The sequence below is a fragment of the Talpa europaea genome (genome assembly GCF_964194135.1).
Source record: "Talpa europaea genome assembly, chromosome: 3".
Lineage (NCBI taxonomy): Eukaryota > Metazoa > Chordata > Mammalia > Eulipotyphla > Talpidae > Talpa > Talpa europaea.
The window spans coordinates 94461251-94533339 of NC_140069.1; the positions used below are offsets into that span (position 1 = coordinate 94461251).

A 72089-nucleotide genomic window follows, 5' to 3' on the forward strand; every position below is an offset into this window, starting at 1 on the left:
TTAATGGATCATATTCTCTTATGTGGCTCCTTATAACCACAAGGTGCTTGTACTATCTCAGGTTTTTTTTTGAAATTATTACAATAATTAATTTGTCTTAGGCAGTGGCAAAGTGGACTTTCCCAGGAGGGAAGTAAAAGTCTCAGTTTCAAATACAGGATCAGAAACTGAAGTCACAGTGGTGTCACAGAATTAGAAGTTTGATCTGAAATCAGAAGCAACAGAACAAGTAAATGGAAATGTTCCTATGGGGTAGAGTTGTGCTTTATTTCATGAACCTAGGTGTATATATATTTGATGCATATATATGTTACACGATTTGGTTGAATGACTTTAAGATTCAGGGGTACAGCCATAATGACCTCATTTTCATGTAAAATATAGATGTCTTTTACTTTTCCCTTATTTCATATTTGATAAATATTAATAGAGGAATATTGTTCACATTTGTAGGCAGTGTAATGTTAATAGCATTTGATATATAATTATATTTCACTGGCTGCATCATCATCTTTTTTGCTGGTAAACAGCAATAGGTTTATATCACAACCATTTACTGTATTCTGCTTTGGAAACTGGACATTCTTTCCAGCAGTTTGTTTTATTACAGAGGACATAGAGCCTTTATTTTTCTGTTATTTTACCTTTTCCCTTCCTCAGAGCTTGATTTAAAAGTACTGCTATACTTACAAGACAAAAAAAAAAAAAAAGAACAACCAAAAATGTGAAGTACTGATCTCAAGATTTTGGGGCAAAGTAATGAGGGCAGTGGAAATCCAGACGACTATCTAAATAGGAGCCTTACTAGCATACATATATATGAATAAGGGTGAGTGTTGCTTCATGCCTTGGCTGATTTATTTGAGGGACAAGGTGAGGGACTGTGTTGCCTGGGAGACTGGCCCACAAAGGGATCTGTAGCTTTTCTTTCCTGGGCAATGACTGTGTAGAGCCCAAGGAATTTCATTTAGCCATCCCTCAAAATGATGTGGAATGTTTTAGAAACTCAGTGAGTAGGTAGGGACCAATATCCAGACTGACAAATAACAAAGGACTGTCATGAATCCCCACCCCTTGTGATTAACAAAAGGTTTGATGCAAATTGGACGATGTTTTAGGTTTTTCTGTGAAACTTTAGTTATTGTAACTTTAGTTACAATTGTAACTTTATTGTGTAACTTTAGTTCTTATAATTTTTAGGGCCATAATATAATTTGGCTTTGGGGAAAGGGCTTAGACTGTTTTGTGCTGCTGTTGATTTAGATCCTTTGGTGTTAATAGGAAAAACAAAACAAAATAATAGTCCCTAATTGATGTGAAGGGAAGGTAAGATGTATCCTAATCCTTCAAGATTTCCAATTAAATGAAGGTTATCTGCCTATAATTAATTGATGTAGATAATATTAGAATATAAAAAAATTAGATCCAGAACTCGACCTTTATCAATATATTTGTATTTTGGGAAATATATTCCTAGTGAAGACTCATCTTCAGTAAATAGTTTTCATGGCAAAAGTAGTAAAAAAAAATGTCCTTCTGTATAATTTTACTAGGCACCCACATTTCCAGCAATTTCTGAATTGGTTTCCTCTGCTATGAATACGTGACAACCTGTGATTTATGGATTTGAAATAATTAAATTTCTTGGCTGTCATACACTTAGAGTAAGAAATATTACATATGTTTCCAGAAAATGATTTAAAGAAGAAAGAGTAAAGTGATGCCAAGTTCTGAAACTTTATTTGGAAATCGTTTCTAACCAAATGGCACTTAAGCTGCTCACTCTAAGTTTCTGGAACACATTTGCTAAATAATCTTTGAAAATGCAGTTTTGGACATAAGATTTCTGAACAAGCCACTTTTGCACAAAGTCACTAAAAAAATGTAAAGTAACACATTGACGTTCTTACCTTGTCAAGCACGGAAATGCAGGATTATTCATAGTATGGCAGGTAGTAGGTGGGGCAAATTTCTTCAAACATAGGAATTATACAACATTCAGTCAACCTATCAAACATAAAATATTCAGTGATTCAGCAGTCTCTCTATGAACAAAATTTTTAAAATATGAAATCTCTAAAGCAATTTCTCAATTTTATTATAGGTTCAGCCTATTCTATACATTTGCTAGTGCTGTTTAGGCCTTAAATTTTACTGGCCCATAAACTTCAAATTCCATGGAGTGTTTAACCAAATCTTTTAGAGTGATCTATGATAATGAAAATTGGGTGGTTGTGGAAGAACCGATGTAAGAACTGAGGGTTAGTAAACAGTTCTGCATATGCTTGTGACTAGTACCATTTAATGAGATTTTCTGAGAGCATGGAAATACTTTGTAACTACTGTCCATAAGTGACCATTCAGTAGATTATAGCTTGTTCAACTGAGAAAGTGAATATTTGATTTTAGTTAATTGGTATTTGAATTAAATAATCATGTGGTTAGGATAGTGGCTACTGTATCAGTAATACAGGTAGGCCTTACAACAGTCAGTTTATGATCCTGAGCATTAGCATCGCATTAGCATCGCTTATGCTACAGTACAGGCGTTAATGCTGGCTGCTTTGGATCATGTACAAGGATTGTCCTCAGTGGTGCTAAATTAGGGACAATTCTTTCCTACCAAAGAGGTGAAAATTTGTCAGGGCATTTTTGGTCATTGCAATGACAGTTACCCACATGGTATTTAGTGGATAGGAATAAGGGATACTTAATGACCTGAAATTCTCCTCAATGAATTATTGTCTACCCCAATGCCAGCAGCAGCCAATTCACAAGCCCAAATAGGACAGCAGAGTTCTCTAAATATCATGGTTTCATTTGTGAGATCATCTGCAATTTCAGTATACTGAGAGTGAATTAGATCTCCTATGATCCACATTTTATTTCCTCCTGTCCCCTCAGAGACTTCACTCAATTTATTCTCATTTTGTGCTGTATCTGCAAACATTCCCTTTTTATATTTGAGCATATTCTAATCTTTCCTATTGCTAATAATGCTTTTTAAAGTCATGCTCTCTTCCTCCAAAGAACAGTCCATTCTCTGCTGATCTCAAAACAGCACTTTCATTCTTTTAGCTATCAAGGGGGAGCTATTTTCTGTATCATAATGAAAATAAAGTCCACACCATATGTAAGTTCAAAACACCATTTTATTACATAGGCATAGCAGTAGTCACCACCCCATGTTCCAATCTGAAAAATCATATGTATGTGTGTACACACACAAACACACATATTTAAAAACCTCCAAGCAAAGTCCCCTTTTACTCTTTTATGCTTACAATAACTAAGCCTTTTTGTAGCTAGTCTTGATAGCATACCACCAAACTAGTTTCACATTTTTTTTTCCTAATTTAGTATCACATTATTTTTCCCCAAGGTAGGCTTGTACTAAAACTGTAGTCACTTCAAATATTCTAGTCCATAGTTCAATGCATTGTGAAAATAAAAATTCAAGTACTTTAACAATGTCTTCATAACTTCCCCTACTTATCTCGAAAAGAATAACTACACATCCCAAATAAATCACTCTAACAATTGAGTCCAGAAAACATTAAGTGAAAATAATTACATTGAAAGATACACCTATATTTGGTTAAATATACTGTAAACTATTTTGGATAATTGTGACAACTGCATTTCTTCTTAACTCTATGTCAAAGCAGTGATATGCCTACTTTTGTCCTTTAATGTATGATTTCATAAATTATTTCAAAAGGCATTAAAACATCTTACTGATATATTAAACTCCGGATTATACAAACATGTCTACAAAGAAATACCACCTAAAATTAGAATTGGTGGTTATTCTTTCAGTACAAAGCTATGTCCTTAAATAATTCAGTAAAACCATATACACACAAAATATTTGCATTATATAGTTTAGGTTTTCAATGACAAAGATCATGACTGCTTGTGGTTTCAAATGTTCAGTGATGATATTGATTCATTATTTGATGCTGCATTTTTGGACAATTTCTGCAATCTATTAGTTAACGAAGTTATCCTAGTAAGTTAGGAGACTTCAAAAACTACATAAAACAACCACAGTCCAGTTATTATTTGAATATATACAGCCAGAATTTTCTTATGAGCTGATTTAAATATGGTAGGTGATGATCATGTTGCTCCAAAATTAAAAGCCCTTCAGATTCCATTCACTGGAGTTATCGTTTCTTTGTTAGCACAGTTAAAATGCACATTTTGCTTCTAAATTATAACATTTTCATACTAGATAATAAAGGTTTTAATTTACCTATGGTTCAAATAAATAACTCAACAATGACATGAAAAATGAAGCTTGGGGGAAACAAAGTATACAAGAGAGTCATATATATTTTTAAATATTAGAGTTCTTTATCTGGTGCCAAAGGTTATATTCTCATAAATATTTTCAAGACTATGCTATTTTCTTCCTTGTATGTATTGTCATAGGTTGCTATTTTAATATTCCATTGTGGAAAAGAAGGATTGAATCTAGCTATGTAAATGTAATCCTACCTTTTTAATTCCCTCTACAGACAACTCTTTTAGGTTCTTTGGATATATGTATTCTTAAAAATGGTTTGTCTGCATTGTTTCATATAAATTGTAAAACAAAACAAAAAATCTAAATTAAATTAGATCAGTTAATTCATCTTTTGTATATATGTTGACCTGTCCTTTTATATTACTTAATTGGACTGCAAAATATTTGAAATATGAATAGCATGAGTAATCAAAGTCATTAGGTCTATATTTATAAAGTGGAAGTATGTGATTTAATGTTTATAAATTGGTATTAATTATTATTACATAAATACCATAATCATAGTAAAATATAATCAAATAGGTAAATTATCTTTATACTATACTACTCATATCATTCAACTCCATAAATATCAGCCACAATGACATTTACACACAACAGACATAATAAAAATAATAAAAATGAACAGATTTAGTGAAAATCAAATACGTGATTTTAAGGGCGTAGAAAAGTTTTGAACATTTCACTGCTTTTCCATCTCTGTGGAAAGGTTCTTGGCAACCCCCCAGAGCATCACAGGTTTTTTCCTACCTATTTACATTCATGAATTCTATAAATAGATGCTGTATATATTTACTATATTTACAGTATTATATAGACACACACACACACACACACGTACTTGATGTTATTCTTTAGCTAATTCATGAACATGCAGGTCAATCTTCACAGTATGATCAAAACAAGTTTATTTCCCATAAATGATATTCATTTACAAGTTTTCACTCTTGTGCAAAAATGCAAAAATATCATACAGATTAGTATTGTCTGTCTCTAAAAAATGTCTTTTTAATGCTTTAGTTTTTTATTGTTTACAAATAAATTATGAAATAGAGTTCATTCACAAATTGAAAATAATTACAATATTTTTATAACAAGGCATTGCTGAGGTGCTGGATTGTGGCATTCTTGAAGCCATCGTCTTTCAAAACAAAGACATTAATAAGTATTGTTATTTTCTGATAGTCTTACTTTCAAATGACTTATATGAAATATGTCATTACAAATCTGACACTCATACTAATCAAATAGTTTTTGCCTAGAATGTGAGTCTTTCTCTCTTCCATGCCTCTTTCTTTTTTTGAAACATCTTCATTCGAACAATCTAGAAAGCCTACTGAAATTACTGTGCTAGAACATTTCTGGAAAGTTTTTCACCCATTCCCATTTGAAAAAAAAAGCTGAAGAAATAAGTGAGGCAAACTTGCAGACGAATAATTTTAGTGTGTGCACAGGAGAGAGAGAACAGCAAATGCAAGAACTTTTTAAAATTTTTCTCCTAGTCCTTTGGTATTTTCTTGCCTCATGAAAATCCTATAAAGTGTTCGATTCTTTAAAACATTCATTATATTCTTCCATTAAATATCAATTGTGGTCCTCCATTGCTCATGTTGTCTGTCATTTCCTGTTAGAAAAATAACATTAATTAATTAAAATTCACATTTAGAGAAAGACATTGATTTAATTGTTAATGGGTTTGTAAAATAGAAGAAGAAATGGTTTTCAAACCATAGAAAAACTTGCTAAATTTGGGGGAAGGACAAAGATTGATATTGTCGTTGCATTTGAGGAAATGAAATTTCATGGCATCTTGGAGCATATGAAAACGCTGAAGTGACAGACTTAGGCTAAAGTCTGCAACCCACAAAAACAGTTTAATCTCTCCCAGTACCCTGAGTTACCCTTTCGTTTCTCAACTCTACTTAGAAAAGACCTCACCTAGAAAGAAAAAGATGGTTATATGCCCAAGTTTTTCCATTTGTCTGCTCTTTTGAGCATGTTAACAGAAGGCCAGGAGACTCTAGGGGTTACCTTTTTTGTATAGAAAACAGAGTGGGCTTCTTGCTGAAAACCATAAAAGGCCCACAAGGGAACATTACTCCTTTGTAACTATGAATCACCCATAAATCACAGAAGGAAAGATTGTTTTTCATTACACTGTCACTTTTACAGTACAAAAAAAAAAAAAAAAAACAAACAGTAAGACTTCTTAACATGTTCTCTTTAAGAGATGAATTATTAACAAGGTAATAAGGAAAACTATATGGGAAGGCAATGAAAATTTAGACACATAGAATGAACTAACACACAAGTTCCATTTGCAATAATAGAAAATATCTTAAGAAAAATTTAGATGTTCGAATTCATGTGTTTCATTAAACATTAAGCTCTTTCCTATATAATAAAAGGTAACGAGTAGTTAGGCCCATTCACATTTACATGTATCCATTTAGTGTAGTCATAATATTTAGGCAAAACTGTTTAAAAATAAATGACAACATCTTTTCAACTTGAACAAGCCTATTTGCAAAAGAATGGTAAAAATAATTCAAATGAAAATTAATTTCTCAATTATTTCGTGTATCAGTTTAGATTACTATTTATTTGGGTGAACTAAAAATTTAAGAGTAACATTAATACTTTTTACAAACTTTTTTAAATATTTATTTTTCAAAAAGGTATTCATGCCTCATTTTTAATCTCTTCTAACATTCAATATAAGACATGAAATAAAATAAAGCTTTTTGTCTTGAGTGGCTTTCAAAGTTACTTAGGAGGAGCACTAAGAAACTTGAAGATAGAAATTGTCCTAACTTTTGAAATCAGCTCATAAAAACTTCTTTGTCTTTTAGAAAATGGGGTGAAGTTTCTTCAAAGAAAATTTTGGCAAAGGAGACAATACCTTTGGAGACATTTTCTCCTTTCACATTAAGATCTGTCTCTCAGGCAAAGTGCTTTGGTTCCTCTAGGCCTTTGGGGGTTGGTTGTCTTACACATGGGTTTCCATTATGTCTTCCCCAGGAAGGTAAGGAGCACACCCCGAAAAGTGGCAAAACACAAACCCCTTCAGAGTAAAGCCTCCGTCAGGAAGTAGAGAAAATCCTGGAGTACCAGCAGCCTGCCTTTATGGTCTGGTGATACATATAGCCCAGTCTGATAAGAGACTGACTGTGTTAGAGATGTATGTGGTAAAAGTAGGCCTGGAAATATGGGGGTCATTGGTCTGAGGTGAAGTTTACAGATAAGAAACTTGATTTGAGGCTTCATTTCAGAACTTATGGTTGGTGGCAAGATAAATAGATAAGATTCTTCCAAAATGATACTTAACAGCATTTATTTATACCTCTTCTTCTATTACCCCCCCTATAACAAAGAAACAGTTGTGTAAGGAAATCATAGAAATAAGATTCTTAAGTATCTTTTCTCCTCCTAAAATAATTGCGAGACTTACTGGGAAAATTCCACTTTTAAAATTTAACAAAGTAAAGAATTTTCTTAATGAAAACTAATCTAATACATAGTCTTTGACCCTAATATGGAAACATATTAGTGATAAAATCACCTATGAGAAACAACAGCAAAAATTAGTTTTCTAAAGTATGAGTATCTTTAGTTTACTTGCAAATAGGCATGTTTAATTAAATAGGAAGATTACATTCTAAATTGCAAGAGGAACAAATGTGACTATTTGCAAATGGATATACTTTCTGCATTGGGACATAGTATCTATATGTCTTCCTCTATTTCCAATTATATTATTTAACCGAAGCAAAAATGGAAATTATCATTTTTAGCAATCTAAAATATGGGTTATAAATTTGAAAGGTAGTGCATCAGATAATTTTATAAGAAAAAGTTTTCATACATAATATTTTACTGTATTAATGTCAAATTTAGGTTGTCTTCTCATGCAATTTTGACATGAGGGAGATACACAGTCTGTCTTTGTCAGGCACATCTATTATTAAAAATAAAACTCTGGTGTGTGAATGATGGTATTGAGTCAGAATCATGAGGTAGCAGAGAATAAAGGAGTTGTGAATCATCCAAGCAGAAATGTGTTTGGATGGTTATAGGCAGGCTGAATATTTTAAATACTCAGCCAACTTTCAAGCTGCAAGACTCTGCCATGTAGGTCCATGTCAGGTCCTCAAAGTAGCTCTCATGGAAACAATACTTTGAGGAACAACATCACAGCATCAGTCCAGACTGAACTGCTGACATCATGGCTTGCTAGAAGCAGCAGCTCTTCCTGCAGACATTACAACATGGTAACTCCCTAGAAATCAGCGTACCTTGTAGGTAACTCTGGTGTCGGGGGCACCACCGGGCAGCTGGGCAAGTCGGTAATTTCAATAGCCCTCAATCTCTAATATAAATATAACAATCATACAATAAATATTGCAAAAACATATACATAAAAAAATGAAATCACACTAGCATAAAAATAGAGCATGAAGGAGCCACTATCTAAATATATGATCGCCTGTATTTATTTAATAATCGATTTGTTTAAATTACCTAGCCTGCTATTTAAACTATTCTTTTTTGGAGGACATACATAGGGCTCTTTAAAACTGTCTTATTGGAACAAATTAAGTGTATTTCCTCTCCTTATTTTAATGTATAAATTGTATATGAAATGGAAATAAATAAAACTACAAAATAATTTTTTAGGTAACATAAATATGCAGTAGTAACTCTTATACTCTTTCTTGTTTTCTGTAGGTACACAGTTTCATCTCCATGATAGGAAGTAAAATATGATGCAGACATTATTTTAGTTTATTTTACAGAATTTTCTACTTTTCCTTAATTAATCCAGTAGCAGAAACTGAATTAAGGAATGTGGAAAATGTAATAGAAACAGACAGTTCATTATACTGCTTGTCCTCTTAGGTAATAAATGTAACTTCCTGTTTGAATGGGTTTCATGAAACAATTACGCAAGGAATATTTTTTAAAATACAGGCAAAATTACCAAGTATGCATAAAGTTTAGATAAGAATTAAGCAAAGCTTTATGTGGATTGTAATAACTGCACTGATAGTCAAGGCTTTTTGTTGCCTTATTAAAAGATCCCTTTATGCTTGAAAATCTAATTTACATAATCAAATGCATCTACTTACAATGACAAGGGGTGCACTAGAAAGAGGAATTCATCCAGTTTCTAAAACTGGCATTATTGAGTGGAGAGTGAATTTAGTTTACATGTTTTTCCTCAGTATAATACATAAAAATGCGTATTTATAAGGCACTCAATAGTTTATGAAATTCTATTTTAGGATCTATGTTTTCATATAGAGAGGTTGACAAATGATGTTGCAAATTGGTGGAACCAGAATTACTGAGGAAAAATAATTTAAAAATTTCAATTCTCAGTCCAATGGGCTAAATTTTTATAAAATCCAGTTCCTTAACTTCGCATCTGAAGCTGCAAGTTGACTGCAGTGATAACAGTGAGAAGAAAAGGCACAAAACTCACTTTCTCGGCCATTTCATGAGAGTGATGCAGGGAATGCTCCCTTTCTGAAAACATCCTCCTCTGTTCATAGCTGGCTAGTCGGCACGTGAGCCATGAAGACAGCGTGCAGCCCCCGATGCCGATGCACGCGAGCGACATGGAGGCCAGATGCAGAGGATAGAGAGATGACGTCTTCTTTGTCACTGCCCGGAGGAATTGAAAATTCAGGATGCCCCCAATGAGTCCACAGATGCAGCAGGCAGAAAAGAGGATCATCTGATATGGAATAGAAAGGGGGTGGTAAAGTTGATGAAGCAAAACTGACCTGAACATAGAGCACTGTCCTGCACCTCGAGGATGGCTGACTAATCATAAAGCAAAGGTGCTTTTGGTGCTACCTAGAGGAACGGAACTATCTTTTCATCAGTGCCTGTGCAATGTCACGGGCATGTGTCCTCTCAACGGAGAGGACGCAGACCACAGTGTTTCAGGAATTAATAGCTCACTATATACTTATAAAAACTCAGATAAGAAAAAGCAGCTTTCTAGGTAGATTCAGATTGAAATAATATTTTCTTTTTTTATTTTTATTTTTTTAAAGATTCATTCATTTATGCATACAAGAACTGGGGAACAGGCCAGAGATGCGGGAGGTGAGAAGACTCATCAGAGACAGACTGGGGAACAGAACAGGTAGAGTGACTGAAATACACTGCTGAGGGGAGCAGCAGGGAAGTCAGGAGAGGTCTGCTGCACCATGTGGGCAGCTCCCCATCTGGTGATCGAACTCATGCTGCAGTGGCTGCAGACAGCCTCACAGTTTGTGTCTCAACCCCTTGCCCCACCAGGGAGGCCTTGAAATAATATTTTAAAAATACCTGTTCTAAGAAGTTAGACAGCATCTCAATTAACCCACCCAGAAACCCTCTGTGAAAGATAGTAATACACATTTTAGAAAATGAATGGTGAGTAGACAACATTCAAATTTAGAGACGGAGTTCAGATTTTCTGACTTAAATCTTGTTTTATTATGTCACTCCCTCCAAAACATCTCAAAATCTTCTACTTGAATTACCATTAATTCTACCTATACTATTTAGTGATATAACCTTAGGGAATTTAGTTAATTCCTTTTTCCATAATTTATATCTCATTTTTTGTGTCTCCACATGTAGGTTAGAGACTCTCAGTTAGTTGGAGTTATAGCTTACAAATGTTTTGTGACTTTTTGTTACTAATGAAGACTGCACAATAGAAGTTCCAAAAATACTATTTGAATGGTTGTTTTGGAGAAACATATGATGTCACTTTGCTTTTGATCTTATGTGATCCAGGTTTCTTTTAATAGAGCTAGAAAAGAAATAGAGACAAGCATTTTTATGCAAATTTAAATATCACAGAATCTCTGACAGACCCCCAAGCATAGTGCCTTCTGTACAATACCTGTATTTGTGAATATTTAACAAATGTATTTGAATAGTCCAATTGTTTTCATTTTCTTTGGTTTTTATATCTAGTCTAAATTATGAGTTTTAATGAAAATTTATAGTGTGATAGTAACTTAATTATCCGACCTTATTTCTGTCCTTTCCTGGAACTGTCTCTATTCCTGTCATCTATCTAGCCCATCAATACAGGTTGTACATTCCCACGTCAATGACATTTTTTTATTTTCTGGAAATAGTTTTGCTTTTTCTTAGACTGCTCCTACATGGAAGGACCATATCAAGTCTTAACTTCCTCAGAAAACCTTTCCGGACTTTACAGATCTCCTCCTTTGGCATAATTCCACAGAGTAAACAATTATATAACTTGTTAGTGTTTAATTTTACATTATAAGGTATTGTTTGCTATTTGAAATGAGTTGAATTTAGCAAGCACTTATTAACCTCTAACATCTGGTAGTCCCTTCTGAAGCAGCAACTGGCATTACAAAAAATAAACAGCTTGTAGTATTTTCCTTGAGAATGTTGCAATTCACATGAGAGAAGACTCAAAGTTTCACATGACATGACAAGTGTTAAGAAAGAGGAATGATGACCAGTCTATATTCCCACCAACAGTACACCAGGTTTCCTTTTTTCCCAACCCTCACCAACACATGTTTTGGGTTTCTTGTTTTTCTTTCTTTCTTTTCTTTCTTTCTTTTCTTTCTTTCTTTTCTTTCTTTCTTTTCTTCCTTCCTTCCTTCCTTCCTTCCTTCCTTCCTTCCTTCCTTCCTTCCTTCCTTCCTTCCATCCTTCCTTCCTTCCTTTCTTTTTCTTCCTTTTTCTTCCTTTCTTCCTTTCTTTCTTTTGTTTTTGATATGGGCTAGTCGCAGGAGTGTGAGGTGGTATCACATTGTGGTTTTGATTTGCATTTCTCTAATGATAATTGACGATGAACATGTTTTCATGTGCCTGTTAGCTATTCTGCGTGACTTTTAGGGGAAGTGTCTATTTATCTCTTCTGCCCATATTTTGATCTGGTTGTATGTTTTCTTTTCGTTGATTTACATGAGTTCTTTGCAAATCTCAGATGTTAACCCTTTGTTAGGTTTATAAAATGTAAATGTAAAATGTGAAAATGTTTTCTCCAATTCACTAGGTTGTCTTTAATTTTTTTTTTTAAAGATTTATTTATTTATTTATTTATACAAGCACTGGTACAGTCAGAAGCGCGGGAGGGTGAGAGAATTCACCAGAGCCCGAGTGGAGAACAGAACAGGCAGACTGACGAAATACACTGCTGAGGGGAGAAGCCTGTGGCAGGAGAGGTCTGCGTGCCATGTGGGACCTTCGCCAGAGGCCAGGGATTGAACTGGCGCATTAGAGGCTGCAGGCAGCTTCCCAGCCCAGCGCTCAACTGCTGCGCCACCAGGGGAGGCCCGGTTGTCTTTAAATTTTAATGATAATTTCTTCCACTGTGAAGAAGCTTTTTAGTTTGATGGTTAGTCTCATTGGTTTATTTTTGCTTTTATTTTCCTTGCTTTTAGAGTCAAATCCCCAAGACATCATGGAAGTCAATATTATGATGTGTTTTGCCTCTGTTTTCTTCTATATATTTTGTGGTCTCAGGTCTTAAATCCATTTGAGTTAATTTTTGTGTATCATGTGAGAAAGTGGTCTAGTTTCATTCTTTAGCTTGTGACTTTCCGGTTTTCTACACCATTTGTTAAAGAGACTTTCATTTCTCCACTGTATATTCTTGGCTATTTTGTTGTAAAGTTAATTGTTCATATAAGTATGGATTCATTTTTGGACTCTCAATTCCAACCCATTGGTCTATGTGTCTATTTTTATTCTGATACCATATTGTTTTGACAACAATAGCTTTGCATTACTGTTTGAAACCTGGGAGTGTGATACCTTTGTTCTTTTTTTTGGTCAGTATTGCTTTGGCTATTTGGGGCCTTTTATGATTCCATATAAATTTCAGCAATGTTTGCTATATTTCTGTGAAGAATGAAATCGAAACTTTTATAGGGATTGCATTTAATTTGTATATTGCTTTGGGTAAGATCCCTTGAAACTGTAAGGCAATTTCTCAAAATGTTAAAAGTAGATCTAACATATGATCTAAAAATTACACTTTTAGGTCTAGCTAAAAAATGCAAAAATGCTAATTTGAAGGGATACATGTACTCCTTTGTTCATTGCAGTTCAATTTATATAATCAAAACATGGAGAAATCTAAGTGCTCAAGGACAGATGAGTAGATTATGAATATGAGGTATATTTACATAATGGAATATTACTCAGCTATAAAAACAAAGCTAAAATCTTGCCGTTTGCAACCACAAGGATGGAACAGAGTGTATTACACTAATCAAAATAAGTTAGAGAAAGACAAACACCAGATAATTTCAGTCATGTGTAACAAAAAGAAACAACATGAAGGAACACACAAAATTAAAGCAAAAAAAACCTCTATGTCTACCTGCACAACAGAGGATATAAAAAGCGGAAGGTAGGGTTTTGGAGCAAATTGTGGTGGGGATCCACTGCAGTGGGATGGAAGATTATGGGTGCCTTAGTGGTAGGCACTGTGTGATAACATAAGTCTGAAGAGGTAGGAACCTATGTCCCTAAAACATATGCAGTGTTTTAAAACAATGTTACCTCAATAAAAATGATACAATTAAAAGGGGAGAGAGATGGGTTGTGCTCAGAGAAAAGAGGAGGGAAATTTAGCTCAATCAAGGAATTCAGAGGATTTCCTAAACATGAAATCTCAGCTACATGTATGTAGGGTAAGGCCATACATGTCTGAAACAGAATAATGGCATAGCATATGGCCAAAAACCTACAGGTAGCTCATTTGTTTCTCCAACTTAATTTGACATTCTTTATAGTGTTTAACTTAGTACTTGTGACCAAGACTGAAAACCCAGTGATGGATAAAGTATAATCTTTTTAGAGTTAATTAAATATGATACTGAAAATTGATTGTCCAATATTTCAACCATATCACAAAGTGGGAACTTATAGCTCCCAATTTCAAGTTGAATCAACCAGTTACATTCCATTTTAAAGTATGGACTGATGACATGAAGGTTAGCAGGAATATATTTTGGTGTTTACTCATTCTCGGAAAATATTGAAAGATATTATATCTAGCCCTCAGATAATGAATTACTGTTAATTAAGGAAATAAGTGACAGAACTAATTTGCAATTACAGGAAAACCTCTATCTCTCCTAATGTTATTTTCATTAAGTCTTTAAAGGCATGGCATTTCATTAATATATATGGATAGAACCTTCCAATGTAAGGACTTAAATCTTAAAATCTATATCCAAGTTATGACCATGTACTATTTTCAAATTTCATAAGACTGAAGTTCTCGGTTCCAGAGACACTTGGAACCTAGAATTTTACACAAATTGAATAAAGGGTAGAGGAAGCTCGGGTAGCATAGAAGGATAAAGTGGGTGATAGTTTCAAAAGTTCAGATCTTAATATTTCTCTCTTTCATGTCTTATAAAATAATTAGAAAAAATTACTAGCATTTAAAAAAATATATATTCCTTCTTTTCCCTTCCCGTTGGTTCCCTCTGCTGTGGAATAAATTTGTGTGTCCCTCCAAAATTCAGATGCTGACATGTCATCCTTTATATCACAATATGTGAGGTGGGATTTCTGTGGGATAATTAGTTCATAAGGGTGGAATGGTTCACTTATAAAAGAGACCCTAGAGAGAGAGCCAGATTTCTCTTCTCACTTTTGCCATGTAAGGACAGACCCAGATTTTAGAAACCCAAAGGAGAGCTCCCTACCAGAACCCCCCTATGCTGGTACCCTGATCTGGGACCTCCAGATCTTCGAGAAATAAACTTATGGTTTTTTTTGTTTGTTTGTTTTTAAAGATTTATTTATTTATTTATAGAAGAACCAGGGTACAGGCCAGATGTGTGGCATGGAGAGAGGATTCACCAGAGACAGAGCGGGGAACAGAACAGGCAGACTGACAAAATACACTGTTGAGGGGAGCAGCAGGTAAGACAGGAGAGGTCTGCTTTGCCATGTGGGACCCTCTCGGGCCGGCCGGGATCCAACCGACGCTGAAGAGGCTGTGGACAGCTTCACAGTGCTGCCCTCAACCATCTGTGCCACCAGGGGAGGCCCAAGTTATGTTGTTTATAAGTCACTCAACCTATGGTACTTTGCTGTAGTAGTCCAAACTGACTAGACCTTTCCTCTCCCTTCCCTCCCTCTCTTCTATTCTCTCTCCCATACTTTCGTCTCCCTCCAGCTTGGCCTCTACCTCTCAAATTGTAAGTAATTGTTAATGCAGATCCATAAAGTCTTGGCAGAAGAAAGAAAGAATGAAGGCCTTGTTTAAAGAGTGATGGATTATAGATACAAATTACAAGCCTCCAAATGTTTTTTTTTTATCTGAAGGTTAAAAAAAATTTTTTTTTTTTTTATCTTTATTTTTTTTTTTTTTTTTTTTATAAATTTTATTGTTATATTCCCCATACAATTGCAGCCCCCCATTCTGACCCCAATCCCTCCCCTCCCGCCCCCGCCCCCCTAAAAGTGTCTCTGGTTCATAGTTTTTTGTTGATTTTGATTTTCACTTAAATTTTTAATTATATCTCACATTTATAAAACACTGGGTGCTTCATCCTTTTTGCACAATAGTCTCATAGAAAAAGATGTAATTAGAATAAGGAGTTAAACAAAAATAACTGGAATACACCCCATTCTCTGCCCTCAGATAACTGAACTTGCCTTGGAATATTCTTTTTAGGTTCAAAGATCATTGTAGGCTTTATCGGTAGTATTAATTTTGCCAAATTATAAAGGTCTATGATATTTCCTATAGTATTCAATGAAATAAGTCACACTTCTTGTTTTTTTCCAAATCCTTAAGTAAAATTATGGAAGGCAGTGGGGAATCCATACTTCAGTATGCATAGGTTCTCCTGCCAATAGCAGAATTAAATGGAAGCATTCCATACCCCCCAAAACCAGGACAGTGCCCTAAAACATCTGTAAACACTTACATTTGCATTCACTGTGATAAAATTAAATTGAATTTAAAAATTGGGAATTAACTGTAACTATAACAACACAGCTGTTTTGCTTCTCTGCAAAATTAACTTCACAGTAAAACAAAGCTAGTAATCCTTAGACCCAGTTCCATATTTAAACAGTTAAATTTCCCATGAACTTAAGTTATCTCTTTTTCAGCTTACTGAAGGATTTATGTGAGTGACTGGTAGTCTGTAAATTAGGAAAGCAGGGACTCCCCTCCACAGCAGTCATTAAGGGTCACATATTCATGTATTTAAAGATTATATCAAAGCTTTTCTTTTTCCATTTTGCCATAGTTTTTAATAATCTTGTTGGTTTTCTTTGAAGGTAAAAAAGGCAGGATTTACTTTTCAGTCTTCTTTTTGGGCTGAATGAGTAACACTCAGCATATGAATGTTGGCTAGTAATCTTTTCCATTTTTAAGTTCTTACATTTCAAACACTTTAATACACAATACAAACAAGGCAGAAACTTACGACAAGTCCAGATTTTTTTTTGGCGCACAATATTCCACATATGCCACAAAGAAGAAACTGAAAAGAAAAAGAAGAACAATTATTTCATATCCAAAGATAAGAGAACCCCTAGTTTTTAATTTACAGTTCACTCATGACACTTGCTCTGGGAAGCTCAGAAATTTTACTATCCTATCAAAAGTTGGAAAGGAAAATATCTCCTTCTAGAATAGGAAGGGATAAAAATTCAAACGCTAAATCTATATATTCAAGGTTAATATAAATAATTATGTACTAAATAGAAAATAGAATCAAGTTTTACCACCAGGCAAAACTATGAACTAAATGAATTTAGAGTGTTGGTCATCCTGTTTACATTTCTTGTCTTCTTATTCCTTCTTACTTTCTCAGGGAAAAAAGTGGTACAATGCATTCATTCATAAGAAGCAATTAGGTATCAATTGGCTTAATACCAGCAGGGAATCTATCACCAATAGATCTATCACCAACATCTCCAGCAGGGAGATGTTTTTCTACAGAGACATTCTTTTACCTTTCAAACTATGTCAGATAAAATAGCTACCTCCTCATCCTACTGATAATAATGCCCTTGCGGATATATCAGAAGAACAAGGGAATGGTTATCGATGGCATGTCATTTCTTACATATAAACACACTGATGACATAATTACTTCGCAAAAGCAGCTGCAAAGCATTATTTACCAACAACACAGTAGTAGACATTTTGGTTATCAGAAAAGAGTAAACTGTTTAATTTGGATGGAAACACAGGGCCATTTGAATGCACATTTGTACATACTTTTAGGTGAGGTAAACCATACACATAAAATAATACACTCATTAATAAGTCCATAAAGGGTTATCATATTTGTAAAGAAAATTTTGCATGTGACTAAACCTATTGCCCTTAGATTTTTCCCTAAAATAACATAAATGATTTTAACTGAGTATTTCACATGTGGATAGAATTTTAATAATACACATCCAAAATATTCTAAGGATTATCTGAAATAACATGTTTGTGAGCAGCATCAGCAAAATTTGATTTAAAAAGTGTGTAAGGGAAGTTTTCCTTCCCAAAGAAACATTTTATATCAGGGATCAAAATGATTATAAGGCCAGCAATGATGTAGCAAGACAGTTAGATCAGAGAGCACAAGGATATAAAATAATTTGGTATATACTATAACTGACCTTTGAAATTAATGGAGAGAGGTTCAGGATCATTTACTCAATAAATGAAATAAGAGCAATTTGCTAACCTTCCAAAACATCAGATATTAGAAGAGCTATTAAACTCTTTGAATATTGGAATGTATAAAAATTTATAAATGTGGCAGCAGAAAAGATGAAGTCAAATATTTATGCAATTTTGGAGGAGTGGGAAGGATTTTCTAAACATAGTGCCAAAGTCATAGACAAAAATGGAAAGTACTTATAAATATTAATACATAGCATTATAATTTTGATAGCCAAAAATATACTAACACTCAAAATATCAAAATAGCAAAATGCATCATTTTGCTCAAAGGCAAAAAATAAAATGGGATTATATTCAGAAAGCATATGACAAAGGGTTAACATACTATATAAATAGTTATAAAAAGATGTTTTAAATACCATAAAACCATGACACCATAGAAACTCAAGCTTTTATAGATCTTGAATATTTGCCTGATTTTCAGAAAGCTAATAAACTTTTTCTAAGTGACCATTTCTCAACTCCCATCTGTGTCCTAGGTCTAGATGATCTTGTACCAGATCTGATCTCATCTTACACTGTTCAGGCTGTGCTCAAGCAATTTCAGTTTGGACCAGTTCTGCACCTCTCACTGCTTCCAAGCTTCAGATCAAAGGCTCCGCCTGTCCTTTTCCTGGTTTCACGGACTAACCCAATATTCACCCTGAAAGTCCATTCACCCAGAACTCATTCTTGAAATAATTTGAACACAGTGTAGTTTTGTGTTCCTTGGGCCTCCTTTGAAATCTATAAACATTGTCATTAGTTATTTACAGCAAAGCCCAAAGGGATCTTAGGAGCATAAGCAGAGTTCTCCATTCCAGTCATTTCATTAGAACATTTAGATGGCAATGAAATTGCTACTTCCTGCTATCCCACTTCCCTGAGACTAAGCTACGAAATGGGAGCTCAGGGATTAGGAGAGGAAAGGTAGAAAAGAAGGGGAATCAAACGATATTTTTCAACTCTATCAGGCATGGAGAGTTAAATGCTATTTGATAGTTACTTCTATTAAAGTAGCCAAAATCCACATTCCTTAGAGGAAGCCTGTAATCTGAGGAAAAAATAGACACATGTAATGCTAATTATATAAAATCATTGAATTTTTGAGGAGGCTCTAAGAGACCTGGACTCAAGTTTAGAGAGTTTACAGAGAAGAGAAAAAGAGGCACAAAAAGAAATAGATAATTTTTTACTCCAATGACTATCTTTACTCCAGGTTGTAACACTGGAATTCATTAAAAAATGAACAAATTCACCCCTTGCAGCTTAAACAATGCAACTAGAGGTCCAGAGAGGTTTAGTGACCTGTTCAGGGTTACACAGGGAGGTCACAAGTCACATATATAAACTAAGACTTTAAGTTTCTCAGTTAATTTACTTCTGTTAATATAAATGAAATGCACTTAAAAAGGATTTTTCAGTGATAGTGTGGTGCGCATTATACTAGCAAATCCAGCCAGAAGTGCTCAATGAATACTTGATGCTTGCAATTGTTTTCTTTGCTCTTTCCCTTGTTGTTAATTTTTGTTGTAATAAAAATAATTTTAAGTTTATCCAATGACATTACAGTCTAAAATTAAGCTTACCTTATTATAGAAGGGAAATTGTTACAGTATTTCAAAATACTTTCTTTTCTCAATATAACTTTATCCAGGATGCAACAAAGCCCTCACCCACTTACGGAAATTATGTAAACCAAATTTTGGAAATTATGGAAAATATAGACAAGACAATTTAGTTTTAAAAAAGCAAAAATGATGAGTGAGTATACTACTTAACATGAGAAAATATGACTATATCTGAGAAGATCGACTGTTAAATGTTTAGAGACAGCAAAAGTTATTTGCCTTGCTCTTACTATGAAGCAATATAAATGTAGTGATCTAATGATATGGCAACACGTGCAACTGTATAATAAAATTAGTTAGTCTTGCAAGTGGAATTTATTTGATTCCAATTCCAATTAAATTCAATAGATAACTAAGGTTTTGATTCACTATAGGAGGAAGTAGAGCTGTTGTGGAAATAGTATTCTATATTTTGAGGGGATTTTCTTAATAAAAGGTCCATAAAACATTTGGTTGTTTTTTTTGTTTTTGTTTTTGTTTTGTTTTTTGTTTGCTTTTTTTTTTTTTTAGGATGTAGAAAGCCAGGAAGATTGCATCCACACCTTAACAATAAAACAACAGATAAACTGTAGAAAGATAAATTCTCTGGAGACCATTTAAGAGCTGAGGTTCCAAGGCAGTGAAATAACAATTCTAAGGGAGAAGACCCCTCCAGGGAAAGTCTGAACATACAAACTATGTCACCTGTTGCAGAACATGGGTGAGAGACACTTGCCATACACATAGGTGGATGTATGGGGGAGCAAGCAAAGCTCTGCTTCTTCCTTAAGACCTCTCTTTTATAAAATAAATATTTTAAGTCCCTGTCAAGTGGATTGGCAGAACCTGTCATTTCCAGAGAATAAGCAAATATGAATTATTATTATAATAGGAAGGAAAAAATCTTTTATACAGAGGGAAGGGCAAAAATTCATTTTGCGCCTAATAGCCTAGGGCTGAACTAAATGGCAATCATCACCACAGACGGAGAGGTAGGAACCTTCTGCTTAGAAGACCAACCTCAGCTAGGAGGCCAAGTTTGGTTGTCTCAGGGAGGAAGGTACAGATTACTGAGAATTCACAGCCTCTGAGGTCAGATGCACAGGGCTTTTCTAAGCTGAGATTGGATAGAATGACATAGAAACATCTACTCTACCTCTGTCTACCTGTTACCATGAACCTAACAAGCAGTAGGAACAAGTGAAAGCATTCTAGACCTAGTAAAATAGTGGTGATGGAGACCCCTCTGTGGTGGAGGAAAGCAGAGGTAACAGAAATTTCAAGGTGGGGCATTAAAATTGAAAAATGTTGAGGCAACCCGAGCCCACCACTACTGGAATTTGAGGACTAAGGTGCATCAAGACAATTGTCACACTAGTAAAATTCGGTTGCTCAATGTGATTCTATTTCTCATACTAAGAGTCTAAAACAAGATATTAAGATAAAATAATTTAAAATTCTGGAAAGAGTCTTTTGAACTTTGAGCTATTGCATCCAGCTAATTCAAGCAAGAAACTACAGAACGACACATTCATTTGGGCACAGGCACCACAGCAGCCTGAATTATGGCCCTCTGAAGATATCCATGCCGTAATTCCCAGAACCCATGAATGTTACCCTATATTGCAAAAAAAGGCTTTGTGAATGTGATTAAGGATCTTGAGACAGGAAAATTATAGCTAACTTCCTAGATAGGCCCTAAGTACAATTGCAGGATCTTTTTAAAAAGGGAGACATGAGAGTCAGAAGAGACAGAAGGTAATATGATGATATAGGAGTCAGACAGAAGGACACTGGATAGGCTACACTGGGAGTTTTGAAGATGGAGAAGAGTCATCAGGCAAAGGATGTAAGTTGTCTCTGCCAACTGGACAGGGTAGGGAAATTGAATTCTCCCCTGAAAGCTCCAGAAGGAATGCAGCTCTGCAGACCCATTTTGTACTTCTGGTTGCCATAACTATGAAAGGATAAATATCTGTTGTGGTAAATTGTTCCAGAAACTGCAGAGAACTAATATAGTTTCCAAAGTGTTATTTCACAAGATTGTCTTAAAGAATTCTTAGAAGCTGTACTTCAGGAAAGCAAAGGAATGTAAGAGTAAAAAAACAAATCAAACGAAACTGCATATCTATTAAATAAATTATTGATTAGAAAATCTTTATCTGTTTGAATGAATATCCCAGATGATTTTGGCATGAGAGATGGTGAGTTAGGGGATAGGAGATGGAATTAAAGTGTGGAATGTTTCTTGCATCATTGAGCAGAACAATAGAGGACTTAACTAGATCTAGATATTGACAGAAAAGTAAAATCTTAAATTTGTGCATTAAAATATAGAAGATTAGGGGAAAAAATACAACAAAGACTGAACTGATGAACTGACAAATGCTAGGAAAGTTTGAAAAAATAAAGTGAAAATACAAAATAAATTGGTATAATTTCAATAATATAAACATGAATGCATTCAATTTTCCTAATAAGATGGAAAATAGAGGGGAAGTGATTTTTTGCTAGGTGAGGAAGAAAAGGGACTTGTTAAAATTGCCTTCAAACAAGTGAAAACCTTTTCTTTTCTTACTGATTTTCTCTCTTTTTCTTTCTCTCTCAGCTCTGACCTAAATGCTAGTTAATGAGTTCCTTATTAGTATTTCTTTCTGTCCAAGAAAGTTTATTTTGGGAAAGGACTAAGAGTAAAAAAGGCTTTTGTAGAATTTCTCAGTTTATGTAATACTAAATTGTGGAGCCTGTGTTATAAAGGAAACAGATAAAAGGAATGGTTCCATCAGCCAGCCAGGCGAATAAACAAGTGTCCGGCAGATGAAATTATGAGAAAGATCGTGGGTCAATATTGTTTTAAGACAGTTTATTATAATACTTTCCCACATATTTAACCACCTCAAATGAAATACTTTTCATTGAAATTCACTAGTCATTACAGAAGATATACCAGAAAACAGAAATAGGACTGGTTTTCACCGCCCCCTCAAGATAATGAGATGAATCATAAGTTATTCTTATTACTCTGATAACCTGTAATGATTTATATGGTTTCATCATAATGGGTTGCTTTAAAATGTATAGAAAGGTTATCAGGAAACACACAGATACATTTTAAATGCTGACAATTGGTTTGAAAGAAATTTAGCTCTGGTTAAATAGTGTTTCTCCTTGCACCTAGACTAAAAGTTTGATGATTGCTTTGCTATCACCAGATCTGTAATTTTTAACTCAAATCATCTGTTAAAGACTGATAACTGGAGTCTCTAATAGGATTATTTTGTAGTTTAGCACACAAAATGTTAGTGCTGCTAATGCAGCTCCCATTTTCCTGACACTGTGCTGACATGATTGAAATTTGCTTGGATGAAACGTTGGCTAGACTCCTAAGATGCCCTCTGTCATGGACTTTGGGGTCCATTTCCCTAGGAATTCTGGCATGTAAAACAGGGATCAAGTTGTAAGACTTGCCCAGAGGCAGTGATTCTCAAATCTGGCTACATATTAGCTTTTCAAATTCCTGATTCCTTGATCAATTAGGACTCAGAATCTCCCAGGGTGGGGTTCAGGCATCAATATTAAATTCTCCCAGGCGATTCCAATGTGCTGCCAAGATCCAAAACCACTACTCTAAGAATCCTGTACAGAGTATTTGCCAGCATTTTACCAGCTCTGATCTACTCACTTTCAAGTGCTCTATTGAAGCATCAATATTCCCCTTAATTACTCTTAGTGAGATATGAACAAACATGAGGACAAACAAAGTGTTTTTCCAAGGACAAACACAAAGTCTTTGTAGGATAAAGAGAGTATGTGACCTGTTTGGTATCTAATGAAGTAGAAGTAGAATTCATTATTTCATCATCTTTTAACTTATTCTACATCATGCTTTTTTCATTGCTAATGCACTTAGTCTTCTCTAAATTGTCTCCATTTTTAATGGTTTGTTTTAGTTAATAAATCAGAATTGAGTGTGATACACTATTATCTGGAAGAATCTGACTAATTTATAGTTGGGAATCAAGAAAATAGGCAAAACCACTTATACAAATAAATATCATTGTAAAAAATATTAGAAAGAAATAGATTGAAATAAAAATATCAACTGTGAAAAAAATCAACTGGATTAAAACTTGGACAAAAAATCTGAAAAAGATATGACCAAAGATCTATAGAGTACAAATAAACATATGAACAGATACTCACATGGATAGAAAAGTTTAACAATGGAATAAAATCATAAAATTTAGAAATACAAAACACATATTAAGTTTAATAATAATGAGAAGATACCTATCAAAAGAGTATTTCATGAATGGTATTTGGACAGTGTGTATCCATCTGGGGGAAAAATGAAATTAGATCTATACTTTATATCATGTAACAGGGTAATATTGCTATGAACCATTTAAATTTTAAAATAAACCATAAAAATGCTACAAGAAAAAGTACTTATTTTATAGTTTTGGAGTTTCAAAGACCTTTCAACTATAATTAAAATTCCAAGAAATACAAAGAGACTGATTTATTAAAAAACTACAACCAAGAAAAGAGACAAAAGAATTCCTGCGTAACACAAAATTATCATAAGGAAGTTCAAAATGGCAAATCAGGGAAAATATTTGCTTTTCATAAACAAAAGACTAATCTCCCCAAGTAAATGAGAAATCAGTACAGAAAATACTAATAATCCAATAGGATAAAAAGACAAAGAATATGGATACATACTTCCTGAAATGCAAATAACTGCTATACATGAACATGCTCAACCTCATCTATAATGAGAGAAATGCAATTTCAAACCAAATTAGTTATTTTTTCACCTATCAAAATGGCAGTAATCCCAGAATTTAATACATTTGAGAATCTTGGAAAAGACATGGGAAAGCAGATCTTTAGTTCTTGTGAGAAGATAAATTGTAACACTACTACTGAAAGTAATTTGGCAACAATTATCAAAAATTTATATACAAATATATATATATATTCCTGCATTTGAGAATTTATCCAATAGATATAGCCACAAGCACACAAAATGATCTGTGTTAAATTATTTATTTTAACATTGTTAGTAGCAATATGAGGAGCAAACATGAGTCACTGGAGAACTGATTAAATTCAGCAGCATTCTCTGCACCTATTTAAAAAAAGTGAGAAAGTTCTCTATACACGGATATAGAAAGTTCTCCAACATATAGGGTTAAGTGAAAAAAATCAACTATGAAACTCTTCTGCAAAAAGGCAAAATATATTTAATAATCTACATATATATTTGATCTTATATGTATAAAGTAATCATGGAAAAACAAATAATCTACATACATATTTGATCTTATATGTATAAAGTAATCATGGAAAAACAAGAAACAAATAGCTGTGATTACATAAGCTAGAGGAGTAATGGTAAGTGGTTGAACAAGCCTAGACTTACCATTGAATACTTAGGTTTTATTTTGTGCCACATGCAGGCTATTTGAATAGTTAAATGAGTAGCCTTCTATTTGCTCAAAGCAAAATTATTATTGCGGTAACAGGAAAAAGAGCTCATCAAAATCCTTACTAGGGAATGACTCAAAGTTCCATGCTTCTTACAGTTCTTAAAAAATGGCTGTGCTTGTATGTGGAATATAGAGAAACCAAACAAAAGTTCAAAGACAAACATTAAAAACTGACCATGGCTCTGAGGCATCCAGGAGGGGATGTGGTGGGTTGGGAGCAAAGGGGAGAGGGGTGTCTAATGGAGGATTACTGTGGCTTTGGTGGTGGGTATGGTAAAATAACGTAAAATTGTAGAGGTGTAAACCTATATCCCTAAGACGTATACTAGATTTAAATCTACATTACCTCAATAAATATAACTTTAAAAATTACAAAGAAATACTCCCCAAACTATACAATTTTTTGTATGACATTTGGAAATGTGGGTGGCAACCCATATTTTAGAGTCATGAAAACCTGCTATTTCTTTAGTCATAACACTCACATCATCTTGCTTGCTTTTACCATGGTTTTGCATGTTTAATTGAATTGGATTCGGAAAATGCTATGGTCAGAACTTCAAGGCACAAGGCCAGAAGTGCCACAGAGTAGTTAATAAGAACTGAGCTCAGTCTTTTAAAATAAATGGAGCCTATCATGGAGAATTGAGATGGAAGATTTCATTCTCAGTTAATATAACGAAACATAAACCACTACATATTAAAGTCAATGGAGCTTCACCTTCAGTGACCACCATATTTCATCTTTATTTAGAAAGGATGTTGTAGTTTTACACATTCATAAAAGTAGCTAAGATAAAGCTTTTATTTTGCAAAGCATTCTAATAATTTTTCAATCCTTTAGAACAAAATGGATTGAAAAGGGGAGCTTTGCTCCATGATGGGCCAGTTAATGAGGAAAAGAAATTATGGAGCAAAGAAATAGTTCTGAACCTCATATTATACAAAATGGAAGTGAATGTTTTATTTTGTCTGCCATTACTGGCATTTCAGGGTGAGAGCTCATCTATTTGTTAGAACCAACTTTGCCATAGTTCCTCAAACAAAGCTGTTCTGTTGCAATAAAATTTCTAAATAACATAATGGAATTTCAAACTCAATTAATTAATTAGAAGATGGATAGATGAATGTATTTACAGTATATAAATGGGGAGAGGAAGAAATTAATTGATTTTGGTCTACTGCAAGACCCAAACCTTGTTTCAATTAGTCTTTTTATGAATAAAATCCAGTTAACTTCTTTCCTTTTTATTTTTCTCAAACACTAACGATTGGTCAAATTAAGTTAATTCTTTTTCAATGGTAGCATTTGAAAACAATTTGAATGGTGTAGGTCTTTTAAATGTCACAATCATAGCTTTATGGGTTTCAAAAGTTCCCTCTTCAAACTTCAGATGCTCCTGAGGTAAGCATAAGAACACCTTCTATATCAAAAATCACTTAAAATGGTATTACCTTGGCACTGAGTGATAATTGGCAAAAGATTCATTTTAAAGGTGAGGAGTGACTTCCTAAACTAGAAACATTGTGTTTGGAATTATATGAGATAGAAAATGATTTGGGAACGTAACCTATGAGTATATATTCCATTGTAGATTCATTTTCTGTTAGAATGCCAGGCTTGGCATCAGAATAGACACAGAATAGCTTTTTTCCTCTTGGTGACACTAAAAGTTGGGCAGCATATCAGGATTCTCATTTTAATGTTATTATATACTATTGACTGGTCTAATCTATAATAGACCATTCTGAGTAATAACAGTTCCTTAAATCACTCACTATCCTTGATGCACACATTATCTCGGTCCCATTCAGAAATTTGTACCTGGGAGAAATCCAGATATTTTTCATTCAGTAAAGATCAAATAATCTAAAAACAATAAAGACATCACAAAAAGCTTTAGGGCATTAAAATACCAACATACAAAGTTTTAAAACATTTGGTCAATTGCTTATTACTTTGTGGTTCTTTAAACTCTTTGCTCCAATATCTGGCAAGCCAAGTCTGTCTAAAAGCAAAGATTCTTTTTTTTTTTTTTCACTTAGTTTTTTTTTTAAATTTTTATTAGCTAAAAATGATCTTTAATTAAAAATATACATGTTCTGTTCTGATGAAAAAGCATACATTGTGCAAAAATGAAAAATGATGTAAAATATATAAAATAAAATTTGAAAGCAGAGATTCTAAGGGAAGGAGAATTCCTTATTTTTATTCCTTATTCCTTATTTTTGACTTATTTTGACTTATTTTGACTTATTTTGACTGTGTTACCTGATATCCTTTGTAAATTTCAAAGTGAAGGGATCTCTCCCCATTTGAGGACATATGTTTCACACAATACTCTCATCTGAATATCGATCCATCTAGTTTCAAGTAACAAGATTTCTCCCCAACATTCCTGGGAATTAGAGAATAAAAGCTACACATGCTACTTCCCTTTTTCTTCTCCAATGACATTCCTGGAGTATATGCTTTTGGCTGTCTCAACAATTGAACCAACATCAGGTCAAATGACGAGATTTAGAAAGCACTGTCAAGAGTTTTTCAGAAAATGATTTCCACAAATCATTATTAACAGAACATCATGAGGAATAAGTGTTATAACTTCATCTTCCTGTACCCCTGTTGAATGAAATTTTTGTAGGGAAGGGTCCAAGAAGTTGCATCTCAGATAAATCTTGAGATAATTTTACACCCCCTATAGTGTGATAGTTTGAGAATCTTAGCTGCAGAATCATAGGACTGATTCAATTTTCCAGTTTGGCTTTGATGAGCTGGTCAGATCTCAGACCTAAAATGGGGGGCAGCAGCCCTGATAGGAGCAGCAATCAACATCTAATATCAGATGCCTATGACTGTAAGAGTAATGGTGAACCAAGCTTGTTTTTTTCCCCAAATGTTCTAACTCTTAAAAAAAAAAAAAGTGCTTCCTTTTTCCCAGATGTCAAACCAGTTGTCAGAAGTGCTGTAGTAGAAGTACGTGTGTTTTGTTCTTACACTTTTCCATCAACCACGAGAAGAGGGGGTTGTTCTCTAGATCTTATTGCAGCCATTTTATGCTTTAGCATGGTAAGTTACAAGTGGTTTATCTTTGAAGGGTTCATCCCCGCCTCCCCCCCGACCCCCGAGATCTAGCGGTTTATTTGGGCTTTTGTCTGTAACATTTTATTTTCTCTGTTTTCCATAATGATAAATTATTTCTGGTGATCAGAGCATTCAGATTAAAGATAAGGTGGGGCTATCAGTATTCCACATTGGCCTGTAAGGAATGACAGAATTGCTTCTTTAAAGGGACTTAACAAGAAGGCAGTTTTCTTGCCCAACTTATTCTGTTGTCTTCTCTGTCTCTCTATCTTTTAAGTCTGGACTGGTTGCTTAGAGGCTTGAGAAATAAACAGAAAAGAATTTTACTTCCAGTCTATAGTTCATTATTATACTTTATATTATTTAACCAGGTTCTCTTTGTTTGCTATATTTCTTTTAATGAAAATGTTTTGTATCATGTTGAAAATTGTTGTTTTCTGCCTAAATATATTCATGTCAGAGCCTTTCAGTATACATAATTGGACTGTGAAAACCAAGAGATAATAAAAATAAGCTACAATATGGTGTTCCCAAACTCCATGGGTAACCATGGGTAACCACTATTTATAACTTACCTGTATTTTCCTGAGGTGAATTGTCCCTTCTCTATATATACCTACTTAGTTAATTTCAAAATAGTTTTTTAATAACAGCAATGTGCATTACATCTTTTCCATATCTGGCTCAATTTGATTGCCAGCATACTCTCAAACTTTGACAAGGTAAACAAAGAAACTTACATGTAAACTCCAATGAGGTCATTAGAAAACTTATAAAATTAAAAATATAATAAATTTCTCATTGCCTTGAACAATCTAAAATAAGATCTTACAGAACATGAATCAATCTATTAAATCTAGCTGATTTTGGGAAATGAATCTGGAGAGTGAGATTTTGAAGACTCAATTTTGGAAGGAATCACTGTAATTGAAGTACAGTAATGATGCAGAAGATTTGTGAATTTAAGCCAATAAAGAACCCAGGGAAGAAGCTGAGTTTCTGATTTGTTTCAGAATAGCTCTGAATGGTAGTTTCTGAGCCTCATTGATTTATGTTATTAAAGTGATGGCTTTCAGCTTTCTCTGGATAAAGAAGACCATCATAAGATAATTTTGAACCATTCTTCCTGTCTTCTACTGATTTATTTCTTCATCACTCAGCAACTTTATTATGCTAGTGTAATTGCATAGACACTTGTATGTCTTTGGAGTTTTATAAGATGATTATAGAGTGAATTAAAAATAACATACTCTCAATAGAGCCAGCCAATAGGTGTTGGCTATTAAAAAAGCAGAAAGATTAAGCCTGACAGATTTCCTATTTCCTGGAGTTAAGGTGTACTTTTACTGAAAAACCCACTAAGATTGCAGAAAAAAATAATAATGTGGCAAAAAGAAATACTTTTAAAACATAAAAGATACTTGGGTTATGGGCTTTAGAGAAACTATTAAACACTACACTGCCCATCAATATCCTTCATCACAAATACTATTTGCCCTTACTGGAAGAAAGTTTACAAGATATCTTAATAGATGAACCTTTAACCTCACCATGCAGTCCCTTTCTTTTTTATTTCCTGTTAAAGAACTCCAAACAGAAGGACTTTCTCAAGTAATGTGTTGGGATAAATTCTCAAATTTCCATAGTTTATTTTTTCAAAAGTTTGTAACACTTGTTATTTGGGTCTCTTTCCTAGTATTTCTGGGAAAGCTGAAAAAAAACCTCTTTAATATTTCCATTTTGTTATTGGAGGAATTAAGGTGCCAGAAAAATCACATAGTCTGTCAATGTCAGAAATTCAATGAGAACTGAGTTTGGGTTTCCCAAATTATTGCTCATTGTATTCTATATCTGTTTCACACATACTAGAAACACCTTGAACTTTATTTAATAAAAATAAATGAAGGGTCCAAGAGCAAAATTAAAAGAAAAAAATGTAAGATGCATTTTTAAGATCCCCTCCCTGGTCCAGATATCATTTAATAATTTGGCACTACTTTATCTCACATCCTATCTGAATAACCCAGTACTGATGAGCCAAAGAGTGTATCAAACTTTAGAAGACAAAGGGCCAAACATCACTTCCACAGTGATCTGCTCCCAACAGAAATTGTCTTTGAGTGTTCTGAGAGCTGACTTAATAAAAATGGTGACTCTTTTGTATTTCATTCTGATTTCTATCCAAATTTTTAAAATCTAATAATTCAAAGAGTCTTTATTATTAATTATTTTCTAGTGCTAAGACCATAAACCACCCTGTCTGTGACATATGATTGCTGAAAGTTTAGCTATATGGAATAAGTATGTTGTGTTGCAGGATGTGCAAATTCATGGGTGAAGTTGGTATAAGCAAAAAATCTTCTTGGCCTATTGGGAAATGGAGATGCTATAAATGGTGCCAACTATTTCTGTATTTGAATGCTAGAACCAAGAAAAATGAATAAAAGTTACATAGAGGGAGTTTCCACTCATTACCAGGAAAATTTTTCTAATAAATAGACCTGTCCATAAAATAGCTTGGGTTTCCTTACAACACTAAGGAGGTCACTTTGGAAATGTTTGGATAGTGACTGAATGACCATCTTTTGGGGTGGACAGGTTGGCACAGTTCTGATAAGGGGCCTAAGTAGGATCCTGATAAGGGATTAAAGTATGAAATATACTGACATTTTGCTTGAGGGCAACTTACAACATGACTAGATGAAGAGTCTTTAAAAACTGGAGTTTAGTGACAAATATGTGACACTAAACTCTGATGAAACAAGACATTTTAGGCTTTTCAGTGTCTTAAGCCATTTATTGGGTGCCCATAAATTAGTCAAAACACTGTAAAAATATATGAACTTACTTACAATATATACTTATTGAGGCTACTGAATAGATAGCAGTTTACTGTAACTGTGGAAACAGTCAATCTATTTTTACCTTTCTTCATATTTAAGGTTAATAATAGATGACTCTTTATGGTTCCTAGTGTATAAAATTATAATTGGCAGCCACATGCAGAATTTATATTTTAGGGCTTTCCAAAAACATTAATTAAGTCATATTCTTTACAGCACTGAGTGAGTTTGGAGAACTAAAATGAGACTTGATTGCTTTGCCCAGAACTTGAACAAGAAGGAACCACTGCCAGATCTAGATTTAGGGCTTAGGTTTCTTCATTTTCTCATTCTCACTCAAGTTCTCTCTTCAGAAATCAAAGAACATCACTATCATTGTTGGAAAATTTGATGTTTTGGTTATTTTACCTTCTTACCAAGCTTTTTTTTTGGTTTTGGCTTTAATTATATTTATAGTAATTGTAATGACAAAAATATTTTAGGTGTAAGGAAGGGATAATTAGTATAATAATCCTAATAATAAAAAGAATGGGCTAACAGTTTCTGAGGACTTTCTAGATGCCAGATCCTGGGGGGTGTATATATATATATATATATATATATATATATATATATATATATATATATATATATACACATATCATCTAACTCTAACTTAACCCCCACATTTTGCTGAGAAAACTGATCCTCAAACAATGTTTTCACATTGTACAGCTGGTATCAGCACCAGCCTAACTCTAGAGACTGTACTCATTTAAGATTTAGCAGTCATGATTTTTACCCCAACTCTCTCAACTTTAATTGCAATTAGATTTTTTTTTTCTTTCTTTATAAGAGCAGCCTCCTGGGCAGATATCAAAATAAGCCTTAAGTTTTCACTTTTGACAAAAGAATATTTTAGTAGTATAATAATGAAAATTAAAGACAACTGAAGATTTAATGAAGACAGGAACTTGGTTGGTATGATATAATAGAAAGGGGATGGAATATATTCAGGACCACAGGTAATTAGGAAATTGTGACAAGAGAGCGCTGACCCCTAATGGCTATTGGATTCTAAGCACTGAAGAAGTATTTTCCTGCCACTGGGTGGCAGTAGCTACCAATTAATTTCCAGGAATGTTTTTCATTTTATGACTATTGATAAAATACAGGCCTTTATCTCTAGGGGGAAGTGATTTTTTTTTTTTTTAGATGTCTCCTTTCAGTTAACTAATCTTTTCATGTAATGCATTCACATTTATCAGTTCTTCTCCTATTATTACTGATGATTATGATGAGGATGAAGAGGAAGAGATGGAGGAGGAGTCTTGAGAAGATAGGGTGAAGTCTTAAACATTACTCAGGTAATCCCCTTCCACCTTGTCTAAGTTAAACTCCATTGATTTACCTTTAGAATAAAGATGACACATAATAACAACAATACAAGAGTTTCCTCCCTTCAATCTATAGCTGTAGAGTGTTTATTGCATGGTAGACCAAAATAGGATGGTAAAAGAGTTTAGCAAGAATGGATTGGAGGGTATGTCAAAACCAAAATGGAAAGGAACTTAAAATCATGGATATTAACTTATTCATATGGATTTACAATAATCAAGAATTTCAAGTTTGTCTCAATCTACAAAACCAGTACATTTTACAGGAGAAGAAACAGGTTCTTCATATTTGTTAAGTGATCTTGTCCAAGATGTACTTGATGAATACAGCTAGAAAGTGCACTTCCCACTCATGGTGGCTGTTGGTCTAGGAAGAATAAACTATTAAAGACTTAATTTTCAAGCTTGAAAGGGAATTTCAAAATTCTAAGGATGTTCAACTCTCCAAAGTATATACAACAAGAAGAAATGAATTTATGGTGATAAAGAATACATTTTGTCTGACTTTAAAGTCAAGTAAGAAGTTTCAGTGGTATAACTGTATGGACCTATATGAGTTCAGAAGACCGGACTAAAGAACTACTAAAGTTTAGTCATTAAAATCATGTTTTTCGGGGTCTTCCTTGTGGCACAAAGGATTGAGCACAGCACTGTGAAGCTGTCTGCAGCCTCTACAGTGCGGGTTAAATCCTGGCCAGCTGGGGATATATCCACATGGCGTGGCAGACCTATCCTGCCTCGCCCACTGATCCCCTCAGCAGTGTATTTCAGTCAGTCTGCCTGTTCTGTTCCCTGCTCTGTCTGGTGAATCCTCTCACCCTCCCACACATTTGGCCTGTACTCTGGTTCTTGTATGCATGAATTAAAAATCTTTAAATAAAAGCAGTTTGGGTGGTGTACTTAAAGTGAGCTAAGGTCACTCTTTTTTAGGTGTTGTAGATGACATTGGTCCAACATAACTGTATGGAAGTATATGAGTGCAGAAGACCGGACTAAAGAACTACTAAAGTTTAGTCATTAAAATCATGTTTTCTGGGGCCTCCCTGGTGACACAAGGTTTTACATCACAGCGCTATGAAGCTATCGACAGCCACTGCAGCACAAGATCGAATCTGGCCAGGGAGATGACCCATATGGTGCATCAGACCTCTCTGTCTCACCCACTGCTGCCCTCAGTAGTATATTTCAATAAATCCACCTGTTCTGTTCCCCTCTTTCACCCCCTGCACCTCTGGCCTGTACACCAGTTCTTATATGTATAAATAAATAAATCTTTAAAAAAAATCATGTTTTCTTAGAATGTGTTAGTCCATGACAAAGTGCCTTTAAACTCTATTTTAAGATTAACAAAATAGCAGATTAGAAAACTTATCATACATCTTATTTTTACATTTCAGAAATTATTATTTTCAAACATAACACAGCTAAGGCACTATATCATAACTAAAATATTTCTGCACAGTGAGTGATTATCTCTGAATGATGGGGATCACTGGTCAATGCAATGTCATTTTTTTCTCCTGTATTTTTCAAATTATCTAATAATAAAATTATAAAAATAGTAAGTAATTTCATTTACTATTTCCAGAACTTTGTTCTGATTTCATCATTCAATTTGTAAGTATATGGTTTTAGTACTTAGAGAAGTTAATGAATGAATATGAACTAGAGAAATAGAGAAATTGTTATCAGAGCAATCCTTCTTAAAAGCAGAGTAGTACTTATAAAGTGTATTATGGAAAGAGCATATCAAAATACCTCCCATATTAGCCACTAGTTTCCACCAGAAGAATGCTATATTTTAAATTAAGTCAAGGAGTATTCATTTAAAACACAACCTGTAACCAATGTAGGTTTTATGCACAAAAAGTTAGTTTCCATATAGGAAAAACATTGTTTTCTTGCTTTGTGTGTATGTCATAAGCCTTGTTGATAATCCAGAACTGTGCTGAATGACCTCCAGCATTCTCTTTCAGTGAAAGTAAAGGTCAAGATTTTTGCAACTTAGACTTGTGTTAATTAACAATTCCTCCAGTTTCCTCTCTTCTATTTATCCTCCTTTCTTTTCCCTATGCCCTGCTCCTGTAAATAAACAACATTTACAAATAATTCTCCTTACTGGGGATAAGCTCAGCCTGTTGCAATGGAAAGTAGGGTGTTACTGAAGCTCGTCATCATTTTTATTTTCATTCCTTTCTCAAATAGGGTCTCCAGAGTTAAGGGTTCATCTCTCCTGGGAAGAGATGATGTTTTTCATCTTCAAGTAATTCTGATTGTCAGAAAGTTTTTGTTCTGATTAATCCTGAAGGCTATCCATGTGATGTCTACCCACTGACCGCATTTTAAGACAAATATGCCCTTTACCCAGTGTTTTCTTGGTTTCTTAGCCATCTTCATAATCATGGTCTCCTGAATGTTCTGTAATTTTTCTATTTTTGTCTCTTTAAGAAAAAATGGTCTGCAATGAAATTGTCTAGAAGCAAGTCAATAAACAGACAGACCTTCTTTTAGTCAGGAGATTTTTTCTAGATAATTTCTGCATTAATGATGTTCCTAATCATTATGTCTAAACCATAACACTTATTCTGGAAAGTTGTTGGTTAGTAGGTATGTTTAAGCAATGGCTAACAGGTGCAGCTTGTCATTCTAGGCTATTTTCTAATTCCAAACAGGACAATAGGGATTGAAATATATGGGTTCTCTACACTTACATGGGCAGTAATTTATGGCAAAGGAGCCAAGAGCCTTGCAATGGAGAAAGGAAATGATCTTCAACAAATGGTGTTGAGAAATGAAATCTACAATGTGAAAACCACATGCAGAAGAATAGAACTAGACCACTATCTCACACCATACACAAAAATTAATTCAAAATGGATTAAATACTTGGATGTAAGCTCTGAAACCATAAAACACAGAAGAAAACATAAGTAAAACACTCCATGACTCTGGCTTCTATGTTTTTGGGAATTTAATTCCAAAAGCAAGAGAAACAAAAGCAAAAATAAACAAATGGCACTACATCAAACTAAAATACTTCTATACAGCAAAAGAAACTATCATTAAAATGAAAAGACACCCTGATGAAAAGGAGAAAATACTTACATATCAGCCATTCTACAAGGGGCTAATATTAATATCAACAAACATCTCAACAATGACAAAACAAACAAGCTGGTCAAAAAATGGGCAGAAGAATTAAATAAATACTTCTCCAAAGAAGACATACAGATGGCTAACCAGAACATTAAAATGTACTCATCATCACTTATCATCAGGGAAATGCAAATTAACCACCTCACATTCCAGAAAATAGTCCATATCAAAAACAAACAAACAAAAACAAAACTACAGAAACAAATGTTGGCTAGGTTATCATTCACTTTTGGTGGGAATGTAGACTGGTTGAGCTCCCATGGAAAAAAGTATGGGTGTTTTTCAAAATGTTAAAAATAGATCTATATCCTCTAGGGGTATATGTAGGCATATATCCAAAGAATTAAAAAATCACTAATTTGAAGTGGTATTTGCACTTCTATATTCATTGTAGCATTACTTACAATAAGTACCTGGAAACAACCACAGTGCCCATGGACACATGGTTGGATAAAAATATGTTATCTATACACAGTGGAATACTACTCAGCTATAAAAAGAGATATCTTTCCATTTCCCACCACATGGATGACACTGAAGGGGAAGATGCTAAACAAAATTAATTAGAAGGAGAAAAACAAACACTGGATGATTTCACAGATGTGATGGCACTGGAGGAGAAGATGCTAAACAACGTTAATTAGAAGGAGAAAAACAAACACTGGATGATTTCACACATGTGGAATACATCAAGACAGAGGAAAGGAACAGGAAAAACTAAAGCAAAAACAATTTTTGAAATGTGACTGCAGAATTGAGACGATAGCAGGGTGTATGGGGAGTAGGGAGTAAAGATGGGGAGGGGGCCTAATGGATGATGGTGGAGAACTATAGATGCTTTGATGGTGGGTGTAATATAGTAACAAACATTTGAAGAGGTGTGAACCTGTATCACTAAAATATATAGTGCTATAATCTAATGAGACCTCAAGAATAAAATAAATTAGTACAAAGAAAAAATATGGCTTCTACAAACTCTGTCCATTATTCAATTCCTCTCCTTTATCCTTAGTTCTATACTTTACAGAACTCAATAAAAGTGGTTCCCTCTGAGGAAATGCAAATGACCAACAAGTATATGAAAAATTGTTCAATATCTCTTGTAATCAGGGATGCAAATTAAAACCACAATGAGATACTACTTTACACCAGTGAGAATGGCACATATTAAAAACACTAGCAACAACAAATTCTGGCGAGGATGTAGAGAAAAAGGAACTCTCCTACACCGCTGGTGGAAATGTAAACAGATCCAGCTGCTATGGAAATCTGTGTGAAGGTTCCTCAAACTACTAAAAATGGAGCTTCCATATGACCCAGCAATTCCACTCGTAGGAATCTACCCAAAGGACACGAAAACAATAATTCAAAAGGATACCTGCACCCCTGTGTTTACTGCATTACTAATTATAATAGGTAAGATATGGAAACAACCCAAATACCCAAAAATAGATGACTGGATCAATGGAATATTATTCAGCAATCAAAAAAGATAAACTCATGCCATTTGCAGCAACACGGATGGAGCTAGAAAGGATTATGCTCAGTGAAATAAGTCAGAAGGAAAAAGAAAAATATCAGATGGTTTCACTTATGGGAGGAATATAGGGGAACCAAATAAGGGATCAGGGGAAAAATAATAACAAAAAAATTGGCAGGCTACTATAAATCAGAGACATTCTGCAGGGGAGGGAGAGGGGTCAGAACCAGGAAGGGAAGAGAAGAGCACATGGAACTATGGTGATGGTGCATGGGTGAATTAGTGGTGGGAATTCTATGGGGGCTACACCGAGATGCATAATGAACAATGATGCAAAATATATATGAATAAGTAAATTATATCAAAAACTTGTGTTCCCTCTGAAATAAAGGGAACTTGCAGAATTTATGCTCAAAATACAACTTCAGAATCTCTGGAGGAGGAACAATGATGCATTATCTTTTCAAATATTTGTTTTAAAGGTTACAATTTCCAAATGTTCATTTGTTTGTATAGTGTTTTGTTTCTAAAGGTGCCTTGGAGGAGTAATTGTAATACTTGGAACAAGTTGAAGGGAATGGTTAAAAGTGTTAATGCAGCTTAAAGTTTTTTTCCTGATTTCTGGGTGAAAAAGTAGGGAAGAGTATGTGATGAGAGGAAAAGGACATTATGGCTATTTTGTTTTTTAATGCAGAACTTGTAAGAAGAAGATTGGCAAGATTTTCTGCTAAATGACATAAAATGACATAAAGAGGAAACACAAATGCTGCAAGAGAACATAAGCCTTCCTCCCAACAAGCAGATAGCATATGGCTGTACATCAGCTAGCAAAATGATATTAAGCTAAAGAAAGGCATCTATCATGGCTTTTCATGTTGAGCTGCTAGGTACTATGAAATATTAGCAGAGCCATTTTTATGCTCCAATATTTCTCACTCTGTGAAAAAGTTAACTGATGGGTGTTGTCCACTAAGCCTGTGATAGAGAACTGGCACTGCTCTTACAGGATTTAAAAGAAATGGCTGGAATACAGCATAAAGTCTGTTCAGAGTATAGACTTTGGAGTCAGGAAGACACGAATTTTAAATATGGCTGTGTCACCTGAGTGGGACTTAGCAACTACTCTGAATCCCAATGTCCCCATCTGAGAAATGAATATACTACTCCAAGTTTCCTAATACTTATCTTAAAGTGCTATTAAAAGTACTAATGAGACAGTGCTTATCAGGTACTTCCAACACCCAATTTCTAATGCCCAATAAGCCATTAATAAATGCAATCAATAATTATTATGAAAATTGTGTAATATTTTTAGTAACTGATGGTACAGACCTGTATCTGAATGCCTGACAAGAAATATAAAAATACTTCTATATTCTTATTCTTTTTTCTTATACCAAGAATCCTGCCTTCTGCCAAAACTGTGTATATTTGCTCATGGTCCCTCCTTCATGGAGGTAGGTTGTCCCATAACAAACCAACATATACTGAGGATTTGGGCATTATTATCAATATTTTTTCTAACTTCAGGTCCAATATGATGAGCCACAAGTAGCAAGACATCAAGGCTTCTAGAAAATAATTATCAATTGTGTTAATTTCCAGTTTGATATAAGGAAAGTCAATAATACTTGCTTCTAAATGTGATATTTCAAAGCCGAATGCCATGTCTAACGTGGGTTTGTGTTCTGAGGGACCGGAGATGAACACAGGATGCTGGTCATCCTGAAAGCTCCATCTATTTTTAGCTCAGCCTACAATCATTCTACAATACACTGAGCGCTGAGCCAGAGGCATGGGAGTCAACAAAAGAGACCAGCAGAGGTACTGTCAGTTTGAAATATTCCCAAAATGAATCTCCAATCTGCTCCCACTCATCACTTTCCTATTTCTATCACTCTTACTACTATTCTCTCAAAACTCAGAGGCACTTTTTATTTTTCCCCTTTTTCTATATTGTTCCCATCATATCAGTGACTATTGCCATTAATTCTATACCCATAATGAATCTCTCATTTCATTCAGGCTTTCACCAAGCCTCCTCTGATTATCTAAAAGTGCCCCCCCACATAGTCCCCCTCAAGTCCCCTGCCCCAGAGTCTCTCTTGCCTTCTGTTTCTCCAGTTTCATTTAAATCCCTTCTAAATATGAATTTTTGAACCTTTCTTCCTTTGTTCAAATATTTTCCAATGAACACAGACTTCTTGGCTGTCATCAGGGCTGGGATGGACAGTTTCCACTCCATTTGTCAGTTGATCTTCCGCTGGCATTTTGCAGCCAAAGTGGGCTTAATAATTTGCATACTATCAGTTTATCACCTTTGCTTATGTCCACTTCTTTACTTGCAAAGTTTTATTCTTACTGTTACCTTTCCTCTAAGGTCCGCCTCAAATTCTCAACCAGATGTGATTCCAGCTTTTTGTGCGAATTCTCATAGATGAACTCACACTTATTGTGCATCTTTCCATGAATCTTATTGCATTTTGACTCTTATTATAGCTAGTTACATATTTATTATCTATATCACCAGACTTTAAGATTTTTAAAGAAGAAACTTTCAAATTTATTTCATTACATCCTACTCCCACCCAGAATACTTAGCAAACCACTGGGTCATAGTGTGCACTGATTCAATTATTGGAATGGAAGAGTAAGACTCTCCTTCCCAGTGTATGACTATCAGTAGGCTTGCAATAATTATCTGTTGAATAAAATCATATACATGTATTTTACTTATACACATCACTAAAATTGCTCTTTCAAAGAATAGCAATCATACCCTATTGCCCATTCCTTTATTTCTGAAATAATCTCCTTGCTAGATTCTATAGCCCTGATCTATCCTGACGGCCCTGCTACTTTTGTGCCCATCAGTCCTCAATGTCTGTGGTTGAATTCTTTTTTTCCCCACTCATTCTATAAGATGGTATTCCCAAAGTTTCATTTCTCTTCTTTTCACTCTATGCTTTTTATGGTGTTAACTACTACTTCTCAACATTTCACATTGAGTACCAACCTCTGTGTGAAGAAAAAGACTTCCAGCTGTCTTTTCATAATAATGTCCTTCCCATATTTCAAGCTACACATTTTTATCTTTCTTTTATTTACTTCTATGTTACCAATTATTATGTGCTGTGGTACAAAACTGTTATTTTTCTCTTTCAACATTATCTCCCTACTGGCAATTATACTTGATTTTTCTGCCGAGGAAGACATCTATCTTCAAATTCTGCCATGTGCTTCTCATTTCCCATGGCCTAGGAAACCAGGGGAATATTTTCACAATATTTTCAGGGGAAGATGATTAGGATATTCTGAGTGTCAACTATTGTGCGAGGCACTTCAGTGTCTGATTCATTTAGCTCATTTTATTCTTAGTATAAACTAATATACTAATGTACTAAATATATTCTAATAGACTAGGAATTAGTATATTCTAATCCCCTTATCACTGTGATTGCTTTAGATCTGAGTACAAGGCACAAGGTCAATTAAAGGAAAAGAGAAAAAATTTTGAGCATTTTTTTCATCAGTCAAGCATGCAGATTATTTTACCAACTTAGTTCTGGTGGGATATGACTCAAGAACTGCTAGGGGCCACAATTTAAACTAAGAATAAAGTGAACTAAATGAATCAGGCACTGAAGTGCCTCACACAATACTTGACACTCAGAATATCCTAATCATTTTCCCCTGAAAATATTGTGAAAATATTCCTCTGAAATACTGTCATTTCCCCCAAAAATATTTTCCTCCTCCAAAGCTTCTCACTTCTAGAAATAGCACAGCCTTCCACTCAGTTCTCATCATTGACATCTGGGATTCCTTGTTGACACCTCCTGCACACCCTTATGTACCAATCAGTGAATCACACAGTATTCTTTTCATCTCCAGATTGTATTTGAAATATATTTGCTTCTGTTCATGTACATTGAATCCTCTGTATTCTAAAGTCCTATCCTCTCTAACCAGCATTACAGTAAAAGCTTCCTAATTATTCTTTTCACTCAAACCTTTGTCAAATCTTGATAATCATCTTCTCTTGATTTAGTCTAAAAGTGTTCATGATCTACCTTCTTCTACAGGCTCAGTCTTCATCTCTCTCTTAATCCTTGAAACTCATCAAATTCCTTCCCACTGCAATGACTTAGCATATGCTATTTCCTAAGTCTAAGAAACTTCTGTTAGACTTCTATTACACTTTGACTGGCTAATTCCTATTCCTGATTTAAATATTGCATAAATATTATTGCCTAAATAATACTTTTTATAAAAGATCTTAATTTCCTGGACTGAGTTCCAATTATATGATCTTAGGACATCCTAACATTCCTTTGCAGCACTGTAATTAAATGTCTTCTTACTATAGACTGTATCTTGAAGACGAGGACTTACTTTTTGAGCTTCTCTGTATCCCTGATATTTGGCACAAAGTGTGATACAGAATGTGTAAATATTTCATGAATTAAAAAAAAAGGCACCACTTGTCTAAACTTACTTTGTTTTCCTGCCCTCTGAGCATGTCTCCACTTTTATTTTCCTCAACTCAGTAGCATCTCATTCTCTTTAACCGAGGCACAAAGTCAGCCTTAATTTCCAGTCTCTTCTATTCTTACTTTTCTGCCTGTTCCATACCAAATCTTGTTGAATATGCCTCCATAAAGTATTTCATAAATGCCATTTTTATTTCCATTTTGGTTATAATCACCTTCATTCTGATTCTACGTTTTAACAGAAAGATGTACATAATCCTCCTGACTCCAATTCTTTACATGGCTGCCTGGGGGATTATTTCTCAAAAAAAAAAAAAATAACCAAAAAACAAAAAACTGACTTATCTTACTCTTATCCTCAAATCTTTAAAACATCTTTTAGTTTCTGCCAATTTCTAAAAAAAAGTACTTAATTCAAATTCTAAGTAGAGAGTACTTAAGGACCCACAGTTAGGTCAAGTCTACTTCTTCAAGTTCTCTTCTATCTGCACATCTCTGCTCTGAAACCAATACTCACTGTTACCATTCTCCAGCTCTCCATGCATCATGCTTCCACCTGCCTGGAATCCCTTCTCTCCCTAGTTCCCATCAAATCCTCTCTATTTTTCTATACTTGCCACCAAAAACACATCCTCCATAAAGTCTTCTGTCTTACTCTACACTTTCCTTTGTGCAGCCATGAAATTTGCAGAGATTGCATTCTGTATTTGACTACATTTATTTAGATTAATAGAAGGCAGTACAATTTAGTGACTAAGAGTGAGTGCTATGTCAGCTGGCTATCATAGCCCAACTACTTTCCAGCTTTGTAACTTTGAAAAAGTTTTCTCTTTAATTAGTGCAGAGTTGCAATGCGTACATTGTCTACAAATATCAGATAAAATAACACTTGTAGAGCTCTTAGAAGAATTCAAGTGTTTATTATACATTATTATTTGCAAGTGAGTTTTGCCCATCAGCTATAAAGTCATTGGATCCAGAATCCAGAATAGTATCTATCTTCACAAACTCTTAGCAAAGTCCTTCATTTAATATTAGACCAATGATTATTTGCCAAATTGATCTCTAAGGAAACTCAAGGGTCTGTATATCTTGAGGCAGTATTACCCTAACTACCGCAATAAGGTCAGTCTTGTTAATTGAAAAAATATTTAGGAAAGCAAAGAAAGGAGGGGAAATCATTAGAATTTTAAAGAAGGGGAAATAATATGGAAAAACTGTCAATAATATTATAATTATAATTCTAAACAGAATACAAAAAGGAATCTTGTACAATAAGCTGATAGTGTGAATAAATGAAGAATAGGCTTTGATATTAAAGTATGGCTTCTGATATATATTTTTTTTGTAATCAAGGGCTAAGAATTTGGCAACCAACAAGATGTGACATATGAGATTTTTTGTTGAAAACTCTGGACTATTGAGAAGAAAAATTTTGCACATTATAAAATAACCCCCAGGCACCTATTCAGTCTTTCTTTCCCATCTATTTACATGAGGCAAGATAATTTAAATTTCTGGGATTAGTTTTTAAAATGAGGGAGTTGAATTGGGTAGGATTTGTGAGTACTTCTCTGTTTTGGTCACAAATCTATGTGATCCTATTCTCCACCCACCCCACCCCACACATACAGGCTTATTTTTAGCAGATATTTCTCCAGGATTTACTACATGTATCTGATATTTCTACTATATCTACTATGGCATATGTCATAATACTCTGACATTGGATATAATACTTACAAGGAAATATAGTCTCCATTCTTTTTATAAGAATGAGGGGATCAATATCAATATCACATGATTATATAATTAAAAGTGGCACCCATGCGAGAATGCTCAGCCTTTGCTATTGGGCTTGACAGGTCCCAATAATTTATTTTCTTCGTCCATTTGGAAAATTCTTAAACATCAAAATCAAGTGTAAATATTAACTTCCGAAGGTTTTTCAAACCCCCTATGTACTCCTATTCAGAACTTAACTAAATATATTTATGTCTATTATAATACTGACACACTAATCACATTTTATGGTAATTACTCACTATAAATCTATTTTTCCTAGTCAGGTGTTATTTTTCAATCCTTAAAACTAGCGTTAGCAGAGGTCTTCACACATAGAAAAAGTTCAAAGTTTATTTGCCAATGAATGAATAAATGAAGCTAATGGGTGAAGTGAGAAAACATTTCTTTTCCCAAAAAACACAGAGACATTAATTCTAGTTTGAAAAGAACAAAGGTTGACAGGTTCTGTCACAGGAGCAGGTAACTAGAAGTCCACTTTGGGAAATGCTACAATACTCAGCTGTTTCTGTGTCTTCACTGGCCAACTAAGCCAATTTGATCTTCCTAGTTCATGAATGCCTCATTGTCTCAGAAACTTTCCTCTCCTACTGCTTATGTCTTAGGAAAACAAATACAAGATTTTCTTGAGAAGCTAATTAATCCTTTTGATAAGGAAAATGTATCTAAACAAGAACTGTACAATATAAACCTAATGTAAATCACAAATGTGACTCAATTATATAACTGAATTTTCCAGTGGTCACATTATTATTTCTCCATATAATCAAATTTTTGAAATATTTTACTTTCTTTTTTAATATATACTCAGTACCTGAAATCTAGGGTGAATTTTATACTTGGAGCACATCTTCAGACTAGTCACATTTAAATTGCTCAATAGCCACATGGGTCTAGTGGCCACTCTTGTTTGTCTGTGAAAATCTTAATGATTCGTAATTCTAGTTATGGTTGCAAGTCAAAGAAAAACAAGTTTCTTCCCAAGTATTTTATCACATAGGAGATACATTGTTTTACAAGGTTAGTTAATTTCAGTTAGTGAGAACATTAGAGGCAATTTGCTTTCTGTTGACCCACATTTTCTGGTAACCCATTACATAGTGTCTTCTAAACTTAGATAGTTTAATTCAGCAGATACTTTCAATTTGCTCTTTCATAAACACTTTATGTCTCCCTCTGAAAGACTATTCTATAGTTTCGAGGGCCTAAGATGTTTGATCATACCTCCTTGCCAGAGCTGAAAATATATTAGCAAAGTCATTAATTAAATCATTTCTTTCTTTCAAAAATCTGTTCTTTTTGCTCCCTGGCAGCGCAAGGGGTTAAGCACAGCACTATGAAGCTATCCGCAGCCACTGCAGCATGTTTGATCCCGGGCGGCCAGGAAGCATCACTTACAGCGCGCAGCAGACCTCTCCTGCCTCGCCCACTGCTCCCCTCAGCGGTGTATATCAGTCAGTCTGCCTGTTCTGCTCCCTACTCTGTCTCTGGTGAATCCTACAACCACCCACACCTCTGGCCTGTACCCCAGATCTTGTATACATAAATAAATAAATAAATCTTTAAAACAAAATCTATTCCTTTAAGAATATGCTTTCTTTAAGAATTCTTTTTTTTTAAAGAATTGTTTATTTATGCATACAAGAGCTGGGGCACAAGCCAGGGACGCGGGGTGAGAGGATCCACCAGAGACAGAGCGAGCAACAGAAAAGGCAGATTGACTGAAATACACCACTGAGGGGAGCAGTGGGCGAGACAGGAGAGGCCTGCCTCACCATGTGGGTTTCTCCCTGGCTGGCTGGGGATCGAACTCATGCTGTAGAGGCTGCGGATTGTTTCATAGTGTAGTGCTTAACCTCTTGCGCCACCAGGGAGGCCCTCTTTAAGAATTCTTGAAGAGGGCCTTCCCTGGTGGCGCAGAGGTTGAGTGCTGGGTTGCGAGGCTGCCCACAGCCTTTGCAGTGCCAGTTCAATCCCTGGCTACTGGCGAGGGTCCCACCAAAAAAAAAAAAAAAAAAAAAAAAAAATCTCGAAGAATATCTTTAGCAGTAAGTAATTTCAATACAAAGGTTGTGAATATTACTAAATATCCCTTATAGTATTTTAAAAAAATTCAGCTCACACGACCACTAGCAAGTACATTCTGCTCTACCCATGGTCAAGGACACAATGATAGAAAGACAAGCTTCTAAATGTGGTTATTTTCAAATCATCTATCTTTATAAAATATTTGATAATTTTAAAGCTGTTGAATGAAGGCATACTATGAATATATACATTTGTTCATAACCTCTTTAAGAAATTAGCACTTAGCCTGTTCATTTGGATCTCTATATGTCTGAATTAAAAAGAAAGTATTGACAGAAAATATTCAGAATTGTAGAACTTTGACATTTCTTGTTCAATCTCTTCAAAGAGAATGTGTATAGCTTCTTAAGTGAACTTTGGTATCTGTTTTTAAAGTCTTCTTGAAGGCAATTCACTTAGTAACTTAAGTTAATCAATAGTGCTCTTGGGTTTGGAAATAATAGCTAAACCTCTAAAAATTTAGCTTCCATTTCCCAGCTGCTCTGGAAAAGCACCTGGACAACATTCCATAATTTCTGTAGAAAAAGCTGCTGCACTGAAATGTCCAAGAGAAGAAACCCTTGATTCTGTTAAAATACTTGTATTCCAATGATAGTTAAGCAATACCAATAATTTGAGATCATTCCTGTTTCATTTGGGATAGTAGCCAGATAACTGCATTTTCCTTTTGGTTGAGCACTTACTTTAATTAATATTTAATTAACATTAAAATATTAAGACTTATATTTTTATGCATTTGTAGAAATAATGTTAGCCTAAGAATTAGTTGACTTGAACTCTTGTCCTGAGTCAATAGTTACACAATTGTGCTAAGTCTGGACTTCAGCTTACTTATCTACAGTGATGAATTTGGAATGATTTCTATCCACAATAAAGTTTCTCTCATTCCAGCTTATATTATGTAACTTAATTATAATTCTCAACCAACAGAGAGAGAGAGAAAACATTATAATAATGTTCTCAATACTCCTCAAACTAGATTTCTACTTCTTCTTTACCTTTAGATATTGACAGGTCTCAAATTAGACAGAAAACAGAGAAACCATCAAAGATTCCGCTCACCAATTGCCATGAAGTGTGACAAACCCTATATATTCAGATATTCATTTTGCTCTTTCTCTTTTTTAAAATACTCAAAGATAAAACTCATCAACATGAAACCTCCCACTTCAGCTCTAAATGCAATCATCTTTCACCTACTCAAAGACATTTTCTATACATATGTCCTGTCCCTTTCTACTCCATTATTCACACTGGCATGTGAACAAGTTACAAAGCCTCCCTTAAAAATAAAAACCTTCCTTGACTCCAAATCCTTTCACATCTATTGCTCTATCTCTTTACACAGGCCCATCTTCATTTCCCTGCCAAGCTTCTACATTTACTATTTCCAAATTGTAACTCCCCATTCTTTTGTAGAAGACTTCACACTGGCTTATATAACTCTGATTTACTTCAACTACCTTTACTAAGATAAGAAATGACTTCCCGGGCCTCCCCGCTGGCGCAGCAGTTGAGCACTGGTTTGCGAAGCTGCCCTCAGCCTCTGCAGCACCAGTTCGATCCCTGGCCCCTGGGTGAGGGTCCCACATGGAGCACAGACCTCTCCTGCCTCGCCTGCTGCTCCCCTCAGCAGTGTATTTCGTCACTCTGCCTGTTCTGTTCCCCGCTCTGGCTCTGGTGAATTCTCTCACCCTCCCTTGCTTCTGACTGTACCCAGTGCTTGTGTGAATAAATAAATAAATCTTAAAAAAAAAAAAAAAAGAAATGTCTTCCCTATTTCAGTTCTCATCTTATAAGGAGTTTCTGTCCTTGTAATACTCGGGCATCATAATCTCTTGGTACTCGGCATATTTTTCTGGTCACAACTTCTGTTTCTTTTTTTCTATATTCTCCTATAGTTTATGAATATCACAGCAACTAAAGTTTTTGTTTTGGGAGGTTTCAACCAGCCATGAGGCTTTTAATATCTTAGATTTATAGACTACTCCCATTTTCAGATTTCCAGCACAATACTTTTTCCTTAATTCTAAAACCTATCTAACAGTCTATAGCAGCTCTCCATTTGGTTTTCTCACCATCCTCTAGCAACATAAATCTCATATAAAGTCACAACTAAATATGCTCCAAATAAATCTTTGATTTCTACATACATACAAACATACTTTTCATTTTCTAATCAATATAGTTCTCAAAAGAGAAAATGGAACCTCTATCTCTATCAGCTGCTCAGATCTGACACTCATTTTTAATATTCCACTCTAAAATTATTAAAGATAATTCAGATGAAGACAAGCTGAAAAACTAACCCTTGACAGCTAACTACAGAATGAAAGCACCAAGCATGGGAAGAGAACGGGTAAGAACAAAGAGGGAAGGAAGCGCAGTGGTCTATGGTGGTGGAATATGGGTGGGTTGGTGGTGGGTGTACTATGGTGGTAATAACTGATGGGGGTGCCCCATTATTACCTCAGTTAAAAATTAATTATCAAACACGGCATCTAATCAAAGTCTCACTAACTCTGTAGCTCAAATAGCCTCTTTTTTTTTTTAATCTCCATTCTCACCCATGTAACCATTGCATCTTACATCCCAGTTGCCTCCTAACTAGACTTGTGATTTCTTAACTTGTCTGACTCAAATATAGCTTCTTAACCTAAAATGAGTTTCTTTAAATGCAAATACAATCTTACTACTTTCTTGCTTTAAATCTTCCAATGGCTCTTTCAATTAGAGGAAGATAAAAATTGTGTAACATGTGCATGAAACCTTAAGTAATTTTTACCCCATTTGCTTCTCTACCTCCCCAGTACCGTTTATCCTCTTCCTCCTTACTTGCCATACTCCAGTCACCCTTCAGTTTCTCAAGCACACCAAACTTTTCCTATTTCAGCATTTTAACCCATACTATTCTCTCTGCTTGGAACAATGCTCTTCTTCCTCTTCATCTGAATGATGACCTCATCATCCTTCAGAAAATATACATTCTTAGAGAAATGTTTTTCCTAATTTCCCCATTAGTAATAAAAATTCTTTTATATCTTCATAGGTCCGTATTTTTCCTGTTTAAAACAATACATTCTGTAATTGTTCATTTGTACATTATTTGTTCACCTATATTTCTTTTAAAATTAAATAGCAGAAGATTGGGGGTCATAATTATCTTATTCATTGCTACATTCTCTGAACCTAACAGAACATATCCCAGTATTTGTAGAATCAATATTTGTTTGCTAAATCTCATAAGAAAGAGAACTGAGAAGAGTGGGCATTTGACTCATAAAAATGAGAACAAACCTGACATTCCTGACTTTTCATTGCTCTTTCTCTACACCATGCTGCCATTCCTCCACTTAACTCATCCCAGCCCAGGGCAGACCGTGTATTTCCAGTCCATCAAGTGTCACTCTCGCTGATTTGGATCAATCTCCTTACACTTAACCTCGGGGAATCCCAGGCCCAGAACTGTGCTAACTTACAACCCCATTTTCCTGAGCTTTCTCTGCCTTTATTCAACTTGCAGATCCAAATTCCTCTGCTTTCCCATCTCCCAATTCTTCTGCATTTTTAACATAGTGCTCTTCTTTAAAAGAAGTCACTTTTTCCCTTTCCTATTTTTATTTCTTTCTTTTCTTAGTCTATGGAAAATCCTGCTAATTATGCAGTGTCTTTTTTCCTTTAAGCTCAACTAATTTCTTATTTTCTATCCAGAACAAAGCACTGAAATAAAACAAGGCACATAGATCTACATACCATGTTTCTTTGATGTCAAAAAATTACAACATTTTTGAAATTTCAAAAATCCAGCTGGAAAATGATAAATGTACATCTTTATTATTAAAGTCATGATCTCTGACAAATATAGCCAAGAAAGATGAAATGTGAAGAGGATACAAGGTACAATAGACATGCTGATGTGATAAGCAGTCTTCCATTAACATCAGCCCATGTTGGTGGCTTTGCAGACCTCACAGAATAAAACGCAAACAAAGCATAAATAAATTAAACCAAAGCACTCAAGGGAGAGATGGAAAGAAACCCCCCACAGTGGTAAGTGGGGGTGCACATCAAGTAGTAAAAGAAACCTTTGCCAAGATTGTAAAGTAACTAAATGAACTCAAGGACACAGGAAGGAATTTCAGAAGAAATCATCAGACATAGCATGTAGCTAAATGACTCGATAACTTCTTTAAATGAATCCAAGTACAAAAATATCATGAACTTCCCACTGGGCCAGGATCCAGGTTCTTTAGTATACATACAGAATCAGCCTTGATACTCAGAATGTCATTCCTTCACACACACCCCTCAGTGTTCATAGAATGCAATCATTTTTGAATTTAATGCACTATTCATTGTGCCCTGATCCAATTCTGCTTTGTGATAGTTTTTCTTTTTTAAAGATAATCTTCTGAACATTTGCATATGCAAAGTAAATAAGGCTTTTTGGGTCTCAGAGCTATTTCTGCTTCAAAAGTAGTGAGGAAAATTAGAACCAAATTTGTGAATTTTCGGTAAGAGTGACTTTGAACTAGTCTTCATGTCATATATATGCAAAATTAACTTAGATGCTATAATATATTAGGGCAAGACTAAAATGTAATAGCCACAACCTGATACATGTGGAAAATATAACAGGTTTAAATGTAGAAGATGGATTTGGTTAAGAGAGAGAGAGAGAGAGAGAGAGAGAGAGAGAGAGAGAGAGAGAGAGAGAGAGAGAGAGAGAGAGAGAGATTCCCTTGGGTATATGCCAGCTTTGAGACTATAATTTGTGACCTATCTTAGCAGTGTTGAAACAGCCAGAGACTCCAGGGAACAGAAGATAGAAGTTATACTCTTACCAAGAATAGTCAACAAATCAAGTGAATGTGCATGCAACATGCCTGGTAGTTTCTGAAAGCCAGTCAGTTATGCAAAAAGCCAGAGCTGATTGAGGGTCAGAGCACTGCGAACTTACCCCAGAGCAGAGCCCGAGCAGTCCAAGTGGAGCCCTACTGCATATCAGAGACAATTACCAAGTGCTTTGCTCTTCTCCTCTGCTGTACATGTGCATGAGAGCAGGTACAGGTATACACATGTTCTTTATTCATGTGATTTATGTTTTTATCCTACTCTTATTATTGAATCCTAAATACTCCAGGTTCTCATTCCCTAAGTGAAGAAACTCATCTGCTGATATAAATAGCATAATGAAAGCTGTTGAAATTTTCAGGCATGTGGTAGATTACAAATACAAGCTGCCATTGTTATCAGTATTAATATCATCATCATTACTACTCTAACTCCTGAAAGCAATCCATGTAGAAAATTAATTGGGAGGCAGTAAGTCATGGAAGAACTAAAAATTTCAACAATGCCACTAAAAATAATGAGACCAGTAACAGATCTCTGTTTGGTAAGACAAACAAAAAGTATATCTCTTTATGCCAGTATTGACCTAGAAAATATTTCTGGAATCCCTGGACATGCACACTAAATCACAGCTATTAATGCCCAAAACTGGCTATGTAAAGTATGAGAAGGCATATGACCTAAATGTTACGAAGTCTAGAATCCAAAGTCAATTCTAGCCATGTTCTTACAATTTGCTCTGCTTCAGAAATGCATAAAAACAAAATATCTATAATATAAAAATAGAAATCATACACAGAAAATGGCTTTTCCAGAAAAATGTGAAAAGCTTTCAGTTATTGTTGTGGGTCAGTCATAGTTACTGATCACCTAACAGGTATCAAGCCTTTTATATATAATCATTACATTTAATTTTAGAACAACTCCTTGAGATACATAGTAGTATTAATCTTTAACAGATGTAGCTGATTGCACAGTGAGTTGTAACTCAAGCTTAAACAATTAGAGTTTAAAAATAAATTTTTGAAGAAGACTTGGATTCAACTGAACTCAAATCCTAATTCCTTCAAAATCTATTTTCATGTCATGCTGTTACCTCCAGTTAACTAAATGAACTGTTTTATATGTCAGACAGCTGTAAGAATAATTGAAAAAAAAGGTACTTATGATCTTAGAAATCTAACATCAACAGGAAGGTTACCTGAATATTTGTGATGGTAGATTTAGAATTCTTTCAAGATTTTTAAAATCTTATTTTGATGATATTTTTTGACATATCTTAGGATCAAGGCTAAGGCTTTGCCTTGGAATTGAGTAACAATGTCTGGACCAACTGCCAAATTGCCATGGCCTCATGATTACCAAGTTCTACTCAGTAGAACACACCAAGCTTAGTAAGAAATCAAGAACAGACTAGTCTTGCCATTCTTTCAGGATCTTCTGGAAGATAGTCTCATCCCATTTAGATCAGGTAAATCTTCATTTACCATTTTTATGTGAAAATGACTTCTCAGACCCCTATAAGCACTTCATTTTATTTTCCGTCCCATGACTTTACATATACAATAGTTTATTTAGCATGTATTTTTCTCTTCTCTGTCCAATGGAACCCTGCCTGAACTCCAAGGGCTAGAAAAAATTTTTCCTTCATGAGGAACACATTTTGAGCTATGTTTAAATTTTGTTATATTGTGTCTTCCTGACTTTTCCTCATAATATTTAATACCATTTGAGATGCATAACTTAATTTCATTTTTAAGGCTAAAGCTTAAGCTTAATTAACAACTTAAGGCTTAATCTTAATATTCCTGTATCTTACACTCCTCTCAAAACATGGGGGTTGTGCTGGCTGATCAGTTGACTATGTCAGTCTCTTCTGGAAAATAGATACAGTGATAGGGATTTGGCCTTTATGTCATCCTGCCTGACTAATGTAATCTGGGAGGGGAAGAAAATCATGAGGCAAAGTCTTAGTAATGACCTTTTAATAAATATTCCCCATGTTTCACATAATACAATAGAAAGAGCATAGATTTTAAAATAAGACTGCTTTTGCTTTAAATACTCAGCTGAGCACTTAACAGTGGATCCTAGGTAAATGATTTTTTCCTCCACAAATTTTATAGAATGCTACATTTTTCACAAAGTTGTAAGATTTGAAATAATAATGTACATGATGCATTTGAATCATATTTATAGTTGACTATTAGTAAATTTTATCTACTATTATTTTACAGGATAAATAACTTAAGGCTCCCTGCTTCCCAAGTGATATACTTAACCACAATGATCTTATTTCTGTCTTATTCTGTACCAAATAATTTTGTACAAAATATAATAATAGATCATGAACCAATGAAACTTAGAATTGTTTCTAAGGAGTCTTAATATTGGTGCTAAAAATTGTGAACACTAAGGTTTTAGGAGTCATTATTGAAACATAGATACTTCATTGATGCATTTGTCAATGATACAACATGTACTAGAAATTGGTCATCGATTAAAAGCTACTCTTGCAGTTTAAGAAAAATCAAATTAATTCTCCAAGATATTAGGTATAATTTTTATTTTTATTTATTTTTTTAGGTATAATTTTTAGAAGTATTATTTCTTTTTTTTTAAGATTATTTATTGATACAAGCACTGGGTACAGTCAGAAGCGCCAGAAGGTGAGAGAATTCACCAGAGCCAGAGTGGGGAGCAGAACAGGCAGACTGACAAAGTACACTGCTGAGGGGAGCAGCGGGCATGGCAGAAGAGGTCTGCGCACCGTGTAGGACCCTCGCTGGTGGCCAGGGATCGAACCGGCACTGCAGAGGCTGCAGGCAGCTTCGCAGCCCAGCACTCAACTGCTGCGCCACCAGGGAGGCCCTGTGGTATATAGTCTTATTAAATCAAAAGGTAATTCATTACATATTATATGTGAAGAAAAGAATGAGTCAAAGGAGGGGCTGATTAAGGTATGGCAGAAGTTGCACCACAGTGAGCACTAGCTCCCAGGAAGTCAAGGAAGGGCAGGAGGGCAGTCGAGGTAAGGAGCAGTTAATGCTGAGTGAGCACTTACTCTGCTCCAGGGTAGGCACTGGCAGCTTTGTGAGCATCATCTTTTAGCTTCACAATAACTCTATGAAATAGGTACTAGTATTTTTCTCTTTACAAATAGAGAAACTGTTATTTAGTGAAGAAATGTTAAGTCATGTTGAGTGAAATATTAATCTAGTCTGACATTTGATTTGAATAAAGAACATACATATTGGGCTTCCCCAGTGGCACAGCAGGTTGAGCACAGTGCTGAGAAGCTGTACGCAGCCTCTTCAGTGAGGGTTCAGTTCCTGGCTGGCTAGGGAGCTACCCAACATGGCGCGGCAGACCTCTCCTGTCTTGCCCGCTGCTCCCCTCAGCAGTGCTTTAGCCCATCTGCCTGTTCTGCTCCCCACTCTGTCTCTGGTGAATTCTCTCACTCTACCGTGACTCTGGCCTATGCCTCCATTCTTATATAAATAAATCAATATTAAAAAATTAGATCTGAATTCACGAGAACTGTAACTTTGTGAATCACAGAGGAAAGTAGCTACAGTTTCCTCTGTCTCTACTCTTCTCTTCAACATATGCTCAATGAGATCCTTTCTATACTATAATCTAATTATTCTAGCATAATCCATTTGATATGTTGAAAGAAATATCTATTTGCAGAGTGGCTGCCTGATATTTTGACTAATTACTAAGATAATAAAAACAAATATATTAAACAATTCAGGGATTTTTAGATTCATAAATGCCATTTGTATTAATATAGTCACATGAATATATATATATTGCAGTAGTAAAATCAAATTTTGTTCATGTTACAAGTAAATGTCCCATTTGAACATAAAATTATTGGATCTTTCTCTCTTTGGAGAAATTTACTCTAAATTTTATTGAATATCACACGAAAATTTATTCTACTTTTTATTGAATTTTAAGATAGACATTTCAGGTTTGACAGCTCAACTATGCCTCCCATCTACCAATAAAATTAATTATTATATGAGGGCTAAGTGAACATAAAAAAATAAATTGTGTAGCCATAACAGAAGCACATACTGGATGACCTTACTAATTATTACTAATTATTAGGCCAATCCAGAGAGCCAGCTTGAACATTTTAGGCAAAAGCATCCAAATGAAGATATTTATATCAACTAATTGCCAACAAATAGGTGATGATGTAATTATTATCACTTATTCCCTAATGTGTCTATGGCAAAGTCTTCAAGACCAGTTATATCCTTGGATAATGTCCAAATCCCCAAGCAGAACTGGTCATGGATCTGGATAGAAATTCCAACAAACAGCCCAAAAAAGTCTCATCAGATAGTGCAAGATTCACCACTTCTCTATTATAACATTATTAATCAACACCATAAGTGGACATTATTCTCATGTTTCCATTAACACGATTTGATTTATTGAATAATAGCTACATTCCCCAGTAGTTGAGCTTCTTTAACTGCCAATTGTCTAAATGCCTAACCCTGGCAGATAACAAGTAGAGCTTAATAATGAGATTGTGAGTCATGTATTGAAGATATGCTTTACCTGAGCTCTAAAGAATCTATGAATGGACTTCATTATATCCAGGGATTTGATAAAATTGGTCTATATGCTCAAACAATAATATTTGTGTAGGAGAAATGTCTACGAGATCACACACTGTTTCAGTGGCTGATTTTGATGAGGTGGTAGAGAAAAGAACTTCAGTTTTGAGCCTTTAAAAGAAACACCTGAAAGAATTCATTTATGAATTACCTGCATAACTAAAATTAATTTAAAATGAGACAAATGTACATTTGCAAGTTTTTCTAAGACTAGGGGCAGTGTTTTCACCTTTTGCTAAAAGCTATGAATCCCTTATATGTTTAGACCTGAGAGAAAAATGGTATATTTTCATGTCAGAGACATATTAACTTCAAATTATGTATATTTGAAGTAACTGAAGCATTTTTCACTTTATAGTTTTGTTTGTTCATTAAATTAATTGGACAAATTTAAATATTAAAATCAATAATTTGGAGCACTATCACTTATGTACAGCACCTCGTTTGTGTTGCTATTATATGGATATGAATTATAGTAAGTGAATTTCAGTACAACCTTACTGTTGGTTAACTTTGTTGCCATAGGAATCAAAAGTCTACATAACAGTCCTGCTTATGTTATAAATTTCACTCATCCAAAGTACCAGATTTATAAAGCAGATAATGTTGTGATGTACAAATCAAATATGTGCTGGAAAAATTAGCAACAAAACTCACTCAACGTTTATGATTTAAATAAGGAAAATCTTGAACATTTGAACAGGTACACAAGACTTAGAAAAATTCTTTCAGTTACACTAAATTTATGGATTGAATATTGGATATGGATGGATGGAATTTAGGTTTGTATATAACAAGTACACCTCAGCATTAGCTGTTGCTCTGGACATTATCATCTGACTCTAGATTTCCAATTGCCATCCTAGAGCAATGAAATAAAATTCTCTTGGATCCAGGAAATTGTGTATTACTAAATGTAGTCATTCTATGACATGTACTGGAAACATAGAAAATTGATTTTCATGCAGTAACTTGGAGACACAGCCCAGTCTTTTTCATTCCCAGCCTATACATCTTTCCCATCAATAAATTTTCACAGGACTACGTCTTTTCCAAAGCAGTTTACTCCATGTTTCATTCAGTGTTATTGAACAATAATGTCTTCTTTTATGCTTTTAATGAGGTGACTATATCATCTATAATAATCTAGATTCAAGAAGAAGAATTTTGTAATTTCTAACTTTATCTGTAAAGTTATAGTTAAATGATTTTTTTTCCTTTTAATTACCTACATTCTTTACACTGATCTCAGGAAGCAATCCTTCCTTGATTATGAAGACAGTAACTGGGGAAAAAAATCTGTATAAGCTTCCCTCTCATGGATTTTGAGTTCCATTAGCTTAGTACTACTTTATTGTTAAGTCACCTTTAAAAAAATGTATGTCTGGGTATAAATAAGAAAAATAGTTGAATTAAAGTCCATTTGGCCCACATAGAATGTTTATGATTTGGGGATTAATATATATGAAATTTCCCTTTCATAGTACAGTTCTAATTTCCATTGACTGCAAAATTTAATTCAGAAATCTTATGACATTAAGGTACTGAAAGACACTTCATGGCACCAATCAAACCACACAGATAATATACCATGACTATCCTGATAAGTTAATTATTATGAAATCCCATTTAATATTCATAAATAACAGATTTCCAATTCATAAAATAACAAAGAGATGAATAAATTTCTATCTAGTCTCCTTTGTATCTCCTTGGAATCTCTTTGGGAAGAATACATGGCATCATCATCATCATCATCAAATATGAGGAAATATATGTATTGCCTTGGGCTTTCTCACACTCTTCACTGCCAGTGTGAACATCCATTATTGGTTTTTCCCATTTATTCAGTACTTAATACATGCCAGAACTTTTACTTATAGCATTACTTCATTTATGCCTTCTAACAACCCTGTTTTTCAGAGTATGATGAAACTTAGGTTAGTCATCCAGATAGTAAATGACAGGTCTGGGATTTGCACCCAGGTAGAGTTCAGATATCATGATTATTATACATTACTTAACACACATTCTCAATAAACTCTGACGATCAAGGGAAAATAATACTTCTCCCGAGGATATTTAATTGACCATCCCTTTATCTGTCCCTGTATCTTTCTGATGTCAAACTCTAATTTCTCACTACTGATAAAGTTAATGATGCACCCATATAGTTTCCTCTAGTAAGCATTCTGATTTATATTAATAATATTTGTATTAAAAAGTAAAGTACCTTACACATAGTAAACCCTCTCTATATATAGTCCTCCATATATTTATATTGGTTATATGAATTCATCGCTGACAGAATTGAGAAGTCAGACATCGATTTAGCAAACTTATAATTTGCTAACCAATTTTCACAAAATTGATTATTTCATCAAAGTTGATCTTTTAACTGCATTTATGAAAGTGACTATTTAAGCAGTCTAGTTCAAACCCATTAATTCAATAACATATTTTTTTTAATTTTACTGAACAAGACAGAATTAAAACCATTTGAAGAACCCTCATAAATTTTGTTTGCTCTAACAAAAATAGTTACCATGAAATTATTCCTTTATGATAATGGCTATATATATGACTGTTCTATTTTGCTTTTCACTGAGCTGATTCAAAATTTTCATATTCTATACACACATATGTTGATTTATCTAGATGATAGTAAATAGTCTGGGAAGAGAGACAAAATCCTTTAACTATTTTTTTTTACATGATGACAAACAAATGCAGCCATATTTTTATTCTTAAAGATAAACTGATTACTCTAAAACTATTTAGAGATAATCTAAGTTTATTCATTTTACTTCACAGAAGTGATATTTTGATAAGTCATCAAAAGATCACATTTTCTTCCCTTCCCTCCTTTTGTTTTAAATGTTGATGTTACACTTCATTTTGACAATTGTTTGGTAGAAGTTTAAAGTACTTCTGTTTATGTGATACAGTAATAGTAACAATAATAACTATCAAAATAATCACTACGAACAACAAGATGTAATATTATTAGATTTTAAACTTGTCATTTAGCCTTTCATATTTAAAGTTAAAGTATATATAGCGATAAAAAATGATATGATAAAGAAATTCATGTAGACGTAGGCAGTAATGTACTGAAATCAAAACAATGATTATTGGAGGAAATCAATATTAGAACTGAACACCACTTTTCTTCTTTTTTTTTTCTGAGATTTAAAAATATTTGCTCTACCCTGAAAATTTAAAATATGAAAACTACTTTTTCAAAACACAATTATGAGTTTTTAAAATGTGAGCATTTCCTTCAAAAATGAATTAATTAGGAATGATTTTTCTTGAGTGAATATATCATTTTTTTCTCAGTGACTTAAATCCTAAGTAATTAAGCCATGATTGTTATTTACACCTACTGATTATCAACAATAGAATGATATCATATTAAATTATTTTGGAAAGTAAGATCAAGCTAGAGACTCAGAATATAGCAGCTATGTAACTTAAAGGAGAAGAAAAGCTGTTTTCCACAATTAGGGTCACACTAAGAATAACATTGATTTATTGATTCTGGGTGGAATAAATGGGTCTCTAAGTTTTCTTCAAGATTCATGCAAAGTAAATGAATGATCAAGAAACCTGTTAAGAATGCCATCTGATTTAGTGAAAATTATGACTTTTCCCCCTGAACATTTAACTCTTTAAGTTGAGTTATTCGTCAACCAGAATACTTTTACATAGCATACCATTTGTTGTTTAACTCTTAGCCTAAAACTTTATAAAAGAGTTTTCAGATGTGAAAGTATCAGAGAGCTAATAAAGGAAAATTAAGAGCAGTGTTTTATAGGATAAGCTGTACCCATATGCTTCCTTCACACTCATACCATATTTCTCACGATCTACCAGTGTTACCTTTAGTGTACCTTGGGCACTGTTATGTAGAAATAAATCCAAACTCTACCTTTGCTTGTTCCTGTTACAAGAAAATGATGTAACATTCTCACTTTGACTTCCCTTGAATAAGAAACAAGAGACTAAGTGCATTCATACTTGACAGGTGTCACCTCCCCCTCCCACCTCAATCAACACCACTAAGCAGACCTTTGCAGGTTCAGCCAGTGGAATCTATCCCATCCTCTACTTTAAACAAACCCTTTAATTTGGCTTTAGGCCAAGGAAAGGGGGTGGGGGTGGGGAAGGAAGCAACAACTAATAAATAAAAGGACAACATAAAGAGGCATAGCCTGCCAACATCAACCTACATACAAGCCAGAGGAGATTTATGATTATCTTCCCCAGGAGGGAGTGACTAACGCAAACACACTGACCATCACCGTAAAGAGGTAAAGAGAGAGTGAAATGGCTCAACGTACACACACCCCGCTCCATACCGGGGACGAGTCTCCGAGCTGCGGCTTGTGCTCTCGGAGGGCCAGGCTGAAGCTGACCGCCCCCACGGCCACGCTGGACACCCCCAGCCCTATCTCCAGCACAGAGAGCACCAAGAGGCTCCCAATAATCTGGCCGCTGGTGCACATCCTTCCTCGGTCATCATTCCTTCCAGATCAGAGAGGAAGACCAACCATCCACCTTCTTTCTTCCACTATCCTCTTTACCCCTCCGCCCCCCACCAGACCCCAAAACTTTTCTTTCTTCACCAGCAAAACATAATCCACGACTGAATTTTCAGAACCGGAGACTCTCTTCCCTGACCCGGCCAGAGGTAAAGGAGCCGTTCCACCCCCCGGCACGATCGGACCAGGATCGTAAAATGATTCTCCTGGGGTCGGCAGCTGGAGTCCGGGAAAGGAGAGGAAACCAGTAGTGGGTCTTTTAAGGAGCCAGAAACCTGGAGCAGCCAGGGAGCTGCGAGCCCCGCTGGAGAGGCGCTGTCCAGAGTTCTGCCGCGTACCAAGTCTCCGCAGGGAAATCCCGCTCTCTCTCAGCCTCCCAGACAGACCCTTGCCAGCTCCCCCGGCTTTCCCAGGCACGGGGATGAGCTTTGCTTCCGGGAGATTCAAAGCGTAACTGCTCAGAGCTTCTCTTTCCGTCTCCCTCTCATCTCTTCTTTGTTTTCGTGGTAACACAAAGTGCTTCTGCGAGTCCCTGGTTCCCCGGGCTGAGCGGGCGGCTGGTATTCAGCACCACGCTCCTCCCCGGAGCTGTGTCGCCAGGAAAAGCGACCTTGTCTGATGGCCTCTTTCCGTCCGGGTTTCTTCTGCCTCGTGGTCGTCTCTTCCTCCCCCCTCTCTTGATCTGATTCTCTCTCATTGCAGTGACCTCATTGGGATTTAAGAGGTTGATGGAGGAGGGAAAAGCTTCATCTATTGGTGTGTACAGAACATATACTCTTGGCTGGCACTTGGCTGGGTTGCCTGGGAGGGGACCCTAAATAACCACAGGGCTCCAAGCGGTCCCTACCTCCGCATCTCCCCTACTCACTCCCTTCTGGGTATCTATCCAGCTAGCAGGGGGGGGCGATGTCTACGTCAATGTGGGGTTCATCCTGTGTAAAACTTTTCTTCTGCGTGTATGCAGGTTTGGGAGGGGTGAGGGAGGAAGCAGGGTAAGTGGGGGGGGGCATTGGGCAAAGAACAGTAGAGAGTGCAGGGGATGGAGAAAGGCCAGACCCCAATTTACTAGGATTCTGAGGAAACCTTACCAAGGAACTATTCTCTAGAAAAACTAGATTCAAATCTGCTCCTGAACTGAGGTGGGGGAGGGGGAGAGGGAAAAGGAGGAAGCAGCACTATTCGGGGCCAGGAGTCTCACCCAGCCAGCAGACCCTTTTCTTCACCAACCTCACCCCCCAACCCCCAGTAGTGCTGTTACAGGTTCTGGGATGCATTGTCAGATAGAGCATGACTGGGACCTTGTGTTCTCACTCAAAATCAAGAGATGTGTAGAGTTAAGTACTACATTGGAAAAGGAATTCTTCTTTTAGTCTGGCTCATTGCACAACTGTTTATGACCATCTGCCCTTGTTACAATCACTAGGGCAGGGGCCAAATTTGGCTTATGTATTTTTGTGTTGCAGTCTTTGATGTACAAGGGACTCTGGACTTCTCAGAATCCTTGTTTGGTTTTCACTTTTATGTCCCTGATTTTACATCATGAAAAATCACAATCATCATGATACAGGATATTGGAAGGGGTTTGGGGTCTTGGGGTATCTTTCTCAACAAACAGGTTCCCTAGTTGGAGATGGCTGAAGGAAAACAGGTGAAAGGTGGGTTGTATTACGACACCTAGCACAAGACCAAGGCATCCTGACCTCTGAACAGAGGCACTAAGTACAATTCAAGCACCTCTGTAATTAGAGACTTCTTTTTGTTTGTAGCCCCAATGCTGAGAACACAAAAATTGAGTGATATAAAATCTGTAGCATAAGTGCCAGTCTCAGTTTCTTTTGAATCAGAGCTTGTTTCATAGTTTTAATTTTACTTCCACACTATAGTTTATTTTCCTTATGAAAATATTTTATATTCTACATATAAAAAATTGAGTCCACTTCCTTTAAAAATAAAAATGCAAGGAGGAAAGAATTTCAAATTTTTAGTTCTTGTAAGTCTTCAGTTACTGTGATATTTAGAGAGAAATTCATTTATAGTAAATAGTGAATTCACTTTCCACATCTTGAAAAACTCAGTCTACCAAACACCCACTTGTTAGAATCACTCAAATAGTTTTTTACTATAATGAATCACAATTTTATTTAAACCTTGCAGAAGGTATCTAAATGACTTTATATTCTATCTATAATATCAATATAACTATTTATATATATATAATATAAAAAATGAAGGACCTATGTTGTTTAACTTTTGGGTTGTCTTTTGTCACTGCTTTTTTGAAAAACAAAATTCTTCTTCCCCATTAGGTAGAAACTAATGAGCTATAGTAACTGTTCACCTAGATTGATTAATACAGACTTAGGAAAGAGTAAAATTTATAGAGAGGGAAACTATAGATAATATGTAGGTAGTGTTAATATAGATGAATTTCAGAGAGAAGAAATAAGTAATTTATGTACTATGACTAAATTTTTCTTTTAAAGATTTCTTTATTTCTTTATACAAGCACTGGGTACAGTCAGAATCGCTGGAGGGTGAGAGAATTCATCAGAGCCAGAGCGGGGAACAGAACAGGCAGACTGACGAAGTACACTGCTGAGGGGAGCAACAGGATGGCAGGAGAGGTCTTTGCACCATGTGGGATCCTTGCCCGGTGGGCGGGGATGGAACGGGCGCTGCAGAGTCTGCGGGCAGCTTCGCAACCCAGCGCTCAACCGCTGCGCCACCAGGGAGGACCACTATGACTAAATTTTTACCTCCAAATGTGGTGGCTAGAAAATATGTTTACTTCAAAACCCAAAGCCTAACCATGTATCTGAATAAAATCAGTCTTACCTGATTTCTCTGTCATTGGTACAAAACCCCAAAATTCTGAAAATCATATGTACATAAAAGGAATCAAAATCATATTCACTTATAAATGACTACCAATGTATCACACTAAAGGGAAATACTTATATTCTAGATAGCAGTAATCTGAAAAATCTCAAGTTTGCCACCTGCTGGTCTGTAAAAGATAGAATGAACACGAATGTGTGGGTAACCACAAAATGATTCTTATTAAACTTCTTAGCTAATCAGAAAAGAAAACTTTCATAGTTTCACTTCTAGGAATTAAATTCCACCAATAAGTATTTAAGAGATCTGAGATCCTCATGTACCATTTACTCAAATAAGATTTAAAGAAATTTAAATATCTGGGTAAAGGAAAATCCAGCATTTGGTAAACAAATAATACCTTTCTTATTATAATGAGATAGGTTGAAGAAATGATCAATTCATTCATTAATATATGACCAGTAACAGGAAAATTAGAGGAAATTAATATTTAATTGTGAGATTTGATTTAAAGTACTCAAGTTATTTTGAACTGAATTTGCATGGTGACCACAGACGCTAAATTGAATGACCAATTCAGTATAGAAGATTAAGGAAAAGAAAATTTAAAATATGATTGCAAACCATGTAGTAGTTTATAATGCAACAAGTCTATTTAATATTTTAATATTCTTATTTGTGTTTGTTAGAAGTGATTGCACCTAAAGACTTAGGTAGGTTTTGATATAGTGATTACATTTTTAAAAAGGAAGAAAAAACATTTTGAGGGTTTTCGCTTATTTAAAAATCAAAGAAGCAGAGATAACTTTAACCTGAATTTATCCTTTGCCTTTTTAGAATTTTAGCAATAATACAATTTAGAAGTCATTATCTAATGATAACACTGGTGCTTATGAAAATTAATTTGAAAAACTGTAGTAGTCAGTTATTTTAACTAAGTACTTTTCCAGTTATCATCATTTTCCATTTATGTCTAAAATGTATTTTTATTATTAATGACCTTTAAACATGTCAAAAGACCCAAATGATGTATTTTATAGAGATTTTTACTTTTTAATAGAGTGTGGTTATTTCAATTCTTGGTCATTATAGAATAATTGAGATGAACTACTCCTATAGTTCAACTACTCCTATAGTGCTTTACTGACTATAAGCATTTAACAGACTGTGTTACAAGAATAGGAGTGCCAAGCAAAATATGGTGGTATTACAGAGTTTATGGGACAGATAGAAGAATACTTGCAGGTAGGGTAGTCAACACTTAAGGACAGAGTGGTGGAGAAGAAGGTATTTTTTTTAAAGATTTATTTATTTATGATTACAGGAACTAGGGTACAGGCCAGAGGTGGGGGAGGTGAGAAGATGCACCAGAGACACAGCGGGGAACAGAACAGGCAGATCTACTGAAATACACTGCTGAAGGGGAGCAGTGGGCAAGCCAGGAGAAGTCTGCTGCACCATGTGGGTAGCTCCCTGTCTGGGGATCGAACTGGCACTGCACAGTCTGAACAGCTTCATTCTGGAGGACAAGTGAATGGCATTTTAAATTACTGAAATTGAAAAACAAATAAGCCAAAAACTAAGAATTATATATCCATAAGACTACCTTTACAAAATGAAGATAAACAAAAAGAAAGCGGGAGAACCCTCTAATCTATGGAGACTGAACAACAATACACTACTGAATTACCATTCGGTTAATAATGTAATCAAAGAAAATTTAAAAAATACCTGGAAACAAATGAAAATGTGTATACAACCTACCAGAACCTACAGGGCACAGCAAAAACTACTAAAAAGGCAGTATATACCAATACAAGCTCAAATAATCTAAGATTACTCCTTAAGGAACTAAAAAAGGAACAAATGAAAAAAGAGCTTTAAGAAAGCATGCAGATTTATTGGAGAGGTCTAAAAGATAAGAGTTGAGGGAGCCTCAGATGAATAGTCAGTGGGTAACTCAATCCAGCAACCAGTGAGAGATTGTATGCTGCCACCAACCACATAAAAGAGCTTGGAAACAGATCTTTGACAAGTCAAGCCTTGAGATGACTGCAGACACCGCAACGCCATTTTTGCAATACAGGACACACCTGGATTCTGGATCTCCAGAAACTGTGAAGTACTGTTTGAAGGTATTAAGTTTTGGTGTAATTCCTAATAGACTGACAGACTACTTAATACGATGACACTGATAATCATAAATGTTGAAAATTCCCACAACAGAATTTCACAATATGTGGGCCAAAAATTAAAATAATTTAAAGAAAATGGAAGATTCCATGATCATATTTGAAGATATTTAACACCCAACTGATAGAACAAGTAGAGAAAACAAATTAGCAAAGACAGAGAATAAACAACACTATCCAACAATTGTCCTAATCTACAAAACAGGGATAAAAATATTTTCTGGGACCTACTTTTCATCTTAAAAAGTGAGCTGCCTCATTATAGAGATTGAGGAAAATTCAGTGCTCTGTCCTACATATTGCAGCTAGAGATGGTTTTCATGCCAATCTCTAATTTCTGTTACTCCCTTGAATACTTTTCATATGAGTACTATGATATTTAATGATCATTCATTATATATTTATTATCTGAGAAAATGTTTACATAATTACTTCAAAGGGACAAAGAAATTGATGGGAATGAGATATTAGGTTACATTAGCAAATATTATTAAAAGTAGATTAGCATAGAAATAGCAGAGTTGAAAGGACCATGAGAATCTCCTGATAGATTTTATCCTGTATTTAAATCCTTTCACCACATTCCTGACCTCTTTTTCAACTTTCCCACTATCCAAGAACACACTGCACTTAAAAAAAAAAATTCATATTAATCCAACTTCTATATTTTTGTGAATTCCATCCATTGTATTCAGTTCTATCTTCTGGAACAGAACACACATAAAAAAACTATTTTAATTTTCATAGCCATTCAAAAATTTTAAGTTTCATGACTTACATGGTGTCTAATATTTACAGGAAAAATTCCCGAGTCCCTGATTCAGATCATGTAAATGGTCCTGGTCACTGATACTACTGAGTCTGAACTTGTTGCTATTTCTCTCAAGTTAAAAAAAAAAATACTGTGTAATGTACACAGATGTGTTCTGATAAGGACCAAGTTACCAGAGGATAATTAGCTCTGTTATTCTCTATTTTTATAAAGGTGCCCTGTAACGATTGCAGCCATTTTTGGCCACAGTCTAAACCATTGACTCATACTGCATTTTCAGTCAATAAAAACCTCAGAGTACTTTTTTCTGTGGACTGTCCTCTCTCCCCAATCTTATACATATATAGTTGCTTGTGTTTCATTTTGTTTTTTAACCCAAGGGCAGCTGAATCATTCATCACTCTATAATTTGATCTTCTTAGTTTTGGCCCTTCCATTCTTTCCTATTAAGATATTTTGAATGTTCTTTCTGTGTCACGCAGTAACTATTCCTTCCAGAATTATGTCATATGCCCCCAAGCAATGGGCCTATTCTGGACTCATTCTTTTTGTTCTGAACATTTCTAAAAATGTGATTTTTATTGTCTTTGGCATTTTTAACAAGTCTCTGCTCATTTATGCCTCTTGCGTTTTCTGTATTTCTTGATCCCTGTGACTCTAGGGTTTGTTATCATGTATATGGCCCACCTTTTAGTTTTTTGTATTTCCATCAAGATATATGTTGCTCTAAGTAACTCCTAGGCAGGCACAGATTTAATCAGCTTTAACCTTTAACTTTCCTTCAGTTGGAAAATTTGTGATTATAATTACAATTTTGGTTTCAAATGATCTCTCTGCAGTTCAGTCATCTAACATCTAACGTATCTGTCAAGGGTCTCATCTTACATATCCTACTACTCAGGTGTATCTCACTATGTGAATTATTTTAAGATGGCTCTAACTTATAAATTCACTGGGCAAATTCTCAACAAATATCTGTTGAACAAAAAATCTGAGACATCAGATGTTATTTTTCCAAGACTGCCCACTTCAACTTCTTGAACTAGTTATGTTTAGTTTCAAGAAATTATATCAGCATGGTTCCACTCCTCATTTCCTTTCCTTTTTCATTTAAAAAAATTGAAAAGGCAAATAATAATCTGGTAAAACTGTGAAAGATTGATGACAAGGTGTTATTCTTCACTTGTAAATAACTGTTCAAACCAAAAACGGAGCAAACTGATTGAAGAGATCACAATGTAATAAACAGGTAGGTTTCATACCTAAACAAAATATTACAAATATGTAGTTCACATGTTTGAAAAAACTGACTCATTAGAAAATAAAAAGAGAATGGGTTACTTCTCTTATTGACTATAAAATATTTAAGATGATACCTAGTGTTGTTGGGAGAAAGTTAAAGGATTGTTCTCATAAGTGCCTGGAGTGAATTCACTTGATCATAATGGAGGATTCTCTTAATACATTGAGGGCTTCAATTTACCAATAATCTGTTGAGGACTTTTTCATATCTGTTCATAGATGGAATATGTTTTTCTTGTTTTTATGCTGTCCATTTTTGGTTTTGGGGTCAAGGTAATGCTGGCTTTGCGAAATGTGTTTGGGAACTTCCCCCTCTCCAATTTTTTTGAAGTCTGACGTGGATAAGTGTTATGTCTTCTATGTCAGTTTGTTTGATTTCATCTTTGAAGCCATCTGGTCCCAGTTTCTTGTTTTTTGGAAGACTCGATCATTTTTTCCATTTCTTTCCTTTTGACAGGTCTGTCTGAAATGTTTATTTTACACTGATTTGTCTAGGAAGGTAGCATGATTTTAAGTTTTTTGTACATTTCTTCTAGGTTGCCAGTTAATTTTCATATAGACATTCATATTGGTCTCATGATCCTATTTCTGAAGTATTGTAATTTTGCCTATTTTATTCTTGATTCTTTTTATTTTAGTTTTCTATCTTTTCATGTTGAATCTAGCTAAGGATTTATCAATTTTGCTTATCCTTTCAAAGAACAAACTGTCTTTGACCATTTGTATCATCTTTTGGGTTTCTTTTTTGCCTATTTCCATTCTGATTTTTATTATTTACTTCTATTGACTTTTGGTCTCATCTACTTTTTTTATAGTTCCTTTAGATGTAAAATTAGATTTGCTGTTTGATATTTTTCTTGTTTATTGATGAGGGCCTATATTACTATGTACTTCCCATTTAATACTGTGTTTAATATATCAAATATGGTCTGGTAGCTTGTCCTTTCATTTTTATTTGTCTCCATGTAGTTTTTTTCTCCTTTGATTTCTTTATTTACCTAGGAGTTATTCAGACACATTTTTTTTTAGTGTCCACATATTGGGGCTTTTACAGGTTTCTTTTTGTGGTTGATTTCTGCATTTATATCAAAGTCATAAGAAAAACACTTGATGTAATTTGTCTTCTACCTGCTTAAGTCTACTTAACATGTTATCCTTATTCTCTTATCTTTCAGTATCACTTTTTGTATCATTTTTAATATCTTCATTCTTTTTAGTGAAAACACCTACTCTTTTTGTTCCTAGATCTCTTTTGTAAGATCTTGAACCTGACTTTCTATATTTGATCGAATTGCTAGGATTTCATTAAGTTCCCTAGGATTATTTTTTCTAAATCTTTGTCTGTTGGGTCCCCAAATTGTGTCCTGGACTTCTATTCTTCCCTTTCAGTTTTTCTATTTTATGTTCAAATAATCCTTGTTTCCTAGGCATGTGTGTTGTCTTATTTTATTTTTCTGGTTGGGGCAATTCTGGCATAGATTTTGTGTTTGTCTCTTTGCTTAACTTGGTGGCATGTGAGGGAGAGGGTGATGCTGGAGTCTAGAGACTTGGCCTCAATCTTGATGGGGAGGGAGAATTATTCCCTGCAGAGAGATTTACACTGCCACTTCTTCTGTACTCTCCAGAGTAAACACGATGCACTGCTTCACTAAGCCAATACTCTGGGGACATACCTCCTAGATCCTGCTTTCTGAAGCACAGCAGGTTTTTTTTTCCTCTCTCCCATTTTCCCTTACTCTTTCTCTTTCTGTCATCTCTTAGTAGTTTAGAGAGAGATGATTCCACCACCCACATTGCCAACAGTCTTATTCTCCATGACTGTATGAAGGAGACCCAATGAACTTGTAATTTAGCCTTGAGTCAGTACAGTCTTCAATGTTTCCCAACAGTCATAAGACATTTCATTTGACTTTTGTGAAACTGAAGTAAGTAAATGAAGTTATTTCAATAAATGGTGCTGGACCTACTGAATATGCAGAGAAGAAAATGCATCTTGTCTCTACCATTTCACTACATACAAAGTCAATTCTAGATTCTTAAAATAAATTCTTCCCAAAACAACTCCTAGAAAGCTGAAGTGACCAAAGTGAACAGCAGAGGGTGTGTTACACGATGTCAGGAACTAGTAGGGCAGTAGGAGAGGATGGTTAGAAGAACCTTACCCAAGTATGGGAATTAGAGTTTAAAAATACTTAGCATAATTAAAAAAAAAACAAACCTGTAAAAGTTCCCCATGAGCGAAAGGTGAGCAGTTGAGCAGTTGTGCTTCTGCCATTCAGAAGGACAGTAACATAAAGCTGTATTAGTCATGATACTATGGTTCAACTGTCACTTGCATATTAACTGCAGAGCTAGGACTAAACCAATTCAAATGCAGCTCTGGCAAGAACTTGGACAACTGAAAGACACACTTTAAAAGCTGGTGGTTCTGCAGAAAAGAAATGTGCAGATTTTCTTTTTAGGTTGCAAATGACAGAAATCCAACTCAGACTAGTCTTAGCAACGAGTGCCTTGCAAACCCTGGTCACAGGCAGATCTAGAAACTAAGAAGTGACTTCAGAAAACTATCTCTTTGTTCATATTCAAATTTGGTGTTATTCAGCATTGGCACTTTTCCAATATTTTCTCTGGCTAAGCAAGAACCATGGAAAATTCACTTATTTCTGAGAAGTTTAGCAACATTAGGAGAAAGATATATGTCTTTTTCAATTGTTGAAAGGTTAGAGTGAGCCCAGATTGCAGCTTGTTCCTTTTCTGGACCAGTCAGTTACTCTGACTTATCAACGAAACTAGGGGATGAGATCAGTCTCATTATGACCACATAGACTGAGAGTGGGAGAAGATTGGTTCCTCAAAGAAAATAAAAATTCTCTTTAATAGAAACGAGGTGAAAGATTATTGATGTTGACCAGGCAAGATTTTACCACAAATAAGTGTGATGTCTAGTCACAATCTAAACGTGCTTTTTTTTTTTTTTTTTTTTTTTTTTTTTGCATAGAAGAAATGGTGTGTAGGCCAATGGTTGAGGGAGTGGGGTGTGTGTAAGAGAATTCACAAGAGATAGAGCGGGGAGCAGAACAGGTAGAGTTACTAAAATACACTGCTAAGGGGAGCAGTGGGCAAGAAGGAGAGGTCTGCTGAAGCGTATGGGGGTGGCTCCCTGGCTGGGGATTGAACTCAAAGCCTTAGCAGTAACAGTGATGAAGCTTAATCCCTACGCCACCAGATAAGTTTCTAAACATGTTGTTTTTTAATAGTAAAGAGATTTAAGTGAATGTTTGAAAAGAGGGAAAATAAATACTATGGTGTTTATCCATACAACACTAAACAACTAGTTTGGCAGATTTCTATTCTTAATTGATATAATTATCATTTATAAAATATAGTTATACATCTATCTACTTGTAATTAACTTCTCATTCATGATCCTATCCTTTTTGACAATGTTACTTTAGAAATTTTCTAACAGAAATAAATGCCTGGGAAATGAATATTAACTAATCTGGTAAACATGAGACTCAGATGAAGGAAATAGAGCCAATTTATATAACAGAGCATTAATTTACTCAAGTTTAGAAGACTACATAATTTAGGCTCTTGAATTCTCAAGAATGTGGTTTAGACTTGGATTTGGTAGTAAATGTTCACATTTATATTCATTATAATTATGCATAATTATAATTCTAGTAGATAGGATAAGGCCTCCGTATTTTTTAAACTGATATATAATTCAATGGTAACAGTGCATTAATTTTAGATGTGCAACATCTAATTTTCATGTGATTATATTGTGAAATGATCACCACAATAAGTTTTGTTAAAATCCGTCACCATACAGAGAAACAAATGTATTTTTGAGTGTATATCTGTGATGAGAACTTTTTTTCCCCAAACATTTATTCATTTTATGCATACAAGAGCTAGGGTGCAGGCCAGAGATGCGGGGGGGGTGAGAGGATTCACCAGAGACAGAGTGGGGAACGGAACAGGCAGAGTGACTGAAATACACTGCTGAGGGGAGCAGCGAGCAAGGCAGGAGATGTCTGCTGTGTCATGTGCTCACTTCCCTGGCTGGGGATCAAACTTGTTCTGCAGTGACTGCTGATAGTTTTATAGTGCTGAGACTTAACCCCTTGAGCCACCAGGAAGGCCCATGTGATGAGAACTTTTAAGATCTACTCTCCTTGCAACTTTCAAATAAAAAATATAGTACTACTGTTGAGTATAGTCACCAAGCTGCACATTATATCCTGGACTTACTTATCTTGTATGTTTGTACCTTATGATCACCTTTACCCCTTTCACCTACCTCCTCAACCCCATCCCTCACCTCTGGCAACTACCAGTCTGTTCTCTGTATCCACATGGTGGTTTTTTTTTTTTTTTTTAAATTTTCTCTTGTTTTTTAGATTTTAGATTCACATGTAGTTAAGATGAATTCGGTATTTGAGCATTTGTATTTTTTTAAAGGCTTATTTATTTATTTATACAAGCACTGGGGTACAGTCAGAAGTGGAGGAACAGGCAGACTGAAAACGTACACTGCTGAGGGGAGCAGCGGGCGGCAGGAGACTCTGCGGGCCATGTAGGACTCTATGGGCCATGTGGGACTCTCGGGCCATGTGGGTCTGCGGGCCATGTGGGACTCTCACCCTGTGGCCAGGGATCGAACCAGCTCTGCAGAGGCTGCAGGCAGCTTCACAACCCAGCGCTCAACCGCTGCACCACGGGGGTGGCCCTTGAGCATTTGTATTTCTTTGACTTTTTAAATTAAATCAAACTATATATATTTTTAGGAAATGTGGATGAGTACCATTCTTTTTTATATAATCAATAATAAAGTTCTTAGGTATAGAGGAAGCGTAGTCAACTAGTACCTAATCAACGTAATGTTGCTTCACAATAAGAGAGCAGATATAGATGAATCAGAAATATTCTACCAAATAAATAGCAAGTTCATTTTAGAAATATCAATACAAATGTTTTCTGCATGTGATAGACTCCCTCGAGAACAGACACAGTCAATATAGAAGGAGGTATATGCATAAAAATAGCTCATAAAATCTGAATTAGTCAAGATAAGAAATACCAGATATTTGTTGAGCTAAAATTTGCATGGCAAATATTTCACCACTCATTCTATTCTCATCATTCTCATTGAGTTCTACCACTATCCTCAGGAGGGAGAGCACACTGAACATGCTATTTTTATAACAGTCCAGAAAGCAATAAGCAGGTTACAGAACAGTTTACAAATCAGCAGTGATCTGAAATGGAACACATACATTATTTTCCTTTGGCACTATTTCAACTCTTTGTCCATATTGTTATTTCACATTTAGAAACATAATAATAAATCCTGTCAGGTGCAAAGACTGCAGAAGTGATTGTTTTACTCATTAAATATTCTTTTCTGGAGTCAGGCTTAAACCTTATGTTTGACTAAATTAACAACCCTACCCTGTTGTGACTATTAACAATGAGGCTTTTTTTTTTTTTCA

At 34.9% G+C, this 72089-nt stretch overlaps 1 protein-coding gene across 1 annotated transcript; it reads right to left on the reverse strand.

The window, feature by feature from the left end:
* Positions 1-5876: 5876 nt before the first annotated feature.
* On the reverse strand, positions 5877-59448 carry TMEM196 (transmembrane protein 196; the record flags this gene model as incomplete). Its single annotated transcript, XM_084230590.1, has 4 exons — positions 5877-5936; positions 9798-10052; positions 16774-16830; positions 59302-59448. 4 exons carry the CDS (start codon positions 59446-59448, stop codon positions 5877-5879), a joined length of 519 nt encoding a protein of 172 aa, XP_084086716.1.
* Between the last annotated feature and the right edge of the window lie 12641 nt (positions 59449-72089).